Raw genomic sequence first — 72,089 nt, 5'->3', positions numbered from 1 at the left:
GAGGTATATTCCAAATTTGCTTTTGTAATTGTATTGTATCATGTCAATATGAAACAAATAATTTTGTTTAAAAAATTCTATCCTAAAAGAGTCTGACTGATCATTACTGTCTTACTGTGGGAAATGACTCATTACCATGGAATAAATACATACACATAAATGTTTTTCAAACTTGTTTGGCACTAAAAAGTAAACACCTGTGCAAATCCATATCTTTTTCAAAAATCTTCCACCTGTAAACTATCTGGAGAGAATATCTGGGGAGATGAACTACATCTGCAAATTACATGGGGAGAGAGGAAAAAGAAATGATGTGGTTGAAAAAGGAGAATTCAGTTCTTACTTAAAGAAGAAGTCCACAATCTCCCAGCCTTTTCATTATGAACAAATTAATGTCTGTCATTTGTATTAATTATCAATTATCTGTCCTTTGGTTTTATCAGTGGAACAAAGGTAAGCAATAAAAGCAACCCTGGAAATGTAGGCTTAGAAATATGTTGTGACAGCATTTGTTAGTCACTAAAATGAAATTTTAAAAAAATATATCATTGAGATAAAATCTTCATGCTTACCGACTGGAAGAAAAGAAAATGAGAGTTGTGTATCAGTCTACATTTCTGCAAATCCATTCTTTAAGTTTTTTGAAAAAATATTTATTTTCCTTTTGATATAATTACTAATAGCGTTGTTGATTGAAATAATCCATTTAGTTAAACTTTAATTATCCCTCTTTGGGTTATTCAGTATAAACAGAAATTAATTGCAAATAGTCAAATATAGATACCTGCTTCATCAGACAATTTTCACAGTGCTGGAGCACACTAATTTCCTAACAATTACTTAATGATCAAAATTCTTTATGTACGTTGAAAATATGATTCCCATTTCTCAAAATTTTATTGAAGTTTTTAGTGTTGGTCTGTGTCCGTCCTTCGTTGCTGAAGAGGACTATGCCACCAGAAATGATCACATGACTTGCACTTGGCTTTGTTTTGAGTGAGGGAGGGCTGTGCAGGTCACCAGCTTCACTTCTCTTCCAGAACCATCTGAATCCAGTGACCAGATATTCATCAGGATGACTGGAGATGACCCAGTGTTTTTAATAGAAGACCTATGACTGAATGCTTAAATATTGTACTATTTAGAAAACAAGTCCAGTCATAATTTCAGACAACATTCTGCTTTCATGACAGTACAATCAGCAGAAACCCAGAAATGGTATCTGTCTCTCCAATAAGACCACCTTTTATACCTGCCATAATAAGAAATCCACCTTTAAGTTATTACCAGAATAATAACAGAACAGTTCATGTACTAGGACAGTATATCATTGATTAAACTTTAGAAGTTGTTACATTACTATTTTATACTACATTTTGAGTAGTATTTTGATTGCATGTTGTTTGGTTTGTATAGTGGATAGACAACTGGTCTCAAAAACAAAGAAACATACGTTCAAAGCCCACTTCTGATACATACTGCTTATGTGACTATAGGAAAGTGACTTAATCTCAGTGCTATAGACACTGGCAACTCTGAGGCTGAGTTTTAGATAAGGTAATGACTTGCATGATGAGAGGGCATTTCCTCACTTGGGAGTTCCTCACATGATGTAATCATGCATCTAGTCTCTATTTGCATCACTAAGAAAAGCTGCATGTCTTTGAAATAGAAATTTATAACTACAGAAACTTTTTCTTGAACTCACTGAAGAATTAATCCCTGAAGTACAAAAAGTTTTATGGTCTAAAGGACTCAAAGAGAATGTTCCTATTGTTAATTCTACTTAGTCTAGTCAGAATTTATTATGGGATTGATATGTCCTAATCATGATGCCTGGGAATAAAAAAAAACAGACTAAATCAAAACAGACATTTGCCTCGAGGAGCTTAAATCCTACTAGAGAAATATCAGAAGAAAATCCTAAAAACTTGAAATAGGGCTACACTGGAGCATTTCTCAAAGGACTGCTCATGAACCATTTCAAATGGAACGCATGCTCTGGGTCCCTTGAGAAAAGAGTTGCATAAATAAGTGAGTGATTTCTCATTAATAGCTTGGTTCCCTTAAGTGAGGAATTTTTATCACAGATGATTGGAACCTGAGCATGGAAGAGCCACCCACTCAGTAAGTCAGAGGAGAGATATAACATCTTCACTCATCCCTTATTTCATTGCATTCTTGTGACAGTTGTACCATGATTTTCCCCTTGAATTTCAACGCCAAAGGCAGTTGTAGCTCAAACCCATTGTCAAAAAGATATGCGTGCTTGGATGAGCCTAATAATTTTCTTCAAGGACCCAGCTGCCTCTTTTGTCTTAGTGGATGAAATTAAAAAAAAAAAAAACTGTCCCATATCTTATACATATACTTGATACATCCATTTTCTTAAAGGGACTCTTTTGATCACCATTGGGGAAAACCATAGATATGAGCCATATATAATATTTGCTTTAGAAAGCTTTAGAAGGCTGCCCCAAAAGTCTGGAGTAGGAGTATAGTGAGCTAGAAAATTATATAAAGGAGTCCTGATTTGGATTCAGATCCTATTTAGAGTAAATCTAGGCTCATTGTGAGTCTACACTCTGGGTTTCCTGCAATAATCACAAACTCCCCCAGGCTCATTCTACAGTGTAGGGCAATAGATTACATATATACAAAGGTAAAAGTTAATTTGGGGAGGGAAAGAGTAATAATAACTGGGAATTGATGGGGACCTAAGGAAGCATTACAGAGAATGAGATACATAAGTTTAGACTTACAAAGAAAGAAGGAACCAGATCAATGGAACTGAAGAGGAAGCGAATTCCAAGTATGGGAGAGAACTAGCTGACATATATGGAAATAAGCAATTGAATGTGAGGCTGAATAGATATTAATGAATTCTGGAAACGCAGACTAGGAGCAGATTACAGATATTCTTAAAGGACAGGTACCCTCTATGATAGCTAAATGGCATCTTTAAAAAGAATGGCATGCAGGAATTTGAAGCAAATTAAAACAAACATATCTTCAAAATATTTTCAAAATAATTTAATGGAGACAGAATATATATGTATATATTATTATATATGTATACATTTTTGCTTGCATGTATACTATGTTTTCCACATGTAAAACTAATCACAGCAGCATACTTGTGGACCGCTGCTGTGAATGATTTCAAGGATCTAATCGCATTGTATAATGGACTCTGTTCAACAATAAACTAAACACTGTGCAAGAAAGTAAAGGATAACATTCTTAGAAACATCCTTAAGTAAATCATATCATTACAAACACATAAAAATATACACACACATATATGTGTATATATATATGTCATAATAATGGCAACATCCTCAATCAATACCAAGCATCTGAGTAAAATACTTTTTTTTTCAAAATACCACACTATTCATGCTTCAGTCACAGTAAGAACTATCTTCTTAATCAATTCACAGTGTACAAATAAAGTCCTCTTTCATCTGGACTTGAGGCTGACTTTCAGACCCCATGGCTCCTCCTCCATGATCCAACAGTTTCCAGCTCTTGCCTGGTTTCACATAAAGACAACGCTCTGCTCCTACTTCTTGTCTCAGATCATGGGAACTGTTCCATTCCAAACTCTTCCTGCTTTTCTCTGAGAGCAGACTCCAGGGGCTCTTACCCATAGCTTATGTTTCTAGGAAAACAAGGCTTAATGGGACTAAAATATTATATATACTCATTACCAGCACCATTATCTCCATTCATAAAGACCAACAGACTGGGTTTCTGTCTGAGATATCAACAGAGATCAAGAGACAGGGCTTTTTGTGAGGAATTAACACAGAGCAACATACAGAACAATAGCATCCCAAACATTCTCTCTGTTAGGCCAACCAACAAGCAATTCCCCTAGCCCGCTCATGGGCTCTGCTGCTGAGTGCTCTCTGTACAATTATATACACACACACTCACACAGACACACATACACACATATATGTATACACATATGTATACACATGTATATATGTGTATGTATATGTATATATGTATATATACATGTATATATGTGTATATATATGTATATATACTCTTTCGAATCAAAGACTCTTGATTGATTCAAAGACATTTGACTAAAACACAAACAGCATAAGATCCTACTTTACTTGTTGTTACACCATGTTAACATATAAATGAAGTGGTTTTAATCAATTAACTCCATCTGTCTCTTATTTATGATGCTAATAACGGGAAAAATAAAGTTTTTGATAAATAATATAGGTATCACAATATGAATAACAGAGTTGTCCTTTAATGATGTTAAACATGAATAGGTTTCAATATATTATTTAATGAGCAGTGGATTTAATAGTTTAGTGAAAAGAATACATCTAGAATCAGAGAAACTTTTGGCAAATCCACCTCCTCTACTTACGATTTGTATGACTTGACAAGTTACTTAACATCTCTGGGCTTCCATTAGTTCGCCTTTAAAATGACTTATTCACTCAAAGTTGTTCTTAAAACAATATTCCTTTTACCCTACCTAACATTCTCTTGCTTTTGCTCATTTGGTTCTTCTTCATTTTGTGCAAGTTTTTCTATGCTTTTCTATGATCATCGAGCTCATCATTTCTTATAGCACAGTAGTATTCCATCACAATCACATACCACAACTTGTTCAGCCATTTCCCAATTGATGTACAACCCATTAATTTAAAATTAGCTGTCACTTCAAAGAGAGTTGCTATAAATATTTTAGAACATATAGGGTTTTTTTTCCTTTTATTCTAAATGTTCTTTGGAAATAGGCCTCATAGTAATATTACTGGTTCAAAGCATAAAAGTATTTTCTTTTTGGACAGAATTCCAGATTGCTCTCTACAGTGGTTGTATCAGTTCACAATTCCACTAACAATGAATAAAAGTCCCATTTTTTTTATACAATCCCTCCAACATTTTTGCCTTTCTCCTACCTTTATGTTCAATCTGGTAGGTGTAAAATGACATCTCAAGAATGCTTTAATTGATATTTATCTAATCAATAATGATTTAGGACATTTTCAATGTAGCTACAAAATGTTTTGATTTCTTTATCATATAAACTGAATGTTTATATCCTTTGACCATTTATCAATTATTTGACAAAGTTCTTTACATATTTCAGATGGGTCACCTTTATCTGATAAACTGTTGTATCATCCAGGACCTCTGTATACACAGGAGGGCTTGCTGTACTGGTGCTTAGATCTGCTTTTCTAAAAGGAAAGCCACTTTTGAGGGGTCAATAATCTATTCTAATCAAGCATATATATCATTCACATAGTTCAGGGGAAAAGTCAGCATCCTGAACATCAGGGAAAATACAGACAGAGATGACAAACTGAAAGACCAACAGATCATACGTCACAGATCAACAGACAGATCCAACTGTCTAACCATACATACATAGGTACTAGATAAAGATCACCACCAACATTTGGGTTTTAAAATTCAGGGAGTTCCCTAGTGGCTTCCTAGAGTCTCATCTGGCACTTAAACCTTCTTCCATAAATTAAGTGCCAAAGCAAAACCTCACCTCAGAGTATTTATACACTTTTCAGAGCCAGAGGGCAAGAACCTTCTGACCCAGTGACTCAATAGAAATTAGAAATTAATAATTAATTTAATTATTAAATTAAGTTATTAAATAGCCTTGTTAATAGGCAGGGAAGATCTTTAACTTCCCCTACCCACCATTAACCTTGCATTAACATTAGAACTGTTTATAATTTTTTTCTCCTATTTTCTGCTTTCTTTCTGATCTTGGCTACATATCTTTTATTTCTAAAAAATATAATGATTTAATATAATTGAAATTATCCATTTTACATATAACTTTGCTCTCTCTCTCTTATTTATTCATAAGTTGTTCATCTCTCCATAAGTCTGATAAGTAAAATATTCCATGTTCCTCTAATTTTCTTACAACATTGCTTTTTTATATCTAGGCCATATATCAATTTTGATCTAATCTTGGGAAATGGTGTAAGTTATTGGTCTATACCAAGTTTTTGCCATAGCGCTTTCCAGTTTTCCCAAAAATTTTTATCAAAGAATGAATTTTTATTCCCCAAATCTTATCCTTATAGTTGTCACTTACAAGGATATTGTATTTATTTGCTGTTTTAAATTGTATGTCTATTCTGTTTCACTGCTCTATTGTTCTGTTTCTTACCTATTGCCAGGTACTTTTGATAATCACTGCCTTTTAATACAGTTTAAGATGTGATACTGCTAAACTGCTTTTCTTTACTTCTTTTCATTGTTTCCTGTGATATTCATTTTTTTTGGGGGGGTCCAAATGGATATTTTTTTTTAACTCCACAAAGTACTTTTAAAAAAAATAATTCGATGACATTGAATATATAAATTAATTTAGATAAAATTGTCATTTTATTATATTGGTCCTGTCTACCCATGAAAAAATTAATATGTATCCAATTATTTAAATATTTAAATCTGATGTAATTTGTATAACATTTTGTTTTTGTTTTTGCTTTTTTTGCTTATATAATTCCTAGACTTGGGTTGGCAGGTATACTCCCAGGTATTTTGTGCTGTCTGGAGTTATTTTAAATGGTATGTTAGTGACATACAGGAATGCTTATGATTTATATGTATTTATATCCTGCTACTTGGCTACTTTAAAAAAATTATTTAAACTAAGTTTTTAGTTTAGTCTTCAGAACCTTCCAAGTATGTCACCATATCACATGCATAAAGAGAAAGTTTTGTTTTTACATCATTCCCTATCTTTGTTCCTTCTATTTCACTGTCTTCTCTTATTGCTTTTGCAAGTGAGAAAATCAGTATTAGGGTACAGTCTCAAAAATTACAATGATATCTGTTCAAATCTATTCGGCATCACAGTAAAAATGTCTATTCTCCAACCACTGATGCTAAAGAGGCCAAAACTGATCAGTTCTATGAAGAAACAATACAATTGGAAAAACAAGAGGTCTTTTCAAGAATGTTAGAGATATCTAGAGACTATATTTCATGAAAATATTGACCTGAGAAAAGACCAAAATGGGAAAGATTTAAGAGAAGGAGATGAGATTAAGAAGAGGTATCAAGAAGACACAAAAGAACTATACAGGGAATATCTTAACATCACCAAAAGTAAAGATGGTGCAGTTATGTATCTAGAATCAGAAACCCTTGAGAAAGAATTTAAATGGATCTTAGGAAGCATTACTAATAAGAAAACTAGTAGAGATGATGGAATTACAGTTAGACATTTTAAAATACCGAAAGATGATGCTGTTGAAGTGCTGCACTCAATTTGCCAGAAAGTTTGGAAAACTCAGCAGTGGTCACTGGATTGGAAAAAAAAAATCATGTCCCAATCTCAAAGAAAGGCAATACCAAGGAATGTTAAAATTACTGAACAGTCGTACTCGTTTGCCACAACAGCATGGTTGTACTTTAAGATTCTGAAAACTAGGCTTTAGCAATATATGAAACAAGAATTACTAGAAGACCAGCCTAATTTTCAAAGAGACAAAGGAACTCAAGATTAAATTGTTTACATTCCCTGGATTAAGGAGAAAATAAAGAAGTTTCAGAAAAATATCTACTTTTGCTTCATTGACTACATTAAACTTTTTACTGTGTGGATTATGACAAAATGTAATAAGGCCTCAAAGGGATTGGAGTACTGGATCATATTACTTGTCTCCTGAGAATATTGTACGTGGATCAAGAAGCATCAGTTAGAATGCAGCATGGAACAACTGAATGTTTGAATATTAGAAAAAGAGTAAAACAACGTTGTATATTGTCACCTTATTTATTTAACTTATATGCAGAGTACATCATGTGAAATTCCAGGCTGCATGAATCAAAAGCTGGAATTAAGTTTGCAAGGAGAAATATCAACAATTTTGTGTATGCAGATGATACCCCTCTGATGGCAGAAATTGAAGGTGATGAGAGTGAAAGAGGAGAGTATAAAAATTAGCTTAAAGTTTAACATAAAGAAAGAAAACTTAGGTAACTGGTCCCATCACTTTCTACCAAGTAGAAGAAGAATGATTAGAAACTGTGCCAGATTTTATATTCTTGAGCTTCAGTGTCACAACAGATAGTAACTGTAGCCATAGAATTAAAACACTCTTGCTCTATGAAAAGAAAGCTATGGCAAATCTGGACAGCATACTAAAAAGAAGAGATATCAGCTTATTGGCAAAGGTTCATAGGTGCTGGCTATGGTTTTTCAATAGAAATGTATTGTCATGAGAGTTAGACAATGAGTAAAGTAGTGAACTGAGGAAATGACTCTTGCGAATTGTGACACTACATTATAATCTTGGCAGTTACCTGGACAGCAGGGAGGTCAAATCAGTCAATACTTAAAGAAATTAACTCACTGGAAGATCAAATACTGAAAGTGATGCTTAAATATTTTGACTATGTAATTAGATGGGACTCATTAGAAAAGATACTGATGTTCTAAACGATTGAAGGCAAAAGAAAAGGATGAGATAGATATTGTCATAGAAACAATGAACATGAACTTAGAGTTTGTGAGACAAGGGAGGCTATGAGGTCCTGGTTTGCTGTGGCTGACAAGATCAATGAAGATTTGGATATGACTGAACTACAACAAATCCTTAAATTCTAATGAAATAAGATTCTTTGGTAATAAAATATATATGCACATTATTTATATTTAGACTTATAATGAATATGAAATCTGATATTTGTGTGCTACCCACCAACTCAACCATGTTGCTACTACTCTAGCAACAATTGAAAAATTAAATTAAAAATTAAAGCACAAATCATATTTAACTCTATTTTTCCATTGATATGCAATGGTATTATTAATGAATAGTCCCTAGCACAGTAGTCAGTACACTGTTACTGTTCAGCTCTTCGTTATCCCATGAATCATATTGTCCATGACATTTTCTTGGCAAAGGCACTGGAATGATTTGCCATTTCTTTTTCTAGTGGTGAGGTTAACAGAGGTTAATTGACTTACCCAGAGTCACACAGTAAGTTTCTGAAGTCAGATTTGAACTCAGATATTCCTGATTCCAGGCCTAGTTCTCTACACAAGTTGGCTTATTAGAACAGCTGTAGGACCCTGGGCGATTTACTTAATCAAGCATTAAGATACTAATAATTCAATGACTGTTAAATTCACATAGGCAAATAGAGTAATAAAGACTCCATGACCTTGGGGGATTACTTGGTGAATTGATTCCACTTAGCCTTTTTTTTGTTGTTGTTGTTACTTTGTTAAAGTGGTGTCCTAGGGACAGTCTGTCAAACTTCCTCAAATACTTGAATATTTGAGACTGAAAATTTAAGTTATCCACCAGAAAATTGCGTGCAAAATGTTACTGTCAAATTCATCTGTCAAAAACAAGGTGTACAAATCTGACAACCTGAAGAGAGACAAGACAAACATTTGACTATTTATATCTTAATTATTGTCAGAGAAAAATGAATTAAAACATGAAAAGAAAGCCACACAATGAATTTTGGGAGTACTCATTCAAAATATTTGGTGACTGAAAGGTAGTGGTATCTAGCAAAAATAATGTTAAATATTAAGTCAGAGGACAAATAATTGAATATCATGTTTTGTTTTGTTTTTTTACTGCTTTTGCAATTTAACTTCTATGAGTAACATTTTCTTCATCTTAAAATTGAGAAAGTTATACTAAATGGCCTATCAGGTTCTTTCTAAATCTAGAAACTTAGATTTTAGTAACTTCTAAAACATTATAATTTAATTCAAATTTATATTTATATTAATGGAACAACCTGGGGTTACCCTACAGCAAAAATTTGAAAATACTAACATTTGAAAATATTTATGTTCTTTTAGCTTACCTTAAAAAGGACAAACCATTTAAGGGAGACTCTTGATTCCTGCTCCTCAGTTTCACTAGCTGAGTTACTCTTAACTTCTATGTGCAATCCATATGACACTGAGACCAGTCTGAGGCCTAGGTTGATGAGCTTGATAGTTGTTGCTGTTGTTGCTGCTGCTGCCTTTGTCCTTCCTTCTCAAAGAGGACTATGATGTTGACATGATGACATGACTTACAGTTGACTTTGATTTGAGTGAAGGAGGGCTATGCAACCTCACTTTCTTCTCCTGAGCCATCTGGGTCCAGTGGCCTGATCTGATATTCATCAGGATGACTGGAGATGGCCCAGGATGCAATGTGAGTCCCTGACCTTTTCAGGCTAAGATCTATCACATTCTCACATTGAGTGAGATACACCCATTCAATGAATAAGCTTCTTTAAGTAGTTACTCAAGAGAGGGCCCCTTTAATTAAAAAAAAATCAAACTGGGAGGGAAAGACCTCCAGGGTTCCTGGGTAAAAGAGAAACAATTATTATTTAGTAATTATATTCACTCTGTGCTAGGTGGGTAGGGACCTATTGTCCTGTCTATGAGCTCCAGAGTGAGTTGGGTTTAAGGCTTGATCTTTGAGCAAGAAATGTAGTCAGTAAACCCAAAGGAAAAAAGGCAAAAGGTCCCTTAAAATTCTAAACTTATTCCAGGAACAAATTCTTCAATGAATTAATAATAATGTTCTATCAGTATTCCATGATTTTGAGTCATATACCACTATACTTTTTGACCAATTACATATGTGTATCACAAAGATTTAAAGACATGTATGTTGGATAGGACCAAGGGTCAACATATAATAAATAACTGAACTAGAAACTGGGTCAACTAGTTACAGTTTTTTGTGTGTATTTCAATAACAATTCTGAAATCACCTCTCTTACAAATTTAATTCCATAAATAAGGAAGCAGGGCCCAATGTACTTAAATGACTTGTCATGCAGCAATAAGAGTATATCTGAAATTCCAATACAGGTAGGTTCTACAATTCTAAATCCAGAGAGCTTCACTTCCTTCTAGAGAATTGCAAAGAAAATGCCCATAACATACAACCAGAACAGCCAAAAAGTCTATTATCTCTCTCTCTCTTACTTTTCTTCACAGCAGGGAGGGGCAGGGCAGGGAGGAAAAAGAAATCCTTTGTAACAACTATGTAAAATCAAACATTCCCACATTCATATATGGAAAGACAGGGAGATAGAGACATTCTCTCTCTCTCTCTCTCTCTCTCTCTCTCTCTCTCTCTCTCTCTCTCTCTCTCTCTCTCTCTCCGTTCTTCCTATCTATATCTACACATACATACACACGAGAATGACATAGATCTTGTATTTCTGTGTGTGTGTGTGTGTGTATATATATATATATATATATGCATATATATATATATAGCCATAAATAGTCATAAATGTCAATCTAGATAGATAGATGGATAGATGGATGGATAGATAGACAGATAGATAGATAGACAGATAGAGAGATAGTCAGACAGATAGTTATCACTTTCCCCCATGAGTCCATCAGCCTTCTGTCAGAATTTGGGTAGCAAGTTTCACCACTGTTCCACACATACATGTGCACACATATGGGCATCTATGTGTGGGCATTTATGTTTGTAAGTGTGGTTACACATGCCCATGCATCTATATATGTATGTGTGTACATACACATATGTACGCATGCATGGATATGTATCCTGTAAGAATTTAAGACAGAAGATATCCAAGACTATACTAGGCAACATGGAAGTATTTCTATTCATCTGGGAAAATTGTCTCTGAACCAGATCAAGATTCCACTTTCATTTAGTCAAGAAATTAAAACTGAAATGATGTCTGCAATACTTTTTATATTAATGATGAGAGAAAAGAAACAAAAAATAAAATAAAATAAATCCTGTAGTATAAATTTGTTCTTCTGGTTTTCATCACTTCACTCTTTATCAGTTTTTCTAAGTCTTATCAGATTTAGATAAAATTACCCCTCCTAACATCTTTCTTTGTTTCTTTCTCCATTTCTTTCTTCCTTTTTGCTTTCCTTCCTTCCTTTCTTCTTTTTTTATTTAACAAACTGGAGGATGTTAACTAATTTATGTACCATAATTTGTTCAACCATTTCCTAATTTATTGGCACCACTTTAGTTTCTGGTTTTTGCCATCAAAAACAGAACCATTATAAATATTTTTTGTACATATGAGTACTTTTCCTCATTCTCTTATTTCTTGGTGTAGGCCTGTTTCAAATACTGTGTATAATTCAGTAAATTTAAGGACAGAGTCAAAATTGTTTTTTTTTTTTTCCCAATATGGTTCTATCAATTAACAGTTACGTGAAGAGAGAAGTACCACATTTTTTAAATAATGAATAGAGGTAGTCTTTGTATAGGTCATTATCCTCTAAGCCAGGAAATTTTGGGTTCCAATCTTGCTCCTGAAATATCATGGCTGTGCAAATGATCTAACCTTTCAGTGTACTAGGCGACTAAGGCTATAAATTTTAGAGAAGTGGATGATCTACATTGACAGAGGAAGTTTCCTCACCCAGATTCTTGCACACTAATGAAGTCATAAGTCTAGTGGAGACTGGACTCATTCGTAGACTAGTCTCCATTGTATTTACTCTATTTTTGAAATGGATTGAAGGTATCAAGAATATCTAGGTACTATCATGCATCAGATAGTTCCTGGAAGTTTGAACCTAGGCAGGTCACTTAACATCTCTCAGCCTTAGTTTTCCGTTCTCCAAAATGAGAAGATTAAGCTTACTTGTCTCTACGTTTCCTTCCAACATTAAGTCTATGATCCTATGATCTTTGGAATCTCTAAGATATCAGCTACTAAAGACCAATCACACTGTTGGCATTAATAAGTTTATTAGAAATAGCTGTTGTTTTAGACCAATCAAACTGAGAAAGGTAAGGTGCTACTTTCAAGGAAGTATGTAATACATCCTTAACATCTTGAGGCATCTTGTGGTCTAGACAGGAGATAGGTTTCTAAAATTATATTTTATATCTTATGATGATACAATATGCACATATATTCAAGTTTATACATATAAAAACATGTGCATATATGGGTACATATGCTTTTATTGGTTGATATACCTGTATGTATCTATGTGTATGCACAAGTATGCCTACATGCATATGTATATTGCAGAACATCAAATTAGAAGAGATCCAAAACTATCCTAAGAAACAAAAAGGTATTTCTATCAACTCAGGAAAGTTGTCTATGAATCAATTCCATGTTTCCATTTTCATTCACTAGAGAGAAGTTAAAATTGAAATTACACCTACAAAACTCAATATCAAGATGAAACACAAAGAATAAAAAATAAATCAAGAAAAGATTAAAAAAAAAAATTGTTGCCTAAATCCGATACGGATTTTTTCCTTACTTTGAAAAATCACCATTACTCTCATATTTATAGTAGTTATTTTATCCTTCATCTCAAAGAACAGGAGAGGTTTCTTACTCTTGAATGACAGCAATATTCTGATATCTCTTTTTTAAGAGTGCAAATATTTTCTTTTGTTTTTTTTCACGTCAACCAATTATTTCCTTCGTTTCTCTCTCTTTTAAAATTATTTAATCTATTTTAGTTTTAAACATTCACTTCCATAAGATTTTGAGTTCAAAATTTTCTCCCCATCTTTCCCCTCAACCCACCCCAAGAGAGTGTGCCTTCTGATTACCCCTTCCCCCAGTCTGTCTTCCCTTGTATCACACCCTTCTCTGCTCTTACTCCCTTGTCTTCTATTTTCTTGTAGGGCAAGATAGATTTCTGTACTCCATTGCCTGTATGTCCTATTTTCCAATTGCATATAAAAACAATATTTAACATTTGTTTTTGAAATTTTGTGTTCTAACTACTTTTCTGTCCTCCTTCTCCACCCACCCCCATTGAGAAGGCAAGCAATTTGTTATAGATTATACATGTGTAATCATGCAAAACACTTTCATATTGATCATGTTTTGAAAACCTAAATATATTTCCCTCCATCCTATCTTGCCCCATATTTATTCTATTCACTCTTTTTACCCTGTCTCTCCTCAAAAGTGTTCACTTCTAATTACACCCTACTCACATTTGCCCTCCCTTCTATCATCCCCTTCCTCCCTACTTTCCTGTAGGGTAAGATAGATTTTCACACCAAACTGAGTGTGCGTGTTTTTCACCTCCTTAATTCAAACCTAAGGAGAGTATGGTTCACTTTTTCCCTTTCATCTTCTTCCCTCAATTGCAAAAGTTTTTTTCTTGCCTCTTTTATGTGAGAGATAATTTACCCCATTCTATTTCTTCCTTTCTCCTTCTATCAATATATTCCTCTCTCACATCTTAATTTTATTTTTAAAATATATAGGTACATAGTTATATAGATATAATTCCTCCAACTAATCTAATACTGAGAAAAGACTGAAGAGTTACAAATGTTATCTTTCCATGTATGGATGTAAACAGTCCCACTTTAGTAAGTCCCTTATGATTTCTCTTTCCTGTTTACCTTTTCGTGCTTCTCTTCATTCTTGTGCTTGAAAATCAAATTATCTATTCAGCCCTGGTCTTTTAATAAAAAATGCTTAAAAGTCCTCTATTTCATTGAATGATGATTTTTTTCAGTGAAGTATTATACTCAGTCTTGCTGAGTAGGTGATTCTTGGTTTTAATCCTAATTCCTTTGACCTCTGGAATACCATATTCCTAGGTCTCCCATCCCTTAATGTAGAAGCTGCTAGATCTTGTGTTATCCAGATTGTATTTCCACAGTACTCAAATTGTTTCTTTCTGGCTGTTTGCAATATTTTCTCCTTGAACTGGGATCTCTGGAATGTGGCTACAATACTCCTAGGAGTTTTAATTTTGGGATCTCTTTCAGGAGGTGATCAATGAATTCTTTCAATATCTGTTTTACTCTCTAGTTCTAGAATATCAGGACAGTTTTCCTTGCTAATTTCTTGAAAGATAATACCTGGGCTCCTTTTTTGATCATAGGTTTCATGTAGTGCAATAATTTTTAATTTGTCTCTCCTAGATCTATTTTCTAGATCAGTTGTTTTTCCATTGAGATTCCAAATTCTTTTTTTTTATTATTATTCTTTTGGATTTCTTTATGCTTTCTTGATTTTTCATAAAGTCATCAGTTTTCATTTGTTCCATTCTAATTTTTAAGGAACTATTTTCTTCAGTGAGTTTTTGGACCTCCTTTTCCACTTTTTCAATTCTATTTTTTAAGGCATTCTTCTCCTCACTGGCTTTTTGAATCTTTTTTGTTATTTGGGTTAGTCTATTTTTTAAGTTATTATTTTCTTCAGCATTTTTTTGGGTCCCCATTAGCAAGCAGTTGACTTGTTTTCTCATGATTTTCTTGCATCACTCCCATTTCTCTTCCCATTTTTTTTCTGCTTCTCTTACTTGATTTTCAGAATCCTTTTTGAGCTCTTCCATGTCCTGAGATCAATTCATATTTTTCTTGGAGGCTTTGAGTTCAGGAGCCTTGATTGTGTTTTCTCTTCTGGTTGTATGTTTTGATCTTTCTTGTCACCAAAGTAAGATTCTATTGTCTGATTTCTTTTCCTGTCTTGACTCAGTTCCCCAGTCAATTACATGATTTTTGAGCTCTTTCTCAAGGTAGCTCTGTGTTTCCAGTGGGGGTGGAGGATGTACTGTTAACTTCTTGATACCCCCACAATATGTGGGCCTTAAGCTCCAGAAACAGCTGCTCCTACTGCCCCATTGCTGATGCAGCTTCTTTGGGCTCTTCTACTCTCTCCACTGCCCTGGGACTGGGGTTGGACCACTCTACTCTCTTACACAAGTCTATCTGTGTCATAATGTCCGATATTATCAATATGAATACCACCTCCAATGATATACATTTCAACCCAAATGCCCCTTCATCTCCATAAGGCCAATTTTATGACAGTGAATTCTTTGGCAATAGTAAAATGAAAAAAAAATTAGAAAGTATTTAGCAAATGCATTCTCATTAATTCTTTAAACTTTTCCAACTTTCAGTCAATGTAGAAATAACAAGCAAGGAAATTCTCCTAAAAGAAAAAAGGTTATATAAGTAAAAATCATTTGAATGAACTAATGCCAACAAATCAAATGAGAATATTTCTTGAATATATTTGAGTGATTGAGTATATCTCTAAGCTGACTCCCAAGAGGCTCATGGTAATTGAATTTCTTTCAGAGTTTTCTTTTAATGAGCATTGGTTAGCAGAAAATGTGAAATAAACCATAATAATTCACCAGAGTGACGTAAAAATTCGCACAAAATATTATATACTAACAATGGGTACAGCTACTGTTCACAAGTCAAACACTGTAGTATTTTGTTGGTTCACAAACATAATAAAGATGAAAACAATTCTAATAGACAAAGTACTAAATGATCAAGGAAAGGGATTTTTTTAACCAAATATTATAGATATGCATGCAATGCAAACCAATTTGACTCAGCTTAATGATTGTGTATCAGATACTTAAATTACAAAGAAAAATATGATTCAGATACTCTCTTTGAGGAGCAGCTTAATAAGTGGAATAGACTTCACATACAGTTAACTATGCCATGAAATACATCCCTGAGGGAGATGCAAAATGATATGAAAGTTCACAAGAGGAAAAATACATTTCCAATGTTGATCAGTTAAGGAAATGTTTATGGATAAAATAGTATTTAAGGCTAATAACAGTGGTGTTGTTAATAGAAAAATAGAAATCAATATTAGTAGCACATTTTGTGGAGAAGACAATAAGTTTGCCTTAGTAAATTGTACCTTTGCCAATTTTAACTTTGAACAATGACCATAAAAATATATTATGTTAGAATTGTAAGAAACCTCAGAAACCATCTAATACAACACATGCCTGTACAAAAATCCCCTCTAAATTATAACTTTGAAGTTTTCAAACAACTTTAGGAAAAGGAGGGAGGAGAGGGATGTTCAGCAGGCATTTGGAAATATGTCATAATAGACTTTACAAGTGTATGGTTCTTATATGAGCTTTGAGGATGTGCACATATCCCTCCATTTCCTCACTACCTAATCACATTTTTAAATTAAATTTTATTTTGTGTTGGGGATAAAAATAATAGCTAGATTTTATAAAGAATTTTAAAATTTACAAGGTATTTTATACGTTATTTTATTCGATCCAACAATCCTATGAAATAGGTACTATTATTATTTCCATTTTACAGAACAGGAAGATGAAGATGACAAGGGGTCAAACGATTTGCCTGGTCACACAGATAAATGGCTGTGGAAGGATGTGAAATCAAGTCCAAATCCACAACTCCTATCGACTGTATCACTAAGTTGCCTGGGGGAACTGATTGCATTTGCTTTTGCTTTTGTCATATTTCTTTTTATATTGGGAACTTGATGCAGATTAATAAAATTAGGATATATTTTTATAAAAAGAAAAATATAGGTGAAAAAAAGATTGCTCATGCTGTTTAGTTTTGAGAAATATATTTTTGTGCATTTCAAATTGCGATGTATATCCCTTAGCACTTTGCTATGATATTCATGAGCCTCACCTAAGTTATTCTATCGCATTGACATTGCAAATATTCATCAAAATTCAAAAGAATTATCTGAGAAATTTTAAGATATATATTAGCAGTCTTTAACATCATTCATAAATTCATTTATAAGATTAGTAGAAACCAGAAAGCATAGTAGGTCCTTTAAAGAATGAACCACAAGATAAGGTCAGTTTTAGTGGGAAAAGAAAAACTTAGATAAAGCCAAGTAGGGAATATCAGTAAGAAAGATCATGAGATTATAGAATTATAGATTTTGAACTTGAAGCAACTTTTGAGCTCATCTGGTTCAATTCCCTCATTTACAAACAAAATAGCTGAAACAGATAGATTTGGGGAATTGTCTGAAGCAACACAGGTGATATCAGTATTTGAAAACAGACCCTTAACTCCAAATTTAGTGCTTTCAAGTTCTCTGACTCTAATGGAACTTCAGGAAAAGAAGGTGATAGAGGAACACAACACAAATTTTAATGACTTCCAAATTTTGCCTATATGGGATCCTGACTGCATGTAATTGGAAGTAATACAAGTTCATGCCTTGCTATTACAGTGCAAGCCCAACATAAAGAGTTTTTATCTGAACAATTTCCAAGATATGAAAAGTTAAAATATACCTTCATAAATAGCAAGTCCTTCAAAATCCTAAAATAGCAAACCTGGTTTGTCACTTAGACTGGTGGCATTATTTCCTTCTACATCCATAATATGTAGAAATTATAATGGGCTTTTAAATCAAGCCTTCATTGATTCTGGGTCTTCCTCTTTAATATAAATTTGCATAGTTTTATTGTATTGTCAATTTCAAAACTATTCTTTCCTCATGCTTTCAATCATCTCATTTGCATCTCAAATCATAACCATACAATTATTTAATTCTGTTCGCTATATTCTGTAATTGTTTGTAGTGTGTAACATTCCAATTACTTGGCAATTACTTGTTCAGTTGCTTTGTTTTTAAACCAATGGCATGTTTAATATTCAATAACAGATGTATTCTATTCTAAATAAGCTATGCCAGTGTTATTGATGCTTGTGCAACCTTATAAATTTGTGACCTTTTGTCCCCCAAATCATTCAGGACAGACAAAGAATAAAACTCACTATGCTCTGAGATATTACTCCATTCTAAGAGCTTCCTGACCAAAACATTATGTCAGTAAACACTAAAGAAATAAGAACAAGTGGGTATTTTACCTACCTGTACAGCATATGCAGAGAAATGTGGAGAAGAATTTATATGTATAAAACTGACTCAAGTTCTATGTATCTCTAAAGAAGAAATCATATGCCCATCCGTGTAATGAGACAAACAATACAGTCCAAGTGCTGTTCAAGCTACTCTAAGCTCAATGATAAACTGAAAAGGAAAACCAGGTTGATAGTTGACTGGATGCTACAACAACAATAACCAGCAAGGAGGAACCATCTTGCCTGCCTGTAATGCCTAGGCAACAACTTCTCCTTGGATCTATGCAACTGAATAATACTTGGACCCAGCCATGCAACAGCTTTATGCACATCAGCCTACTATTTTTTGCAATATAAAAATAACAGAAATTCTACAATTTTACTCCAGACAATGCATTTTTTTTCTAGTGTAACACATGAGACCTCTAGATGCTGTCAAGTGAATTGGATGACCACACTGGGACAGATGAAGACCTTTGTACTATTCCAGCACTTACCAAGCATTTCTTTTTCTAATGAAAGAATCTAGAAATATTGATATGTGACTCCTTTAAGTTACTGGGTAAGTAAAGTCACCACATAGGAATGGGGAACCTTGATTCACCCTTGCAGTTTAGCTGTATCATGATATTGATCTGCTTCATCTTTATTTGTATCTCACTAAAACTGTATTTTGGCTGGTCTCAGATGATTTGTGGTACTGTGCTTCCCCTATGGCTCACTTTCCTTCTTGTTTACCCTCTTTTAACTTGGTAAGAATTTCTGATAAGAACTCTAGTTTGCTCTTCTATGAACAGAGAAGTCCTTGCTGTCCCTACCTTTCACTTACCCACAGAATTTGCATTCTTACTTTCCAGTAAACACAGTCACATACTGCTTTGAGTAAAGTTATGAACACTGTGAATAAGGTTAACTCCTGATTTCCCATTTCTTAATGAATGACAACAGACATTCATAGATGTCTGGGTTTCTGCAACATTTGACATAAGAAGAATAGCCCGTTAAGGCGATTGAAACCGCAAAATCATAGAACCAAATGTGAGAGTCAGTGCTGTGCAAAACCACCACTGATGATTTGTAGCAATTAATGGGTTCCTGTCATTGAGTTAATTTTTTCATCTAATTGGCAAGTGTCATTCTGTGAGGAATACATTGCATCCATGGCTAGCATGCACCTGCTGACTGATGTTCCCATATCAGAAGCAAAGATGCTTAAATAATTTTTAAAATCTCATTATGATAATTGATATTTAAGGAATTCACAGTGTTTTCCAACAATGTCTAACATTTATAAACTATAAGTTCATTTGTTAACTTCCTATATGCTCTTTCAATTATGCATTCTTTAAAAAAAAGCTAATTTGAAATAATATCTCATGTGTACCAATATGGGTTTAAATAATATTCTCTAATTTTAAAAATGTGATGTTTATTCAAAAATTGGTATCTTTGGCATCATATGAAAAATTTGAAGTTCAATACCATATTTAAAAGCAAAGATTCAAATCTACAAGCATTTTTAATTATTAGAGTAATCTCCATGATGAAAAATATAGACATTAAACTAATGTCATCATTAATTTAGCATGCAACCTGCTCCATCTTTCTGCTTCCCATTCTGTTGCCCTTCACAGAATTCTGAAATGTGATGTAAGATATGATGTAAGAAAATCCAAGAGACAAAGTTTCTGGGTAACTAATACTTTTATTAACTATGCTAGTAATTAATGAAAGGGGCCAGTGGCAAAATTGAATGTCAAATACACCTCATGGAACCCATTCAATGCTTCTGTGCCCTTGAATGTGTAGGTGTTCCTGAGGGTGGCAATCAACTTTGGATGGTTAACAATTAATAGATGAGGGGGCAGAGCTGCTGCTCACTTCCACAGGGAAGTGCACCCAGGGGACTTGGTCTCTGGGTAGAATTTAACTTCTTGAGTGACATAAAATGAGACCAGGAACTGCTTTAGGCATGGCTGCTGAGCTCAACTTCTCTCACCCTGAGGTCCCAGAGCCTACTTTCCTAGAGAATATTCTTCATTATATACTGTTTTGGGGGGCTATCTTCCAGCTTATCTGTGTATTGGCCTTAATCTTCCCCATTTCAAAGTCTCATGAGGGGGAAGGGGGACATTTTGAGCCAAGAAAGTTTGAGGTGAAAAAGAAGCCAAAGGAGGCTGCTCCTTCTCAAAGCAAAAAGTCCAAGAAGGAAACCAAGAAGAAGAAACAGAGTAGCCGCTGCCAGATGTGGCACATGTGTGGCCTGCTCTACTTTCTTCAGAATCAAGTACTCTTGAAGAGGGACCATTGCAGGAAAATCAATCTTCATAAAAACATTTGTCTGGCATCATCCTCCTTACAGAATCTGAGTTGGAAGATACCTCAGGGGTCATCTAATCCAATCTCTATCTGAATAGGAATCCTTTCTACAGCCTCCCTGATGAGTGATTGTGCTGCTTCTGCTTGAAGACCTCCACTGATAGGGAGCTACTACCTCCTGAGGCAATCTGTTCCCCTTTTGAATAGCTCACTAAGTGTTAGGAAATTTTTCCTTCCATTGAGCTAAAATCCACCTCTGAAACTTCTACCTAGTCCTTCAAAGACTAGGGAGTTGATGTGGCACTGTTGGAGCAAGGGTGCCTTTTAAACACAGAGGACTAAATAAGCATGAGAATTTCACTGCCCTTATGTGGCCAAACCACATCCCCAAAAGTCCTCTGTTCAAATCTTGTTCAGTCATGGCTCCTGAAGCACAGCCCCTTCAGAAAATGTGCATTATACCACTACAATGACATAAGAAAAACGGCAGCAGAATAATGAACACATTATACAAGTAAAGGTCATATATATTTGAATACTTAGTTTAAAGGTCATGTTAAAATACCCGAGCTGCTTTTTAGTATTAATCATATTAAGTAATTTTTAATATACCATGTATGTACACTACCATTCAGGATCTGCATCCTGGTCTGGACAAGTCTTCCTGATTCATAATCAACTTTTGTCTTCACTTTAAAGAAGTGTTAAGGTCTCTCTTTGTCAGAATACAGTCTTAGTCAAATATCAAATATAGTCTTAGTAATTAGCGAGACTAAGGCAACTGAATCTGAGAGGTTGCCTGAAGAAAGGGCAGCCTTTTCATATGGTGAAAGTGATTTTCCAAATCTGCACCAAAACAGTAATCATCTTTCTCCTTTTCTTAATGAAGCATTTCCCAGTATTTCCTCTATTTTCCCTCAGAACATAGATTTCGGAAAGGATTTTGGTAAATATATAAATGTTTTCCATGTAGAGATTGGCCATAGTATCAACCTCTATAATATAGTTTAGGGTCTGCATTTGTTTTCCTACTGCTGCCTCCCTGACCTAGTTTTTAGTGTGTCTTCTGAATCTTTCCCCACCCCAAAAAAAGCTTTTAACCCCAGCTTAAAGACTGGGGTGAACATGAAAGAAGATTAATAAACCACAGTGCATGATTAAAAAAAACAATTAATAAATGAATGAATATTACAATGAAAGTTGCACTTATTCTAAAGAGGGGCTGGGAGACATGACTCTAGTCACTCCATTTTAGACTGAGACTTATCTCTTATTTAGGCTATCCCCACCTAGGGCAGTCTAGACAAAATGGGGTCCATTTCTGCTCAGATCTGGCTGAGTGAGACACAATGGATCAGAATTAAATTCTTTGTAAGGTTCTTTATTTAGGTAAAGTTAAATACTTTGTAAGTTCTCTAGTGGTGGGAGCAACAACTCCCACCCAGACTCAAAAAGCATGCACCCAGGGAAGTTGGAAATCTCATTCATCAACAATATTCTTCAGTTGCTGGCTTGGCCTAGTAGAGAATGAGAATCCAGGAAGGGAAAAAACCTGTATCTCCCAATTAATTGGAGATTTAACAACCATGTCTCTCAAAAAATAAATTTCCTTTATACTGGCTAAGAATAACTAGTAGTTCCCTCTGATGTCCATTAGTTGGTTGAGCTTCATCTTTTGAGAATCAGGTGTAAGACAATAAAGACTAATTCTGACTGAAGACACAGCTTTAGAGACACAGTTGTCTCTAAAAGTCAAATTCATCATTTTCCAAAAACAGAAATAAAGAAAAGACCACTAATGAAGTGTCTAAGCATCAAGGAAATATCATACTAGATGAGAATATGAACTAACTATCATGGTCAGCTGAATCAGTTATGGTTTGAGCTTATTCTTTTACCCTGGCAAATCAAGAATTTTCTTCATCCTCTGCTGTTGGGCTGGCATAAAGTTCTGAACATTACCATCTACACTGCTCTTCTGTTGTTGCTGTTTGTTGTTACTTAGTCCTTTTCAATCTAAACTACATGGCACCATTTGAGGTTTTGTTGGTAGAGTTATTGGAGTGATTTGAAATTTCTTTCTCCAGTTCTTTTTATACATGAGTAAACTGAAGCAAATCAGGTCAAGTGATTTGTTTTGAATTCAATAGTTCACAAGAGTACTGGAAGGAACAATTTGTATCAAGCATCAACTTTCAATCCAAAAAATGAGTCCAGACTTATGAGTAAACAGAATATACTTCACCCAATAAGTGCTTTTCATAGAGGGAAGCCCAAAGTGACAACTGAGAATAGAGAGTGTCCACAAGTCCAAGAAGAGACTCAGAAAAAAGAATGACTGAACCAGAAATACTTCAAAAATATGTAGGAAATAAGATAAACAAGGGATACTATATTTGACATTACATGAAATGGATGATGGGGTAAACAGTAAAAATGATCATTGATACCTTAGAATTAAATGAGTTAAAGCTTACTTAAAAATTTGAGTCTGAAGACTGAAATGAGCCCAAATAAATAAGGAAATAAGAAGTACTAAAACAAAATCAAAATATTGCAAAAAAGCAGCAGCAACACAACAGTATACATATGACAGAGTTAAAAAAAATAAGAAAAATATGTCAAGAGGTGATCATCTAAGAATCATAAAAGTCAATGAAAATCATGATAAAAGAAACATAGATAATATATTTAAAGAGTTAATAAAGTAACAAGATCTATTAGAGGTAGAGTGCAAAAGTGAAATAGAAAAATATCTGTCACCTTCTGAAAAAAAAAATTCCACAATGGAAATTGTGCACATACCCCAAAAGAAAATGTTCAAGTACCAAAACATTAGAATCTCACAAGTCATAGCAACGACTGCTGTAAAGGAAGGGGAGATACTGGAATGTGATATTCTAAGAGACAAAAGAGATATGCTTACAACCAAAAGTAACATCATCCAAAACTGAATGTAATTTTACAGGGGAAGAAAAATCTTGATCTTTAAGAGAACAAGAGGCTTTTCAGCATTTTTAATGATAAGACCAAAGCTGAGCAGAAACTTCAGAATATAAACACAGAAGTCAAGGAAATATAATGAAAACTAAATACTTAGTGCTATCTAATGATAAAGTGCTTATATTCTTATGAAGGAGAGAGGGAAAAATGTTTTCCTTAAGAATCTTATGTCTTCCATTGTTATAGAAAGAAATAAAAGAAACATAAAATGCCTTAGGTGGTTTTGAAAGCCTTAAGAATCAAAAGGACTATACTGAGGAATAAAAGAAGAGAAAAGGATAACAGCTTGCTCTATCACATAATAGGGTGGAATGATATAAAGAATATGCAAACATAGTAAGGGATGTGGTTGTGAAATGAAAATCATGGGAATCTTCAATTTCATAAGAATTGGGAAAAAAGGAGAGTTAAGCACACACACAAATTCACATACCAATTGACACACTGAGAGTTCATCAGAAATTGAAATACATTAAACTTAGGAGAATAAGAACAGAATCTGATCACTATATACATTAATGTCAGCTTTGTGATATAGACAGGGTGCTCTAAACATCTTAGTGTAGATTTTAGCTATTAAAGCACAAAGACATGGACACGTGTACACTAATTTGTACATTATATAATCTCAAGAGTATTTAGAAAAAAGATCAGAAAGGGACAGGGAAGTATATATGATACATGATAGCTCTTATTGTCTGTTCCTATGTAGCAAAATGGATTGAATTTTGGACTTGGAATCAAGAACACCTGTGCTTGAATTCAGCCTCAGAAAATGACTAGGTGGGAGATGTTGTGTAAGTCACTTAACATTTCTTAGACTCCTTTGCTTTATCTTTTTATGAAGATTGTAATAGCTTCAAAGTCAGGATTGTTGTAAGAAACAAAATAAATGTGTGCAAAGTACTTTGAAAACCTAAAAGAACTGTATCAATGACAGGGTATTATTGTTGTCATTATTATTTGGTTAATGTTGATGTATTTGAAAAATACAGATCTTGCAATTATGTTTTTAACTATTTCATTTTTTTCTGTAATTGTTTTTTGTTGATGGTTACTAATTTTATATTTTTAAAAATAAAGCAAGGCTCGTATGATATCATAAGTTTCTTCTCATTGGATGTGTTCCAGTAAAGAATTGCTGAAATGTGCTATGAATTTTGTGGATGGAATTATGTATCAAATGTGACCTCAGAACTTTTAGGAAGCCTTTTAATTTTAACATTCTGTGATTTTATTATTAGATATCCAAATTCCCTTCCATATATGAGAACATAAGATTTGTGGTTTATCTCGGGTTTCACATAAATAACCCCTATTTTCAGCATGCTTCAAAAATTGTCTTTCCATTTCTACTGGAACATATTCAGTGATTTTTATAAGAGAATTTACTCAGAAAAAAATGATGTAGGATTTTCAGAAATAGTATCTTCTGGGGGTAAATTTCAAAGTTAAGGAAATAATGATGTAAATCAGAGTCAAGTTGAATAGCCACCAAGACACACATACTTTTAAAATCTTAATTATAAAAATATTTATGAGGTTGCTGTACGTTGTTGTTGTTTGGTTACTTACCACCTTTTTGTAACCCCATTTGAAATTTTCTTGCAAATACTTGACTAGATTGCCATTTGCTTCTCCAGCTTATTTTACAGATGAGGACACTGAGGCAAACCTGGTTAAGTGACTGGCCCAGGGTCACATGGCTAGTAAGTGTCTGAAGCTTAAGTCTTCCTGACTCCAATTCCTGCAATCTATCCACTGAGTAATCTTGCTGCTTCAGTTGCAGTACTGTCTGAACACATATCTGCATCTGGAAACGGTATTCTAGAGTTGTTTGCACGAGGAGGAAAATTAAAATGGCAAGTTAGATACTTGAAGTTAATCTCTGATGAGACTGACAAAAATTAAACAAGTTTTCATTGTATCTAATTTTATCATCATAGTGCCATTGGGTTTACAGATATTGAATAAACATGTTGTTCATATGGATTAGTTTGCAGGTGGAAGGAGTTATAAAATCTTTGTTTCTTAAATAAAGAGATTCACTGAACATATTTTTAACCATTTACTATATACCAAGTAATAGTAATCTCCTAATGGAGATGGAATGTTTCCTAAGATCTCCATACTTACGGAGGTTACCATATTATCAAAACACCTTCTTTTGAAACTCTGCAAAATGAAGATCATACAAAAATCTATATTCTATCCAACTTTCACAGTTTTATCTTAAAAAATATATTTTCATAGATTATTAGAACCAGTGTTCAACTCTTTCATTATATGGATGAAGAAACTGACGTACAATTAATATGTTTAATTAACATAACATGAATCACATATTTATTTGACATAGTCATGAGTAGAACTCAAGCCTTCTGATTCCTAACCCAGTACAATTTTCTACTATACAGTACTGTTTCCTCTCATTTGAATGACATTATGCATTTGTGTGATAACAGTGGTAGCGATAACAATTACTATTACTACTGCAACCTCTGCCATCATGATTACACTTTTATATAAGACTTTAAAGATTATAAAACTGTTGGAGCTGTGTATCTAAGTAATGGAATGTGGATTATAGATAACCCTTTATTCCACAATGCTCATGAGCACAAAATTATTAGAGAAAATTTCACTTACATGAGAATCATTAAGATATTCGTGTATACAAGATAAAGTAATCAAGTCTCTAGACAAGAACGCTAACATAATATACAAGATATATTGTATTGAATTCAGTCTTAGGGATCTTTGATATTTCATTCTTGTTTTGCTACAACCCAGCTCCCTCCTCTTCCCCAGAGAAAAAGTTAATTGTTTTTATATACTTGTGCATTTTGTCTCCCTGACCTTGACTTTAAAATTTAAAAAAAAGGAACATCTTATAACATACCATCTTGGGTATCTCATTTAATACTTAAAATTTGTGATATGACTGTTTTCTTGGAGTTCACCTGTGAAGATGGAAATCAGCATGCATTGATGAACATGTAGGGAAAATATTAACAAGGTGATTTTTTTGGAGGGTGGAACCGATTTTACACGTAACAATGAATATACCTTACAGAACATCTAAAATGATTCCAAGAGCACACAGTGACTCATCATATATTCAGTAATGTTGTGAGTTTTAAATGAGATAATGAATGTAAAGCACTCTGAAAACCTTAAAACTCTATATAGCTGCCAGTTATTACTATTATTACCATTATTAATCATTTTTATTACCCTGTTGTTTTCAGGCCAATGATGTGATTATTTCATTCTGAGTCCTCTTCTGTACTCCTCTTGAATTCATATATAAGTGGACAATCAAACAAGTAATAAATTAACCCCTGATATATATATATATATATATATATATATATATATATATATATATATATATATATATATATATATATATATATGGATTGTCTACTTCTGAGGTGTAAATTCTTACACTGAAATTTTAACAATGGGCTTTTTTGAATCAGTTAGAACATCATTGAGCCCACCCCTGTACATTTTACACCTTGTATATATTACCAGTATATCCAATAAACATGAGAAAATTTGAAAATATATTAACTAGTGGCTTTTTTATTCTATTATGGAGGATAAATTTTTGGGTTTTTTTTTACTTTATAGCTTCAATGGAAATTAAATTTGCAAAAATTATTTAGAAAAAAATGAGAAATTTGCCATTCAGACACAAATATGAACACTCAATAAAAGTTCATTCAATTGAATCAATTTGACATCCAAGCCTAGGAATTCCTATTGGTCTGACAGCAATTTTAATAAACTTTGAAGAATTCTGGTCAATGAAACAGATGTGTTAAGTTAACAGTGGCCATATAAACATGACATTGGTTAATGAATTTGGCATGTTTCATTGCTTTTGTACACGAGACCAAACAAGTTCTTTAACCTATAAGAACAATCCAAGTAACCCCTAAGCCAATCCAACAAATTCATCCAACAAATTCAAGATTTCCCCTCAGTCAGGTGGCTTTCATTCGGCTATATATAGCATAAATACATTTAGAATCAGTCACAGGCAATCTGTTTGAGTAGGGGTAAATATGAATCATTTTTATTACTCCATTCCTACAATGTAGTGCTTACATATAAGAAATTCCCTAAACAATGACATTTATCTCCATATGGTGGAGATACCACCACAGAACCATCAAAGTAGTAGTACATACAAACTCAGCTAATGTTCCACCTTCTAAATGAGGTCTTTCCTGACCTTCCTCAGCTTCTAGTGACTTCCCCAAAATTATCTGGTATGTTCTTTGTATTTATTTTGCATTTACTAATAGAAATGAAATTTTCCTTCCTTGAGAGAATAAAAGCTACTTGAAGGCAGGGACTATTTCTTTTTTGTTCTGTATCTCCAAATACTAGCACTTCTGGCACATAGCACCTACTTAATAAATATGTATTTATTAATAACATTTACCAATCTCACCCTGCAAATATGCACTTTGTTTCCTTTCCTGTTATAGGAAGGGATATTAAAAAATATTCACAGATTTGGAAATACTAATATGATCTTGATAAAACATTGTGTCTCCTGTATTCTGCTTGTGCTAGAAATGAGTTAGTTGTTTCTGATTTTTGTGTATGTGCAATGAATCTGTTATCGTATCTGGTAAGAAATTCTCTCTATCATATCACATCACATCACATCCATCTAATTCCTAGTAAAGAATAACAAAAAGTTTCCTGAAGCAGATTGAGGTTTGATGGTATTCTAAATGATATTCTAATAACACTTTGGATTTTTGCCATCATGACTCACATGATCTTTCCTCTTTAAGTTTCTTTCTGTCCTGTGGCTTTCTCATGCAAGAATATCCCTCTTCTTGGAAATCCTTTGCTTCTTTCCAATAGTTCTTCCTGGAACCTCCATTTCGAAGAAAGATTTAGGGCTAGCCATACCTCATTCTTTTCCTTGTTGCTTTTGAACTTCTGGACTTCAACACTATGCTCTTTTTTTTTTAACTTCTATGCCAACCCCAACTCCCCAACACACATACATCCCCCCACGAACACACAAAAACATACCTTTCACCTCTTTTTTGTGTATTGTCTTTACCTGTTAACGTGTAAGTTCCTTGAAGGCTGGGGCTTTATTTTTTTTGTTGTTGTTGTATTTGTATCCCAGACACTTATTATTTTTTTTTTTGAGTTTTGAGTGTTTGACACATTTTTTTGAGTGTTTAATACATATTAGCCACTTAAAAATACTTTTTAAATGTAAAATGGAACATTGAATTGTATCGGACTTGGAGTCAAGAACACCTGAGTTCATATCTTATTTTGCTAGCTGTATGACCATGGGTAAGAAATATGATCTCTCTCCACCTTGATTTCCTTATCTATGAAATGAGGATTAAAAAAATACAAGCCACACACCTCTCATCGTTATTGTAATGATCAAAAGAGGTAACTCATGTACATTGCTTTATAAGTCTCAAGGTACTATGAAAATACAATGTTTGGTTTTATTGTTGGCTTATTGATTTGAGTTGATTTTCCCAAATTCCCCTAGCCAGTTAGTACTAGAGATAGCATTGAACCCTAGTCTTCTTGATTCCAAGCTCTCCATTCATTCATTCATCCATCCACTCATTTGTGCTTCTGTCAATTATATGACTGCCTTATTTTTGCTTTCTCTTTTGTGCTACTAAATATAGCTAATTCCTAATTACTTATGGCAAATGAAATCATAACTTTTTTAATTCCTAAGTAATTTTATACATGGTTCCCTTAAAATGATTACCTCAAAGCAACTTATATTGCATTTTAAATAATTATTATAAGGAGTTAATAAAAATTTATAATCCATAAAAGTTTATACTAAAAGTGATACCAACATTTGAATCAAGAGAGCTGCAAGTAGCTTTGCCTAACAGAGCTGAAATATGAATTCACTGAAATAAACCTCTTGTTAGCAAGAATATTTAGTTACAATGGCAGATAACCAGAAGTGCTTTCTTCCACTGCTCAATCAGTGAGCTCCTTCTTTCCTTAAGCCAGCACTGCTCTATTCGCTATCCCCATTAATGGTCTCCCAACCATAATAGTTCAATGTTTTTTCCCTCAAAGTGTTTTGCACTTCTCACCTTTCTTTGCACATATTTTGTGAAGTCCTAGTAGTCAAATTTTATAGCTATGGCTCTTGGTTCTTGCAAAAATGGTAAAAGAAAAGATCTATCTAATTTAATGTGCATTCCTATGAGGCATGAGATTTGTGTTTTATAATTCTGTTCCTGATCCAAATGATATGCCAAAGGATAACATGCCTTGGGGGTAAAATATCTAGCTAGAAAGGTTGATACAATCTTAACTGTCAATTCGAATGGAAGCATTGATACAACAGAAACTGAGGTAAATCTTTTTTTTTGATCAGTCTGAAAAATAAAGGCACAACATCTATCTATACTTGAATTTTTAAAGGATCTATGTGATGGGAGGGATCTCTGGAAACACTTTGTTTTTCTCCAGATTTACTTGGCATAAAAGAGACTGGAACCATTTTGCTGTTTTTAGCAATATTGCTCCATTTCTACTCATGGCTCAGAACATTACCTTGCCAAGAAAAATCATCACCTAGCAGATATAAATATGTTTATAACATTTTTATGGGGCCCCATAATGGATGCATGTCATCAAGACAAACCATTTTACTATAATTTTTGTACAACACAATGATGTTGCAGAGTTTATGTGAGATATTCCCTTTATGAGGGTATAGAAATTTACATATAAAGTGAAGTACTCCACAAAAGTGCCACATCATTAAGTTACAACTGAGCAGGACATATGCATTACTTCAAGATACAATGCTATTCTTTAGTTAAAATATTTCTCCAAGGTATCATATTTCAATAGATAAGCGTAAATTTTTTTTAAAAAAATAATAAAACCAATTATTTGAGGTGTACTTGTTAATTCTGTTAAGATATTCTTTTATTTTCACTAATGTTTTAGAACTTTTATGGGATAACCTTAATTGCTTCTCAGTTCAGGTGCTGTTGAGTACTAGGAATTGTAAAAAAGAACCTTCATTCAAACATGAGGCAAGCTGTGAAGGATATTGCCTGATACAAAAATGTTATTACTGTGAATAGCTGTTTGTGTAATCTCTCACTTAAATGAGATTTAAAACTTTTCATATCAAAAGTGGACCAAAAAGATCATCAAGCTCCATCACCAACTATTTGGGCACTGGAATTAACCAGGATTTGCCGCTGTCTTTTAAAATGTTCTCTCTGTAATGCTAATGTTTCCCTCAGTATTTGTTTCCTTTCTTCTCCATTACTATTGTATCAGACACTCACTTACTTCCTACATTTTCCTCAAGGACTAGCATCATTGTGCCATACTGAATGATATAATAAAAATTCAATTTATTCAAATTATATCTTAATATTCATGTTATGGTAATTTAAATGGGAAGATCTTTCCCATTCATTAATTGGCCCGTGTGATCTGATTAAATCACGTGGAAACTTAAGTCACATGGGGTATGGGTAGCTTACTTTATGGATGGAATAAGAAGGGTAGAGTAGAAGTAAGAAGAAATGAGAGAGCAATTAGGGCAGAGAGAGAAGACACAGACAAGCAGAAAGCTAGGCTCTTGAGTGTTTGTTTGTTTGTGAGAAGGCCCCAACAGGGAATGGCTCTGTCCTCTGCATTGCTAATGTGTCTTGAGTTCTTGACTATTATGATGGAATGGGCTTTCTGATCTTGGGATTTGGCTTTCTGGTAGCTGAATAAATATTTTTTCTTCTGCTTTCCATATGGAAAGTCTTTTTACTTTGTGACTGAGAACTATGCTGGCATATTCATAGTCACCACCAGTGCTGTGAATGTTGCCTTGGTGATACAATTACTCACTTAATATAAGTTCATTTTAATCAAGTTAATTACTCATTATTCCTGAAAATGGACTTCATGCTATTGACAATTTTTCCTTCTCTCACATGACTTGTCCATTTCACCTTGTCCCCTTCTATCAAAGAATGATAGATTTAAAATTGGAAAAAAACCCTCTAAAATATCAAGTAAAAACTTTGTACATATGAAGGTAGAGAGGGACAAAGAAGTTTGGTGATTTGTCCTGTCACATAGATGCTAAGTATCCATGGTGAGAGAATATCCTGTAATGTCAAGTCCAATGCCCACAATGCTATGCTGTCTTATCTATCCATGTGGCATTGACTTTCTTATGAATTTGACCATTTGAAGGAACTCCTTTACTCTTTCTATAAATTGCAGCAGGATAGAAACCAGAAACAACAGCAGGTCGTGATATCCCTTTCCTTCTGTTGACATACTGACTTTTGCTATTATTGCCAGGAAGACCACATGGTTCCAGTGCCATTTTTCCTGTTTGCCTCTCCCTGCATTTTTAAATATGTATGTCAAAGAAAACCAATTAAATTCTTCAGGAAGAAAGTAATTGTAAAATAATGATGTACATTCTTAGATTTGAGTGCTAGTGGCACTGATTATATTCATAACAAGTGCCAAGTCTTCTTTAGTGCCTACTATTAGAGTAGCAGCACCTTAGTGTCTCAGCTTTAGAAGAAACCTCCAAGTCCATCCAGTTCATCTTATAGCTGAACAAGAATATCCTACTCAATTGAACAAGAGATTTTTTTAAACCCTTACACTTTTTGAATTGATTTTGTATCATTTATACTTGTCCATGACTTTCTTAAGACTAAACCATCAATAACAACAAAAAATCAAGACCCAAGTTCTAGTGTTGTCTGATCTCTCAGACATAAATGTTCACATTGAAAATTTAATAAGTCTAATTTTAGCATGTTCCTAAATATCATGTCTCCCAACATACTCTTGGCTCAGTTTTGAAAACAGATCATGGTGTCATTCTAAGCTACTAGTGAGTATTCTTAGTTATATAACCAGATTATATGTCTTCTGACAATTATAAATGGGAACTTATAATTATTCTTACCATTTGGTGGTTTACGGTAAAGAGAATCCCAGAATTCCAAAAAATATTTTAGTTTCAAAAAAATGAAATGTACTTGCTAATGAGTCACTACAAAAAAAATTCTATCATGTATGTCAAAATTTAACCTGTTCTAGTCCCACTGACCAATCTACCACTAGCCAACCTAGTAAGTACATTTATAAGTAGCTGGTAAAAAGTAACAATGGTAAGAAGTACAACTGCATAGAAGAACACACAAATCACTATCAAACTGTCCTATAAATTAAGTGAGCATAACAGTTAAGTGAAAACAGTCTCATAAATTAGGACAGCATAGGAGCCACTGGAAACTGTCTCATAAACTAACTAAGGTCATATCCTGAAACTCTGTTACGTATGGGGAAGCAAACAGCCTTAATGTGAAGGTTATTTGATATGGATAACTATGTATGTAAGCTTCAGACAAATTCCAGATGTACAGTAAGACCAGCAAAAAGCTAGCAAAGCATTATGGTTATGAAGTAATCCTAAACCTAATTTTGTTACTAATAACATTGAGATAATATGAATACATTAATGAATTAAGACTAAAATGGCATGGATAAGTGTTAGTCCACCTACCACTACCAAAATCCTATAAAATGAGATCTCAAACTCCTGTATCTCCCAATAACTCCTCCATATGGTAAGGGTACTTATTAGTCAGTGTTCCAAACTCTGATCTGCAGCTATTTAAGTGACTCTGCCCGTATCTCCCTTTCCTCATTCACTTCCCTACTGCTCCCTACCTCCTTCTACCTCACCCCAACAACATTTTTTGGTATGCTATGTGCCTTATTAAAGTATTATTGAAATATTACTACCCACTTATTGTCATTGTGGCCTTTCCTGGAAAGTATTCAAAAATATGAGTGTGCTTGCCCCTCTTAACCCAAATGGATCCTTACATGGTACTATTCGTTTAATAATGAATTGGGAATGCCAGAACTGATATTACATGTTGCTAACAGTCACCTATGTGAATTAATTGATAGAAAGTAAGAGTGGGCAGCTGACCTCATGTCTCCTCTAAAACAAGATTTATTTTTCCTTTCCTTGGGTTGCAATAAATTAATAGATTCTTCTATAAATTAAGTAACAATTCATTATGTCAGGTCCTGTTAAAAACCAGTTTGGAAAAAAAAAAGTTGCTTAGTGAGAGGCAATAATGTTTATTTTAACAGCACAAAGTATTTAATCATTAAGAAAGAGCTTAGAAGCTTTGAGTAGAAAGCCAACGTAAGTATGAGGACAGACTAGAGGCACTCAGCAGCAGATTCTTAGAGGGAAATTTCTGAGACTAGAATTCCAAATATGGAGAGATACTTGTCTGTGTCAATTATGAACTGATACTTGGTGAGCAGAAAATAATGATAATTAGATTGATTTTAATAGTGGTATGCTTTCAGTGATCTTGTGAATTGAGAAAATTTTATGTTTTCTTTTAAGACTAGTAACATTTAAGACAATGAAATTGGTTAGCTATTAAAACCAACTAAAAAGGAACAATATAATCTCACTATTTTTAAAATTCACAATTCTTATGATTTCTGCTTGAAGTTTTGGCTTTTAGGTCATTTTGAAAAAGTAATTGTGCTTTTTTTAACTATCACTGTATTTTTATATTTATATAAATTTTACATATTATGTTATGTGCATATTTATTATATTCTAAACATATTATATTCATATTTGTATACCATTTTAAATATCATCATATTACCATTATCTGTGAGAGACCTGCATAACAATCCTATATTTAAAATAAAAAAGAAGATGCCAAACTCTACCAAAACTGCACAGCCATTTAAAAAGGATGAAAATATATGTAACATATCACCATCACACACCTCTCAATTCTACAAAAGAATTGGGCAGGAGTATCTTCCCATATCTTTTCTCTAGAATGATAAGCGGTCTTTATATTTGCATAATATTCACTTTGATTTAGGGTGGTAATTCTTTGCGTTTACATAGCCATACTTTTATACATTGTTGTCTTAGAAAAATTTTTCATGCTTCCCATTGGTGATCATATTCATAATTTCTTACATCACAGTAATAGTCCATTGCATCCATGAACCACAATTGGTATAGCATTTCCCAATCATTAAGTATGTATTTTGCTTAGTTTTTGTTACCACAGTGTTTTTAAAAACATTGTGAGTTATATAGGCTTATTCTTCTTATCAATGACCTATATTACATATAATCCTAACAGTGTCATCTCTATCAAAGGGTATATGCATTTTAGACACTTTGCATAATTTCAAATTACTTTTGAAAATGGTTGTACTGATTCACAATACTGCTAAACATTCACAAATGTATCTGTCATCCTTCCAACATGAACTATCTCTATTTTGCAATCTGTGTGAATTCATTACATGTGAAAGGAAACCTCAGTAATGTTTTGATTTAATGATAGCTAATAATATTAGTTAATTAATTAATTAGTTAATAAAGTATTTATTATGTGCCAGGCACTGGACTAAGTAATTTGCAATGTTCTTGTTTGATCCTCACAAGAAGTTTGAGAGATGAGTGCTATTGTTATCCCCAATTTACAGATGAGGAAACTGAGACAAAGGTTAAATGACTAGCTGAGAATCACAAAACTAGTAAATGTCTGAGGTCAGATTCAAACTCTGTTCTACCTTACTTCAGGTTGGCCAATCTATCTACAATGTCACTGTTATGGGTAATTTGCAACAGTATTTTACATGGTTATTAATAGCTTGAATTCTTTCAGGAATTAGTTGCTCATATTATTTGGCAATATATTTATTGAGGAATGGTTTTTAGTCATATATTGATAGATGGATAGATAGATAGGTAGATAGACAGACAGACAGACAGACAGACAGACAGACAGACAGATAGATAGATAGATAGATAGATAGATAGATAGATAGATAGATAGATAGATAGATAGAGATAGAAAGATAGAGCATACATATACACTTGCATAGGTCTAAGTATATGTACATCAAGAAAGAAAGAGAAGGGAAGAGAGACAGAGAGAGACAGTGAAACAGAAACAGAGAATGAGTGAGTGAGAGAGAGAGAGAGAGAGAGAGAGAGAGAGAGAGAGAGAGAGAGAAAGAAATACTGACATGTAAAGATGTAGATGCATTAATTGTCTATGTATTGTGAATTCTACATCCTCATCTGCAAATTGAATATGAGGATATTTTCCCTATCTAAGCTCTTTCTTTCCTTCCTTAAATGTATACATTTTATTTATGCAAAAGTTATCCAGTTTTGTGTAATCAAATTCAGGAATTTTATGTTTTGCTATTGTCTCTATATTTTGGTAAAGAATGAATCTCATATCCCTAACTGTATAGATATATGATCTACTTCATTTCTCATATATTATCTAGGATCTTTAACAAAGACATCTTATAACCATTTTTAATTTATTGTGGAACATGTAATATTTGATGTTGGCATAAGCTTTTTTTTTTTTTTGCCATACCGCTTTGTACATGTAAGAACACTATTTATTAAACAGGGAATTATTTGCTAATTAATTTATGTTTTTCAAACACTCCCTTGGGTTCCATTATTTTTGGCGCTTCCTTATCTATTCTGTTCCATTTATAACATTTTTTTTTATAATTACTGTTCAATAATAAATCTGAATCATGGAAGTGCTATCCCTTCTTCATCCCTTTATCCTCTTAATCCCAAAAACTTTTTGTTATTTCCCTTCTTATTCTAGCTATTTTATTTCTCCAAATAAACTTGAATCTTATTATTTTTTTTTAATATCATAAGGTATCTCTTTCATAGTTTGGTTGGCAAAGCATTAAACTTGGGAATTAACTTTGAGAGCATAGTCACTTTTAATGACTTAGCACTGCTCAGCCATGAGTACTGAATATTCGTCTATAAATTTAAGTTGTTTATATCTTTAAGGACTATTTTGCATTTCAATATTTAAAATAATTGAGGGGGTGGAGTAAAGATGGTGGTGTAAAAATGGTGACAAACCTGAGCTCTGAAAGAAATTACTTTAGATACATCTAAAAAATGAATCAGAAAAAATTTTAGAGTGGCAGAATCCACTAGGAGACAGATTTTGGCAGATTTCCAGCTCAGAAAGTCAACAGAAAGGGTCTGTTGCACTGAATTGGGAGAGCAGAGAGCACAGATTGCAGCAGCACAGAATGCTCCATAGCAGAGCAGAGTGAGAATGACCCCAGGCAGACTGAAGCAAAAGCAGCAGTATGGATTCTCAAATATCAGCACAGGATGAGATTCCAGCAGAACTGAGTGAGAGAGAAACACAGGGAATCCAAAGAACACCAGCAGTCACTCCTGAGACTATGAACCCACAGATTAAATCTTTAAAAGTCATCTACTTGAACTTCCAGGAGTCAAAATAGTGGTATAAACTGTAATTTCTCTCACTCTCCCCTTCTCCTTGAAAAATCCAGAGAATGTTTCCCCAGGAAAAGTCCTGTAATAATGGAACCAGCCAAAGGGGCAGAGCAGTCACTCAGCTCTGAAAGCTGGGGAAGTCGATGAGAAGAGTATCTCTTGCTGTGGCTGAACTGGACCAGTACAGGACCAGAGGCATCACAACAAGTACTGCCTCAGCAGAATAGCAGGAGATCCTGAGCCTCCAGGGTGTGGAGCCCATAAGTACCAACACCAGGACCCCAGGTATGCCTTAGCATAGCCAAGGAAATTGGGTAACTGGTTACTGAGTGTGCCTCTGCTCTAGCTCAGATTTAGGGGAGGAAGAGAACTCTTGTAGACCACCCATCCCCCACACCTCACAAAGTGAGCTTCAGTGTTTCCAAGGAAACTCAGAAATACTTCACCTAGTTGCAGCAGTGGCACACAACAGCCAGTTCTGTACCAGGTAAGCTGCAGTATTATTTAGCTTCTAGTTGAAAGAACCATAGGACACAATACAAAAGCTAGTAAACAGGCCTGAAGTTCTTACCACAAAAAACTTAGGAAAGAGCCTCCTGTGACCCAGAAGCAGAGATCACTTTAAAAGTCAGGAAAAAGGCAATCACCATGAGCAAGAAGCAAATCAGAAAAGCAAAGACCATAGAATCTTACTGCAGAGACAGTGCAGACCAAAATACCAATTCAGAAGAGGACAGCATTGACAATATACCCATATCTGGGACCACAAAAGGGAATATGAACTGGTCTCAAGACCAAAAAACATTCTTGGAAGAGCTTAGGAAGGATTTTAAAAGTCAAATTAGAGAGATAAAAGAAAAATTGACCAATGATTTTAAAAATAATATTGACAAACAAAAAAAGAATTCACTGAAGAGAATAGCTTCTTTATTTAAAATTATTTTAATTGTTTTCATTTTTCTACAATCACTTCCATAGATCTTTACATATTTTCCCTTACCTCACTCTCCTTCCCTCCTGCCTTCACCCTGCTAACCAAAGATGGTGTGCAATCTTATAAAGGTTCTACACAAGCATTCCTATTAAATTCATTTTTACCATGGTCATGTTGCATAGAATAATTAAAATGAATGGAAGAAGCCAACAAACAAAACAAAGCATAATACAAGAGAATATGGTCCGCAATCCAATGCCATAGTTCACTCTCTGGATGTGGAGTGCATTTTGCCTGAAAAGTCCATTGGGAATTTTTTAGGTCCTTGCATTACAGTGAGGGACTAAGTCTACCAGAAAAATTCCTTGCACACTATGGTTGATGCTGTGTATGAAGTACTCCTGGTTCTGCTCCTTTCACTCAGCATCAGTTCATAAAAGTCCTTCAAGGCATCTCTGAAGCCTTCCTGTTCATTATTTTTTATAGCACAACAATATTACTTTACATCCACATACCACAACTTGTTCAGCCATTCTCCAATTGATGGGCAGCCCTTGATTTCCAGTTTTTGGCCACCAGAAAGAGAGCTTCCATAAATACTTTTGTACAAGTAGGATCCTTTCCCATTTTTATGATCTCTTGAGGATATAGAACTAGAAACAGTTTTGGTGGGTCAAATGATATGGACATTTTTGTAACCCTTTGGGCATAGTTCCAAACTGCTCTTGAGAATGGTTGAATCAGCTCACAGCTCCACCAACAAGGAATTAGTGTTCCAACTCTCCCACATCTTCTGCAACATTTATCATCTTTTGTTCTGTCATGTTAGTCAATCTGATAGGCCTGATGTGGTATCTTAGAGTTGTTTTGATTTGCATCTCTCTAATCAATAGTGATTTAGAGAATTTTTTTCATATAACTATAGATACCTTAGATTTTTTCCTCCAAAAATGACCTGTTCATACTCTTTGACCATTTATCAATTGGGGAATGGCTTGTATTCTTGTACCTTTGATTGTGTTCTCTATATATTTTAGAAATGAGGCCTTTATCACAAACACTAGTTGCAAAAATTATTTTCTAGTTTTCTGTTTCCCTCATAATCTTGAGTGGAGAAGATCTGGTAGAGTTGGAACACCAATTCATTGTTGGTGGAGTTGTGAGCTGATCCAGCCATTCTGGAGAGCAATTTGGAACTATACGAAAAGGGTTACAAAAATGTGCATACACTTTGACCCAGCAATATTGCTTCTAGTACTGTATGTTCAAGAGATCATAAAAATAGGAAAGAGTCCCACATATACAAAATTATTTATAGCACCTCTCTTTCTGGTGGCCAAAAACTGGAAATCAAGGTGATATCCATCAATTGGGGAATGACTGAATAGGTTGTGGTATATGAATGTAATGGAATACTACTGTGCCACAAGAAATGATGAACAGGAAGATTTCAGAGAGCCCTGGAAATATTTATATGAAATGATGCTGAGTGAAAGGAACAGAACCCCGAGAACTTTGTACACAGCAACAACCACAGTGTGGCAGGATTTTTTCTGGTAGACTTAGTACTTTATTGCAATTCAAGGACTTAAAAAATTCCCAGTGGTCTTTTAAGGCAAAATTCCTTCCACGTCCAGAGAAAGACCTATGGAATTCAATTGCAGAATATAGCAGGTCATTTTCTTTTGTATTACGTTTTGGTTTGTTTTATGATTTCTCCCATTCATTTTAATTCTTCTATGCAACATGACTAAGGTGAAATAGTATTTAATAGGAATGTGTGTGTAGAACCTATATAAAATTGTATTCCATCTCAGGGAAGGAGGGGGGATGTAGGTAGGAAGAAGGGAGAAGCAGGGGAAAAAAAATTTAAGTGATATGGAAGTGATTGTAGAAGACTGAGAACAAATAAAATAATAATAAAAAAAGAAAGAGACTTCTAGCCCAAGGCAGCCTGGAAGGCCGAAAGGAAAGGTCTATAGCACTGGTCTCACAGTTGAGAGCAGGCCACAAAGTGCTTGGCCATGTGACAGAGCATGGACAGGACCATAGCATGCTTCAGAGAACACTATCCCAGGCAGTAGCTATGATTCACAGATTTATCAATGCACAAATGCCAGAGACAGCTTCATGACAAAGCTCTTTCACCTGGGTGAGCAGGGAGCAGGGTTCTGCCCTAGTTCTGCTCCCAGGCTGCAGCAGCAGAGTCTATTTTTTTCAGCCCTTGTGCCAAAGACCATGGAGGAATTGAGCAGCTGATCTGGGCCTCAGGCCTGAGTGGTGTTCCTAGATTGAAGAGGAGTACTGGCCTGGTGGAATTGGTGGAGGCTTTGAAGAGGGCATTGTGCTCTCAGATTGTGGGCAGAAAAGTTTCTCGTTGTTCCCAGACCAGAGTGTAGGCCAAGGTAGGAGTAAACTCTTCTCCCGTGATTGTGCCACTTTAGAGGAACTGAGAACTTTCAGGTCCTTAGAATATAACTGCCTCTTGACAAAGGAATCGAAAGTTGGGTATCTGATTGGGAAAATGCCCGAAAAGGTAAAATAAGGCTATAGAAGTTTATTTTCTTATGGAATAGGTATTTTCTTCTATCTTTTTAGATGAGGAAGAACATTGCATACCATCAAAGGAAGATGTGAGTCTAGGCTTCTGCATGCAAAACTTCCAAAATAAATATGCAAGGATCTTGGGCCATGGAAGAGTTGAAGAAGGATTCTAAAAATCATATAAGAGAAATGGAGGAAAAATTGGAAAGAGAAATGAGAGTGATGCAAGGAAATCATGAAAAGAAAGTCAACAGCTTGCAAAAGGAGACCCAAAAAATGCTGAAGAAAATAACGTCTTTAAAAATAGACTAACTCAAATGGCAAAAGAGACCCAAAAAGTCAATGGGGAGAATGCTTTCAAAAGCAGAATTAGCCAAATGGAAAATGAAGAACAAAAGCTCACTGAAGAAAATAGTTCTTTAAAAATTAGAATGGAGTAAACGGAAATTAATGGCTTTATGAGAAAGCAAGAAATTACAAAACAAAATCCAAAGAATGAAAATATAGAAAACAATGCGAAATATCTCATTGGAAAATGACTGACCTGGAAAATAGATCTAGGAGAGACAATTTAAAAATTCTGGGACTACCTGAAAACCATATTGAAAAAAAAAATAGCCTAGACATCATCTTCTGTGAAATTATTAAGGAACACTGCCCTGATATTCTAGAACAAGAGGGTAAAATAAATATTGAAAGAATCCACTGATGACCTCCTGAAAGATATTTCAAAATGAAAACTCTTAGGAATATAGTAGCCAAATTCCAGAGTTCCCAGGTCAAGGAGAAAATATTGCAAGCAACCAAAACGAAAAATTCGAGTACTGTGAAAATATAATCAGGATAACCCAAGACCTAGCAGCTTTTACATGAAGGGATTGAAGGACTTGGAATATGATATTCCACAAGTCAAAGGAACTGGGATTAAAACCAAGAATCACCTACAGAGCAAAACCGGGTATAAAACTTCAGGAGAAAAAATAGTCATTAACTGAAATAGAGGACTTTCAAGCATTCTTTTTTTTAAATTTAATTTTATTATTATTTTTTTAAATGTTTTACAATCACTGCCATAAAATTAAGATTTTATCCCCCCCACACACACTTACCCCCCTCCCTACCCATGACAACATACAATTCTGTATAGGTTCTACATATACTTTCCAATTGAGTATGTTTTCACCATAGTCATGCTATGTAGTAGAACTAAAATAAATGCAAGAAATCATAAAACAAATCAAAACATAATACACAAAAACACACACACACACAAACATGATCTGCTACATTCTGCTAATGACTTCCATATTTCTTTCTCTGAGTGTGGAAGGCATTTTGCCTTAGAAAACCATCACTGGGATTTTTTTTTTTTTAATAAGTTCTTACTTTATTTCAAAATTCCAAGTCCACCAGAAAAAAACTCTCGCACACTGTGGTTGTTGCTGTGCACGAAGTTCTCCTGGTTCTGCTCCTTTCACTCAGCATCAGATCATATAAGTCTTCCAGGCCTCTCTGAAGTCTTCTTGTTCATCATTTCTTATGGCACAATAGTACTCCATTATATTCATGTACCATAATTTATTCAGCCATTCCCCAATTGATGGGCATCCCCTTGACTTCCAGTTTTTGGCAGCTATAAAGAGTGCTGCTATAAATATTTTTGTACATATGGGATCCTTTCCCATTTTTATGATCTCATGGGGATACAGTCCTAGTAGCGATATTGCTGGGTCAAAGGGGATGTACATTTTTGTAGCCCTTTGGGCATAGCTCCAATTTGCTCTCCAGAATGGTTGGATGAGCTCCACAGCTCCACCAACAATGAATTAGTGTTCTAACTCTCCCACATCCTCTCCAGCATTTATCATTTTCTTGTTCTGTCATGTTTACCAATCTTATAGGTGTGATGTGCTACCTCAGAGTTGTTTTGATTTGCATCTCTCTAATCAATAGTGATTTAGAGCATTTCTTCATATGATTATAGATATCTTTAATTTCTTCCTCTGAAAATTGCCTGTTCATATCCTTTGACCAGTTATCAATTGAGGAATGACTTGTATAGTTATACATTTGAGTCAGTTCTCTATATATTCCACAAATGAGGCCTTTATCCCCTAGCCTACCTACAAAATTTTTTTCCCAATTTACTACATCCCTCCGAATTTTGGTTTCATTGGGTTTGGTTGTGCAAAAACTTTTCAGTTTAATGTAATCACAATTATGAAGCTTGCATTTCATAATTGCTTTCTATTTCTTCTTTAGTAGAAAGAACTTCCCTTCTGCAAAAATCTGAAAAATACACTATTCCTTGTTCTTCCAGTTTATTCGTGGTATCAATCTTTATACCTAACTCATGTACCCTTTTGGACTTTATTGTTCTGTACAGTGTCAGGCATGGGTCTATGCCTAATTTCCGCCACAGTGTTATCCAGTTTTCCCAGCAATTTTTGTCGAACAGTGAGTTCTTATCCCAGAAGCTGGGGTCCTTGGGTTCATTAAACAGGAGGTTGCTATATTCCTTGTTTACTGTGTCTTGAGTGCCATGTCTATTCCTCTTGACTACCCCTCTCTTTCTTAGCCAATACCAAGTGGTTTTGATAATTGCTGCTTTATAGTACAATTTGACGTCTGGTAGCACTAAGCCACCTTCCCAAGCATTTCTTTTCATTAGTCCCTTTGATATACTGGACCTTTTGTTCTTCCAGATGAATTTTGATATTATTTTATCCAGCTCTAGAAAATAATTATCTGATAGTTTATTTGGTATAGCATTAAATAAGTAAATTAATTTAGGTAGGATTGTCATTTTTATCATATTAGCATGGCCTACCAACGAGCAACTGATGGTTTTCCACTTACTTAAATCTGACTTTATTTGTTCAAAAAAGTGTCTTGTAATTCTGTTCATATAGTGCCTGGGTTTGTTTTGGCAGATAAACTCCCAAGTATTTTATGGTGTAAATGGGACTTAAATGGGATTTCTCTTTCTATCTCTTGCTGTTGGACTTTGTTGCTAATATGTAGGAATGTGGAAGATTTGTGTGGATTTTGTAACCTGCAACTTTGCCAAAGTTGTTTATTATTTCAAGTATTTTATTACTTGAATCTCTGGGATTCTCTAAGTAAATCATATCATCTGCAAAGAATGATAACTTAGTTTCTTCTTTGGCTATTCTTATTCCTTCAGTATCTTTATCTTGTCTAATTGTTACAGCTAACATTTCTAGTACCATACTGAATAACAGTGGTGATAATGGACACCCTTGTTTCACCCCTGATCTTATTGCGAATGCATCTAGCTTATCCCCGTTGTATATAATGCTTGCTGAAAGTTTTAGATAGATACTGCTTATTATTTTATGGAAAGTTCCCTTTACTCCTATGTTCTCCAGTATTTTTAATAGAAATGGGTGTTGTATTTTGTCAAAAGCTTTTTCTGCATCTATTGAGAAAATCAAGTGGTTTTTGTCAGTTTTGTTGTTGATATGATGAATAATGCTAATAGTTTTCCTAATCCTGAAGCAGACCTGCATTCCTGGTATGAATGCTACCTGATGATAATGTATTAATCTCGTGATAAGATGCTGTATTTGTTTTGCTAAAATCTTATTTAAAATTTTTGCATCTATATTCATTAGGGAAATTGGTCTATAATTTTCTTTCTCTGTTTTGTCTCTTCCTGGTTTGGGTATCAAAACAATATCTGTATCATAGAAAGAATTTGGGAGGACTCCTTTTTCCCCAATTTTCAAAAATAGTCTGTATAGTATTGGCATTAACTGTTTTTTAAATGTTTGACAGAATTCACTTGTGAATCGATCTAACCCTGGAGATTTTTTCATAGGGAGTTCATTGATGGCTTGTTCAATTTCTTTTTCTGAAATGGGGTTGTTTAAGTATTCAACTTCTTCTTCTGTTAATCTGGGCAATTTCTATTTTTTAAAATATTCATCCACTTAGTTTAGATTATGGAATTTGTGGGCATAAAGCTGGGCAAAGTAGTTTCTAATTATTCTTTGAATTTCCTCCTCATAGGAGGTGAGTTCACCCATTTCATTTTCAATATTAGTAATGTGATTTTCTTCTTTCTTTTTTTAAATCAAATTGACCAAAGGTTTATCAATTTTATTAGTTTTTTTCATAAAGCCAACTATTGGTTTTATTTTTTAATTCATTTTCTTAATTTCAATTTTATTAATCTCTCCTTTGGTTGTCAGTATTTCCAATTTGGTATTTACTTAGGGATTTTCAATTTGTTCTTTTTCTAACTTTTTCAGCTGCATGCCCAAGTCATTGATCTCCTCTTTCTCTATTTTATTTATGTGGGCATTCAAAGATGTAAAACTTCCCCTAAGAACTGCTTTTGCAGTATCCCATAACATTTGATATGTTGTCTCATTATTGTCATTCTCTTGAATGAAATTGTTGATTGTTTCCATGATTTCTTCTTTAACCCATTCCTTCTTTAGGATTAGATTATTAAGTTTCCAATTGATTTTTAGTTTATCTTTCCATGGCCCTTTATTATGTGTAATTTTTATTGCATTATGATCTGAGAAGGATGCATTGATTATCTCTAACTTTCTGCACTGGATTGTGAGATTTTTATCTCTTAGAAAATGGTAAATTTTTGTAAATGTTCCATGTATGGTTGAGAAAAAGTTATTCTCCTTTCTATTCCCATTCAATTTTCTCCAAAGATCTATCATATCTAGCTTATCCAGAGTTTTATTTACCTCCTTAACCTCTTTCTTCTTTATTTATCGAATTCAGAGAGTGAGAGGTTGAGGTCCCCCACTAGTATACTTTTGCTGTCAATTTCTTCCTTCAACTCCCCCAACTTCTCCTCTAAGAATCTGGATGCTATACCACTTGGAGCATATGTGTTTATAAATGATATTGCTTCATTGTCTATGGTGCCTTTTAGCAAGATATAGTTTCCATCCTTATCCCTTTTGATTAGATCTATTTCTGCTTTTGCTTTGTCTGAGATTAGGATTGCTACTCCTGCCTTTCTTACATGAGCTGAAGCACAATATATTCTGTTCCATTATTTGACTTTTATCCTATGTGTATCCCCCTGTTTCAAATGTGTTTCTTGTAAGCAGCATATTGTTGGATTATGCTTTTTAATCCATTCTGCTATCCATCCCCGTTTTATGGGAGAATTCGTTCCATTCACATTCACAGTTATGATTACAATCTGTGTATTTCCCTCTATCCTCTTTCCCACCATTTGTGCTTTTAGCTCTCCTGTCTCCCTTCCCCTCCTCAATAGAATTCACTTTTCCCCTCCTCCTGCAGCCTTCCCCTCCTTCTTTTAGCCACCCTCCCTTTTATTCCCCTTTACTCTTATTGATTCTTCCCTCCCTTTTAGCTTCCCTCCTCTTTCTTCCCCCTTCCCCTCCTACTGCCTATAGAGCTAGTTAGGATTATCTACTTAAGTTTATTATTTCTTCCTTTAATCAAATCAGATGAGAGTACCTCTTAAACAATGCTCATCTCCCTCCCCTCTTTCCCTCTACTATAATTTTGTACTTCTTCCTGTGATGTAATTTGCCATTTTCTTCTTCCTCCTTTTCACACCTCCTATTACAATCCCTTCTCATATTTAAATCATATTTTTAACATGAAATCATTTACTTTATACCCATTCCCTCTATGTATATCCCTTTCATCATAATAGCTGCACAATTCTCAAGATTAACAGGTATCATCTTCCCTTATATGGAGGTAAACAGTTTGCCCTAATTGGGTAATAAGTTTTTGTTTTTGTTTCCCCCCCCACTCCGTTTACCTTTTTATGATTCTCTTGAGACCTGCATTTGAAGATCGAATTGTCTATTGAGTTCTGGCGTTTTGGTTAGGAAGCTCTGGAAATCCCTTATTTGGTTGAATGACTTTCTCCTTGCCTGAAATGTTATGCTGAACTTTGCTGGGTAATTGATCCTTGGTTGTAGTTCCAACTCTTCTCCCTTTTGGAATGTTGGATTCCAGTTCTTTCTATCTTTTAATGTAGAAGCTGCAAGGTCCTGTCTGATTCTGATTGTATCTCCTTGATATTTGAATTGTTTCTTTCTGGCTGCTTGTAGTATTTTCTCCTTCACTTGATAGCTCTGGAATTTGGCGACGATATTTCTTGGGGTTTTGAGTTTGGGATCCCTTCCGTGAGGGGAACAGTAGATTCTTTCTATTTTGCCTTCTGAATCTAGCACTTCTGGTCAGTTTTCCTTCATGATTTCCTGGAAGTTATTGTCCAAACTCTTTTTTCATCATGGGTTTCTGGCAGGCCAATACTTAAATTTTCTCTCCTGGATCTATTTTCCAGGTCCGTTGTTTTTCCAATTAAACACTTTACATTTTCTTCTATCTTTTCATTCTTTAGATTTTGTTTGACTGATTCTTGCTGTCTCATTGAGTCATTAGTTTCTACTTGCCCAATTCTAATCTTTATCAAATTGTTTTCTTCAGTTAACCTTTGCATCTCCTTTTCCATCTGACCAATTTTTCCTTTTAAGGAGCTATTTTCTCCAGTTAATTTTTGTACTTCCTTTTCCATTCAACCAATTTTCCCAGTTAGGTTTTGTGCTTCCTTTTCCATTTGACCGATTTTCCCAGTTAGGTTTTGGGTTTCTTTTTCCATTTGATCAACTGTTCCTTTTAGGGAGTTATTTTCTTCAGTTAATTTTTGAACTTCCTTTTCCATTTGTTCAATTTTCCTTTTGAAAGAAATGTTCTTATCAGTGAATTCTTTTTTTATAATTTTAAAATCATTGACCAGTTTCTCTTCTATTTCCTTCTTCAGCTGTTCCAGGAGAGCTGCTTGTGCTTGTGAGCAGTTCATAGTCCCTTATGAAGTTTCAGATGGAAGTAGTCTCAGCTCTGACCTCTTTGGTGTTTGTGTTTTGGTCCTTATCCCCACAGAAAGATTCTGTGGTTTTTTCACCCTTCTGCTTTTTCTTGTTCATGATGTTGTTTGAGTGTTGTGGCTTCGGATTCTTCCAGTCAGAAGCTGCAGAACTTTGTGTTGAGCTGATATGTGAAAAAGCTAAAAGCAGATTTTTGGTTTTTGTTTCCCTGATCAACCCTGGTTGGCTTGTTAAGTGTGGGAGAGGAATGGTCTGGTCACAGGAGAACTTCTCAGCTGAACTGAGGCAAATGCAAGCTCAAGGGATGGTGATCCCAGCTGCCCTATTGTCTTCCCATTTACCCTAGAGGGCTGAGGCACTTTTAGATGCTAATGCATGTTCCCACCCCTCCTGGGGTTCCTCTCCTGGCACTGAGGCTTTCCTGGGTCCTAGTGCAAGTTTTCTCTGCCCTGGGTCCTCTGTCCTTCCAGTTTTCCTCTGCCACATTAGGAGTAATCCCCCTTAGCTATTTTCCTAGCCTCATGTGTTATGAGACTATTTGCCCCCTTCTGCTGTTCCTGCTGATCCAGGACTTTTCTGGGGAAATATTTTATGGTTCTTTCACAGTCATCAAGGGGGGAAGAGAGAGCATTTACTGATCACTCCACCATCCTGGTTCCCGGAAGTTCAAGTAGGTGACTTGCCAAAGTTTAATCTTCAGGCTGAAGGTCTCAGGAGCTGCTGCACTGATATCTGGCGCTCAGCAGCTCTCACTGGCTCAGTTCAGCTTATCTCCTGCCCTCAGTGCCACTCTGCCAGTTCTGCCCAACACTCTAAGTTTTCTTGGGTCCGTTCTGCTCCACTATGCTGACCATGCTGTGCTGTGTGCTGAGGTCTCACCCCCAAGGAACAGATCCTTCCCGTGGATCTTCCAGTCTAGTGTGGGCTCTGAATTCATCACAGTCTATCTCCCACTGGATTCTGCACCTCCACAATTCAGTCAGATTCTCCTTTCAGAGGTGTCTGAAGGAGTTTGTCCAAGAGCTTAGGTGAGTCATTGCTCTCACTCCGCCATCTTGACTTTCAAGCATTCTTGATGAAAAAACCAGAGTTGAGTAGAAAATTTGACTTTCAAATACAAGAATCAAGAGAAGCCTGAAAAGGTAAACAGGGAGTAGAAATCATAAGGGACTTACTAAAGGTGAACTATTTACATTCCTACATGGAAAGATAATAATTGTAACTCTTGAAACTTTTGTGAGTATTTGGGTAGTTGGAAGGATTATATACACAGACCCATGCATTCACACACAGATACACAGATACACACACACACACACACACACACACACACACACACACACACACACACACATATATATATATATATATATATATATATATATATATATATATATATATATATATATATATATATATATATATATATATGTATAGGGCAAAGGGTGATTTGAGTAGGAAGGGATGATATCTAAAAAAATACAATTAAAGGGTGAGAGAGGAATATTTTGGAAGGAGAAAAGGAGAAATGGAATGGGTCAAATTATCTCTCATAAAAAAGACAAGACAAAGCTTTTCTAATGGAAGGGAAAAAGGGGGAGGTGATAGGGAAAAAGTGAAGCTTTGTCTCATCACATTTGGCTTAAGGAGAGAATAACATGTACACTCAATTTGGTATGAAAATCTATCTTACACTACAGAAAAATAGAGGACATGGGGATAAGTGGGGTGGGAGGATGATAGAAGGAAAGTTAAATGGGAGGAGGGACTAATTAAAAGTACACACTTTAGGGGAAGGACAAGGTCAGAAAAGAGAATAGATTCAATGGTGGGGCAGCATAGGATGGGGGGAGATATAGTTAGTCCTTCACAATGTGACTATTGTTTTGCAAAACTACAAACATATAGTCTATATTGAATTGTTTGCCTTCTCAGTTGGAATGGGTGGGAAGGTACCATGGGAGAGAAGGTGGAACAAAAAGTTTTAGGAATGAATGTTGCGAATTGTTTTTGCATGCAACTGTGAAATAAGAAATATGGGTAATGGTGTATAGAAATCTATTTTGCCCTTTTAGAAAAGACAGAAGATTGGAATAAGGGAAAGGAGGGGTGTGATAGAAGGGAGATCAGATTGGGAAAAGGGTAATCAGAATGGATGGTTTTGTGGGGTTGTGGGAGGGGAGAGATGGGCAGAAAATTTGGAACTCAAAATCTTGTGGAAATTAATTCCAAAATCCAAAAATAAATAACTAAATTTAAAACATGAAAAAAAAAATGTGTTTGCAGAACCCATATAAGATTGCCTGCCATCTTGGGAAGGGAGAGCAGAGGGAGGGTAGAAAATTTTTAACTTATGTAAGTGATTGTTTAAAACTGAAAGCAAACAAATTAATAAAAAGCTAAAATAAATATATTTCAAACTATTTTATGTGATTTTTTAGATTGCTAACCAAAATGTCATATGCATTTTCTAGTTATTTTAATTATATTTCCCCTCCCACTTCTTCATTTTATTCAGTCATCTAACTATTTTAGTCTTTTTTCACTCTGAGTTAAGCAAATAAAGTAAAACCCACTTCTCTTCAATATGAGTGGAAATCTTTGTGTGAATGTGAATGGAGGTAAAAGAGATTAGAGTGAAGGAGCTGCTGATTAAATCTCAGTGCACAAACCTATGGTTCCTTTTGAGAAGTTGTGACACTGTGTGGGGGAAGGAATGCCTAATAAGGGTGTAAGGCATCAGTTTGTTTTTGTTTTTGTTGTTTGGCTTTTTTTCTTTTTGCTTAATTCATTAGGTTGTTATTTCATTGTGAGGGAGGTGGTTCTTGGTCACTTAGATTGTGGAGACAGATGCTTTACTTATATCACGTATTTCTTATTTAGTAAGGTTCTGACACATTGTGAGGATTAGAAAAAATATCTAATCCTCTACCCTTTCCATTATGTGGCCTACAAGTCTCAACCTCTAAGTTCAAAGAAAGAACTTTCCACTCATGTTTTGCTAAAATTCTAAGGAAGTTCCATTTGTGTTTTTCTTGACATGAAACCTATATTTACTTCTTTGGATTTACCATTTCTGGCTTTACTTTCCCATGCCAAGCAAAATAAGACTAATACCTCTCCTACATGACAGCCTGATTTGAATAGAACTATCACAAGATTCTTAAACTGTGTTGTGAATTTATTAGCAAAATTATTAAATTAATTAAATTACTAGTTTTTATAAATTTTATTAATTAAATTATTAATGAAAATTATTAAACTAATAAAAATATTAAATTTCAAAAAATTGTATGGAATAAATAAATTCCCGTTATCATAGTTAAAATTCACTTGGATTGTCTTCACTTACTTAATTCTTCCATCAGTATCAATTATGCAGTCTCCATTTCCTGAAATATGAAATGGGCAAGATAATCTACTATGGTATAAAAATCAATGTATAGGGTATGAACAAATATCTACCATCATAGATATTTAAATTAGATTCTGTTTTATTTTTTTTCCAAATTTTTAGCAAGATCCTGATAGTGAAACTTCAATTAAACTAGAGATCAATAACTTGAATAGAGAATTTTTCAGTTTCCTTCTGAATACTTGTCTACAAATTCATTAGATCCAAAGAAACCAATAGACCAAAAAAAAAAAAATTACTTATTTTCTGGGGAAACTCAAGTTCTTCACCAGTGAGCCCATATCATTGAGAGTTCCCCAATTCCAAGTAATAGCTAAATAACACATCTTATGAGTTTTGAATGGAATTGTGATATTGTGTTATTAAATTAATAGTGAGTAAGGAGATAATTTTGAAAATTACCTGTATTTTAGTCAAGGAATTCTCTAACTGCACTCAGCTGAGTTACATCAAATTCCCCTCCAACCAATTCTCAAATAAAGCCTCTAATAAATTTCTGGAGCAGCAGTACCAATTCACATTCAAGTGACACAATTTTCCAGTGAAAGAAAACTTTGGAAATGGGTGAGAAAGATCTGTCTCACATGGGTTGTGGTCAGGCCTACAGCTCAGCCAGCTCAGGCCTTCTCTTACACCAGGAAAGGGTCTTGGAGGCACCTACATTGACAGTAGCAGATGATTCAGAAGTTCTCAGCCTACAGATGAGAGAGGTTGGTCAGAAAGAAATTGAAGGGTATCCTTGGCTGGCACTAAGTTCAGGACCCTGTTAATTGTCCATGTGCAGTTCTGAGTCACAATCTCAGGGCCAAAAGGAGTCACAGCCCTTGGCAAGAGGGAAACAATGACTCTGACTATAGTTCCAGGGCATAGAGGAGTGCTTGTGGTCGCTTACCATTCCAAGAGAGAGGGGAGAAATACAATTTGGGGCATCAGGAGAATGTGGTACCTGCTCACAGTCTCAGAGCCAGGAGGAGAGCTAGCACTGATGGTTACAGGAAAAGAAGATCCCTTCCTCAGTAAAGGCCAGAGCACAGGCCAGGAGAGCAGTAACTATACATTTCCTTAGATCATACCACTTTGGAAGCACTGAACGAAGAGCTAGTTCTAAAAATGACAGAAAGAAAGGCCTGAAAACTTGGAGAGTATCTCCTCCACACCAGGAACAGAACTGAAGTTTACAGGCAGACTAAAGAAAAAAATGAAAAGTATTAAAGTTATATTAAAATATATATAAAATTGAAGTGATGCCCATCAACTGGGGAATAGATGAACAAGTTAAGGTATATGATTGTGATGGGATACTATTGTACTATGAGAAATGATGATCAAGATGTTGAACTAAAAATATAAGAAGTGTTACATGAACTGATGCACAGTGACGTGAGCAGAACTGATAGAACTCTGCACAAAATAATGGCAATATTGTGTGACAAACAAGTCGTTCACAGTTTTGTGAATGACTTAGCCATTCTCAGCAGTTTAAAGACTCAAGACAATTCTGAAGGACTTATGATGAAAAATGCTATCTACCTTCAGAGAAAAAAATTAATGAAGTCTGAATGCAGAATGAAACATGTGTTTAAACTTTTCCCACATTATTCTTGGATTTATTTTGGTTTGCCTTTTCTTTTGTACCCTGGTAAATATAAATATATTTTGCATGACTATTCATGTGTAATCTAAAACAAATTGCCTTCTAAAAAGTTGAGTAGGGTAGGGAGGGAAGAATGAAGGAGGCAGAATATTTTGAACTCAATATTTGATTTTATTTTATGGAATACTTTATGTTTTTCAGTTACATGTAAAAACATTTTTAGCATTAATTTTAAAATTTTGAGTTCAAAATTCTCTTCCTCACTCCCTTCCTACCTCCCTCCTAAAGAAAGGAAGCAATTTAGTATAGGTCATACATGTGCATTCATGTAAAACATATTTTCATATTAGTCATTGAAAAGAAAACACAAACCATAAAAACAACAAAGAATTTGAAAAAAATAGTATATTTCAATCTGATTTAGGACTACACAAATTTTTTTTCTGTAGTTGGATAACATTTTTGATCATAACTCCTTTGGAATTGCTTTGGATCCCTATTTTGTGAGATTAGTGAAGTCATCTGTAGTTGATCATCACACAATGTTGCTCTTATTGTGTATGTTGTTTTCCTGGTTCTGCTGACTTCTCTTTTCATCAGTTTATGCAAATCTTTCTAGAATTTTCTGAAAGCATCTTGCTCCTTAATCCTTATATTGCAATGATATTTCCTTACATGAATATATCACAACATCTTAAGCCATTCCCCAATGGATGGGCATTCACTCAATTTTCAATTAATTGTCAGTACAAAAAAAAACTGCCACAAATATTTTGTACATATAGGTCTTATTCCATTTTTTTCCAAAAATATTTTTGGAATTTAGATCGAGTAGTGGTCTTATTGGATAAAAGGTTACAGTTCTGTAACCCTTTGAACATAATTTCAAATTGCTTCCCAGAATGGTTGGATTAAGAGCTGAAACTAATATACATGCACGCATACTTACATGGATACATGCATACATCCATATGTTTAAAATTGTTTAAATATAATTAAGATAAGAATTAAGCGTAAGTGAAAAAGTAGAAGAGAAGGAAGAATTGAAAAAAAGAAGAAGCAAACACAGGATATGATTGTGTTGGATATTTTTTTAAACATTAATTGCTTAATTAATTGTTAAATCAAACATTAATTTGTTTTATAGAGGGCCTTTACATTAACAAATTAATTGTGAACACAGTTAACTTCTCTCTGCTTTGCACTCTGAGAATGTCCTGTAAACACAAAATCCCACTGATTTCGATAAGAATTTTAAGCACAATGATTTACTTTTTGTCAATATAGGCAACGAACCTGTTTCTTTTGTCAGAAAAATGCAGTACCTGCACGGGAGCATTCAGATTAAAAAAAACTCGGAAGTTTTTTTCTCTGAAAAAGAATTTCCCTTATTTACTTTACAGATTTCATTTTCCTCTTCCCACACTTCTTGTCTTCAAGTATCTTCTTCTCTTAATTAAAAAAAAAGATATGCCTCATATGAAGTGACCAAAAAAATGAAATATTCTGTGATTTTAGCAAATATTCTAAGGAAAGATTAAAATGTCTGGCAGTACCGTGGCAAGAAAAGTGCAAGAGTAATCAATGTTTCCTTTTCTGCTCTCCAAAACAGATCTACTCAAATAATATGGACATTTCAGTTGGTGAAGACTTCTTTCTTATTAATACCAGCTATTCTGATTGTGAAGGTAACTTTTCATTTACAGAGAGCAACAAAACAAATAATTATCAAAATTATGACCATATATTAGAGTGAGAAAAGGCTAGATAATTTTAGGAAGCTAAAAGCAGGAGAGGTTCTTGCAGAGTTTCTTATCAATAGATGTTTAATGATGCTTTTCACTCGCTAAGAAGTGGAGTTTTTTCTCCTATTACTTCTTTGGGACGGTAATTTAAAGAAGTATATTTTTAATTGTAATGCCTTCTCCTGAAATGTCTTCACTAAAATTTCATTTCAGTTGCTTCTCATATTAGGACATGAACCCATCACTTTTTAACTGAAAAAAAAAAATCTCTCTTTACTCTGATATGATAAATACAAGACACACAAAATGAAAAATAGGAACAAATGGCCATAAACTCCCAAAAAGAAAATAGCATAATTGGAAAATAATAGGCAAAGAATCATGCTTTGGAATACTCACAAGTAACAGATGCAGAGAAAGAAAGGGAATAATGTAGGAGGGATCATTCAAAGCAGAGGAAAAGGTTGCTAAAATTTCTGACTATTCCTTCCTTCCTTCTTGTCTGAGAATATATTATCCTCTTCCTTTCTGGATCTCTCAAGTCTCATATTTTTTATGTGATCATTGGGATCTCCCTCTTTATAGATTCCTTCTCCCTCAACTCACACACATATTCAGTTAGTGGCCCTGGATTCTACTGCCTCCTAAAGATACAATCATAAATTTCTAATACTTGTGACTGCAAAATTGCTAGAAAAACAAAACAAAACAGTCTTCAGTGATTTCCTCCACTTCTTCCTCAGCTCATAAAATCCGGATTCCACTGAACCACTCTGTTGAAAGAGTTTTCTCCAAGGAAGTTTATATCTCCAAATACAAAGACTTTTATTTAGTTTGTATCCTACTTGAGCTCTCTGTGGCTCTGTCCAAGTAGACCCTTCTCTTTTTTCCTATGATTTCTATGATCTTGGTTTTCTTTCTACTTGTCTGAGTATTTGAAGACTTTTTTATGCCCTCCTCATTAATATTATCCTATACCTAAAATATGTCACCTAAACCTATTCCTTTAGTATTCTATCTAGCATGTTTTTTCCCTACATGGTTCTATTTTATCCCATGGCTTCATTCAAGTATCACCAAATTGTGGATGACTAATATAAATTTATGTGTGTATATGAGTATGTGTATATACGTGTGTATATACATGCACATGTAAAACTATGCATGTACGTACACACATATATATCCTTATATGTTGTGTATATCTATCTTTAGTGAGAAATAGATATCTGAAGTCCTGAACTTGACTCAAACTTCAATGATGTTTCTCAAATTGTTAGACACTTGATTGATTTTACCCATAGGACTTTATGTAACCCTATGCTAAATATTGTAAAAATTGAACTCATAGCATCTCATCCCTCACTTATCCTCAAAACATGCCCTTTTACTGTAGCTTCCCCATTTATTTTGAAGGCAAATTATACTTGGAGCTTTTCAAACCACAAATGAATAAATAGAGAACAGTAGACTTCTTGTTCAAAGAAAACTGTGTATTGTGCTCCTGAGAGGGTTATTCTTCTTTTCTCGATTTTTCCACAGAGTGATAAGGAACAGTGGTAAAAATTATGGCTGTGCTTTTTACTGTATTGGAGTCTATACCTGGAAAAAAAGTTGAGCTATTTAGACTTTTTCCTACACATGCAATCCCACCTTGTTCCCCTTTATTTGGTAGAGATAAATGTTTCTACTTGAGAACACAGTGAAAACACCCTAGGGATATTTACAGGTGAAGATCTTCTCAGGGGTAAGTATATGCCAAAGACAAAACTTAAACTCAGGTCTTCCTCATTCTGAAGCCAATTCTCACTCTAGTCTTCCATGTTGCTTTTCATTACTATTGCTATTGCTACTGCAAAAATACTTCCAAAGAAAGAAAATTTTCTGAGAAAATATTAACTGCAAAGCTCTGTGTTTAATAAATACCTTGGTTTAGACTCTAAAGAACTACTTAACATATTGAAAAGATTCAGATAAGACAAACGGTAATAATCACTTACAAGTGAATTAAGCTCTTATAACCTACAGGATGCCTTTTCCAATTTCTATGAATTCCAGTAGTTTTTCTGTGGATCATTTCCAACTTGTACTCTATACAATTATTTGCATTTATCTTGACAATTAGAATGAGAGCTTCAAAAATAAATGAACTGTCATTTACCTTTATGTTTTTCTGAGTACTGTGATGGTAATAAAAACAGGATCTTTTGCTGTTTTTGTTTTAGTATAGTCAAGTGCCTCTGACTGAATCTTGCCTTTATTAATCAAGAGTCTTTACATGGAGTAAAGTCCAGAAACAAGAGATTCTTTAATTAAAAACATTATCTGTATTTGTATTGTTAATGGAATTAAAGATCTTCCCCACCCATTAATGGGTCTGCACATTAAGGAAAGTTTGATTACAGAAGATTTGCAAGAATACCCACAGATTTTGTTAATGAGGCACTGGTTCTCTATGGTTGGGATGCCCTGTGGCTCTACAAACAGTATAAATACTTCGAGGGTGAAGTTTTACTTTGAGGCTTAGTTTTTGTAAGAAGGTTTGAGTACCAGATGAGGACTCTGAGAAAACTCTAAGGATTTCTCCTGATTTGAGAACCCAGATATTAGTGCTTCCCTCTGTGGTAACAATTGTCAGACAGCTGGATCTGTTGAAATATGGTCAGTCAGAGGCAGCCATGTCTGTTAATTACTTTGGGGCTTACTGAAAGGAATTGTTTGTTCAGCCAGGTGAGGACTCTGAGAAGCTGCTAGGAAGCCCCCTGACTTTGAGAATCCATGTCGTGCTTCCCTCTCTGGTAACTATGGTCAGACAGATGGGGTCCAATTGTCTGTTGAACTCAGGCAGAGGAATCAGGTCTGTTGATCTTTTCATTTCTCTGTATTTTCTTTGAAATTTCAGGGTACTGACTTCCTGAACTAACTGAATGTACCTGGTTAAAGGAATGATACATGTGCTTGATTATAATGATTGTTAATCCCTTGAAGGTTGCTTTCCTTTTATGAATGCAGATGTAAGAACCTGTTGTAGTAGGCCCACTCCTTTGTATGTTGGGGTGCTTACTGATACAAGTACTTATCCCAGTGTCTGGCACATGAATGGTGACTAATAAATGATTATTAATTTATTGCTATCACAAACATGTGTGAGAAGTAAACACTTTGAAAATAACTTCGAAAATTTTCCTGTGTTTTCCAATATGCTTAGATAAAATAGTAGAAGTGTTTATCAAAACTAAGTGATATTCAAATGAAATCACACAAAAATAATTATTTTCAAAAGTAAAAAAAAATAGTAAAGGGGTTCAAGAATGGAGTAGGATCTTTATATTTTTCTCTGGTTTAACAACTGTACTTGAAATAATGACATTTTCCTAGAAATAATACCCATAAATAGAATGATAACCTCAATGAGCCATGTATTAGTTTCAAATTGGCACATTGTTTAAGAAATATAGAGTTGGATGTGTCTGATGAATGACTTAAAAAGAAGTCAACTTTTTTTCATCCACAATATTCAGTTACTGAGGCTTTTAATTTACTAAGACTGTCTTGGTATCAGTGGGAGAATTGATACTAAAAGATAATAAGTGCTATGATGTTTGGTGTAATAACTAAAGGGGTTCTCTAAATTGTTATGCAAAATGAGCATGTGATTAATTTTATATATCAAATAAACATTTTACTACCATGAGTTCCATGAAAGCCCACATAATCATTATTAATCTGCAATCCATTCATTTTCCTTTAAAGTTCGAGTGCAGCTTCTAACAAGTTTGGAGAAAAAAAATGAAATAACATCAATAAAAGAAAAATGAAGCTCTGGCTTCTTGATGTTGCTTTATTCTATTTCATGCACCAATTTTTTTATGTTTCTTTCTAACATCTTCAGTTTTATTCCTGCTTAGAAATGGAAGATAATTTGTGATCTGAAACACACTTTCTACAAAGTGTAACTCATTTCACGTTTCATTATGTGAATGAAATGCCTTAAAATATTATAAAAGTTCATTTGATAGTATATTCTAACAGTGTAGTGATTTCACACTTTTAAAACTTGTTAACCTTCAGATAAAAAAAAACACATAAAAAGAAAAAAAGGGAAAAAATTCCCTAAGTAACACTACTAAAGCCAAATCTTAGCAGGCAGATAAAAGGAGAATATATGAGCTATTTAAACACATAATTAGAATCTATATAGCTTTCAAAAAATCATTTAGTATGTAATATCATTTGTTACAGTAGTATTCAGCATGTATTTGGTGGAACCAGGTAAATATTTATATATCTACAGTTATCACTTAATTCAAAATTTGGTTACTGCGTTATGTCAACCTTCTAATGACATTTATTTTTAAAATATTATTTATTCAGAAAATAAGTGTAAGGACAGACATATTAAAAACTATACAGTATATTTTATAAAGTTACAACCATTCTTCTATAGAAAGGAGAATCTATAAAATCAAAATTCCAAGTTAAAAATAAACCCTAGCTTCAAAATTAGCATTAAACTCCAGAATAAAACAGATATGCTGTTTTAAAGAACTGGTAAAAACAATGATGAATGATCTGTAATTTAATGTCCACATTTGTTTTATCATACTAGTTCTTACTACTCCATTGTAGAAACAAATCTGGCAAATTTTGTATTCAGACATGGGCAACCAAAATGATGAATGTTCCAGAAATGTACATTTGGGATAAAAAATGTGATAAATAATTGGACTGTTTCATTGAGAAATGAGGAGAATTAAATGGAAACAAAGTTTCTTGCAAATATTTAATGATTTGTCACATAAAAAAAGTGATTAGCCTTCTTTCTTGTAACTATGGAAAAATAAAACTAGGGCTAGTGTGTTAAATTTACAAAAGATGCATATTAAACCAGAATAAGAAATAATTATGTAGCAATTATAGTGGCTAAAAAATTTATTGAACTTCTCAGGGGAATCTACTTCCATGGAAATGCTCAATCAATTAACAAATATATTGTTTTACATTTATTATGTACTTCCTTTGGTTATATATTTACATATAAAAGTACAAAACTTCCTCAGCTAGCAAATTTTTCATCTCATTGTAAGGAAGAGATAGATAGCAACAAAAGGCATCATTCTTTTAGATTCTTCAGTTCCTTTAGAACATGGCCATTAAAATCTAACAGGAAAAAAAATGTATAAGTGAGAAATATCACTTGATTAGACATCAAGGAATTGTGAACACAAAGCAAATTTATAGAAAGCTTGAGTAGAGTCATGAGTTAAAAGAAAGAGTCATACTGGAACTTTCAGGAATGAAACTAGAAAAAGATCAACAAAATGTTTGAACATTTCAATTTATGTATAATGGTTTATACAGCAAACTCGTTCCTTCATAAAAGACAGTGGAGTATTCACATTTGGAGTAAAAGTACTAGAGATCATTATAGAAGAAACAGTAATGTCATTGAAGAAATGAAAGATCATAAACACCTCTGTACTAAACCTAATATCTATAAAGGAGAACTGTACTAGAAGATAGACATTTTTGTGGAAAGTGATTACCTATATTTGAATGAGAGGAAAAAATACCAAAGATAAGCATAAAGCCCAGCTGTATTGAGAATGTCACCCTCCTTTCAAGGATTTGAGTTCATAATTTCCATTATCCTCTACTCTTCATTCTCCTTTATTCCATCATACAGTTGACTAAAAGATGAAAAATAAGAAAGAATTCACTTTCCTTATTATTTGCAGTCTAGTAGAAAGATGTAATTTCATAAAGCACTAAAACTTTTTTTTTTATTTCTCCTTCAACAAGATGATTTTCTAAACAAGTGAGAATTATCAAATTTTTGGAAATATGTAACAACAGAAATAAGTCTGATGATCTTGTAATTATTAATATCAAATAAGGCATTAAAACAAAGAAGACACATCAAAGTGATTGATCATGTCATGAAGAATTTTCAGTGTGAAATGAAAATGAAAGAGGGATCTATAGAGATGGAAATGTCATCCAGATGCCCTTATTTTTGGATAGTATTTTCCACTGTACTGACTTTTTAAAGCACTTTTAGGAGTGCTCTATTTTTAAAGGAAGTTTGCCCTTACAATAACCCTAAACCTATGTATCTGCAATATCTACTCCCTGCTCCTATTTCCATTATCAGGGACCAGGCAGAACAAGTGTTACCTCATTTTTACATTATACCCCTTCATATGATCAATAACAGTGATTTTTTTCTACATCCTAGTAGAAATGTGTCTGCTGTTTTAAGAAATTCATTAGTCATCTTGTACTTTTACCATCCTAACCATTCTTCTTTGGAGACACTGAAATTTGTCGACATTTTTTCCCAATATGTGAAGTCCAGAATGCAATATGTTACTCTACAAAAAATTTGATCAAATCATAAGGAATTCCACTTCCCTCTTTCTAAACATGATGTTTCTGATAAGTAATACAATGCTAGCCTGCTTACTATAGTGTTGTACTCTTGATTCTTGTGCTCTTATATTCTACTAAAATCCCAGTTTTTTACATAAAAAATTTTGTCTAGCCACAATCTCAAAACTCTCCTCTTACCCTCAATTCTTTACATTTTCTTTTGGAATGGAAGTTTTTGTTATGTAGGCCTACATAAACAGAAAGCCTTTAACAATGATTGTCCCTTCTATGAGCAACCTCATGCCTGGATGGTGGCTTATGGGTCCCTCTGTGTTCCATCTGACAGACAGCCACTAAGGCCTCCTTCAGCAGTGGTAGCTGGCTTTTTTCTCTTTAACAATAACGATCAAAGAGGGGAAAAATCAACAGTCTGTCTCCGTGGTTCTTTTTCTCTCTTCACATTCCTGTTTCCAGTGACTTGTTTACTTTGCAAAGTAAGAAAATGGAAATGAGCAGACACTTCAAATCACCAGAGAAGGGAGAAATTTGTTATGCTAATATAGTTCTCTGGGAATAGAGGAAGATTGTCAGCAATAGGGATGCCAAGAAACATGTCCTCATACTAACAAGGTTTTATTGTATGAGAAATAAAACGGGATTTCAAATCTGTTTGCATGTGTTGTTATCAGGCCTCAATACTTCTAAATCAACAGATGAAACAGGTAGATCTAGTTAAACTTTTTTTGGGCCTCAATTACTCTTGTCCCACTCATGACATTTTATGAGCCATAATAGGCATTTCAAAATATTTTGTGCCAATGTAAAAATTAATTGGATTTCAAGAGTTTCATCATGAAAAATCTATCATTTAATAAATTTATACATTATGACACTATTTCAGAATGCTAAAGTCTGTCCTAATGGTTTGAGGTTTTTCATGAGGGAAATGAATATAACAGAAGAAAATATAAATTCTTGTAAGCCTCTTCTTTTGTTTCCTCAGTATGTCTCTGCTTTGTCTCTCATTTCCTTTTCCACAAACCCTTCTTCTTCATCTTTTCCTTTCCTCTGAGGTGTCCTATTAAAAAAAAGTTTCCCATAAAGGAAAAAGTGAGTGAATGCATGCATGTATGCGTGTGTGTGTGTGTATGTATTTCAGACTGTTCAAGTTTTATATTTATTTCTATAATATACTAAATTATATGCTGACTTCAGAAAAAAATAAGTCTTAGTATAACTTCATTAAAAAAGATATATCCTTTGATTTACATATGATACAGTAACTTGATACGATCTTTTTCATGATGATTATTTCTCCATGGGGTAGTCTCATATATATTGTTCCAGAAAAAATGTATAAACATATGAATGAAAAATAATAATGATAATTATAATAATAACAATGTTTCATTCCAGATATATTTTGATTTTTTAGAATAGCATGGTTCACCATCTGTTCATGTTTATAAATTTTTAAAAGATTTTCATAAATAATCTTATTATTCCTCTTTTTCTTCCATGCATATATTTCTGATTAATTGAGGCATGTGTATTGGTTATGATTAATGAATGTTTACTGTTTCCTGCTTTATTTTCTTCTAAGTAGGCAAGGTACAAAAACACATAGAAATGCCAGAATCATGTATCAAAATGACCAATCAAGATTAGTTTTCAGCAATGGACATCACTTTCTTTTGAAGACCATTGAGGTTACTTACATATTATTTATTTCTAAGTTGGTGCCACTAGAGTCATTCAAATGATGTTAGTATGTTATTTTGCCAAAAGAATGAACAGTCTACATCTATGATTTGTAGTTTATGACTTCCCCATGTGATAGCAAACTGTGGCTGATAGATGGCTAAGGGACCAGTTGTGTGACTGAAACTGTAGAAATGCATACATGAATGCTAGGATCTAAGTAGCAGTGAAAATCTAAATAAACAACAGACACACAGAATATACAAATGGGAGAGGGCACAAAATCCATATGAAAAGAATAATGATTAAAAAACAACACAGCCTGACAAATCGGAGATGAACAGAGTTGAGAGATTTGTGAAAAGCTCAAATCAAATAATCAATATAGTTTTCAGGCAATAAGATCAGAGAAATAGAGGATATCCAAAAGAACATATATACTAGGAACCTCAATTGTGCTTCTCTTACCATGATAAGCTAAAATCCTAAGAGGGCCACATATTAACAAGTGTATAATTCAGGGCATGTCACTGAGTAGGTGCTTAATAAATGCTCATATAGTAAAAGACTTCCTGCTACTGAGAACTCAAAACTAGCCCCTGATTTTATGGTAAAGGAAAAGCATAAAGGTCCTTTTTTCTTTAAAGAGATATTTTTGCTAAGAATGAAAAGGTTCCAAGGTTAAAACTAAGACACAATATCTTGTAAAAGAAATGACATGGAGTTTAAATACTTTCATTATCACTTAATATTTGTGTGACCTTAAACAAATCATTTCCCTCTCTGTATCCTTGGTGATCAAATAAAATTGGAAAAAAATATTAGTTGATCTTGTATTAGAAGTTGTCTTTTATAAAATTAAAAATGCTAAATATTATATTAATCAACAATAATCAGGTTGAATGAAGAAACATGTTTTATATGAAGAAACACTAGCTCTGGAGTCAGAGGACCTGGGTTTAAAACCTGCCTTTGACATGGTGTAGTTCAGTAAGTTAATTAATTATCCTTTCTGACTGTTAATTTCTTCATCTTCAAGGATCTGAGCAGATGATTTCTGAGATCCCTTTGAATTCTAAATCTATCATCTCATTACTCTATGAATATGTACTCAACCCATTTACATATTTAGCATTTTTCCTTCTCTCTATCCAAAGTTTATTTATGCTCCTGACCCATTTCCTTTGACGTTTACTGGTGCCTAATAACTTAGTGGATAAAGAAAATCTTAATTCATGACACAGTGCTCCTTTTCAATCTCTAATATTTCCATAACAGAATTGAGGACTTATTATTGGAGGCTTCAAAAAAAAGAGAAACACTTAGGAACATTTAAAAAATTTACTTCTAAATGTCATCTTTTTTTCCCTTTTACTGCTTAATTTAATCTGCTTTCATCATCATGGTACAAAAAAACCAATCCTCTTCAGTATCTCATTCATGCACTTAATTGGTTAAAACGTTAGAGCACAGCAACCTGATCTTTAAAATCTTGTTATAAGTTTACATCATTTTGGTACTTACAGGAGGATTTAAAAGTCCTTTGGTAAAATGGGCTTCCCCTTGATGACACCGTGGGTTAAGCTTTCATCATCTTAATATTTTCTCTTCAACTGAGTGAATTTGTATTTTGGTTCTTATTGTTCCTGCTTTTTAATTTTTTATCATAAGAATAAAAATATAATGATTATACCTGAATGGTATGTCTGATCATTTTGTTTTCCAGGTAAAAGGCAGATCTTTGGAAACTCAAGCTATAGACCTCACTTCAACTTTAGACATCTAATAGCTAGCTGGTGTTAGGGATTAATAGACAATTTTCCCTAAATTCTGTAGTTTCAGCAATTTGTACTCTGACAAAGACCTGGTTCCTAGAGAATCAATCATTTTCATCCCAAAACACCTGTTAAAGGACATTTGAATAAAGCCATCACTAAATGCTCAAGTATTTATTTAGCAATTGCTTGGTGCCAAGTCCAAAATAGAAAAATGCCTTTTTCAAGTGTGGCCATATAGTGATCTTTATAGAAACATTTTCAAACATTCTACATGTTATAAAAATTATAGAACATATAACTTAAAGAGACTTAAAGATCATTTAGTCTAAAACTTCTTGTTGATGAATGAAGAAACAAAAAATAGGAAGAAATGAAATTATTCAAATCAGGTCACAGAACAAGGCAGTGACAGTGCAGGGACAAAAATTCAAACCCTTGCTTTTCAGACCACTCTCAAATGAAGATCCACAGAATTCCAGCCAGGATAACAGAGGAGGAAGGAATACAGACAAGTTGAAACATTTTTTTCCCCTATTTAACCCCAATTATTCCAATAATGATTTAAGAAGAACATTGTGATTCAGAAACTCTCCCCCCCCCCCCAAATCATAGTTTGTCTTTTTACAAGCCTGAGATCACAAATTCAAACTGCAGTTAATTGAATAAAGCAGGAAATGTGGAACAGGGGTGGACCAATATCAGAGATTCAGTGTCTTGCATTCTGAGCTGATCATGGACTGAATCTAAGGCCAAACCTGCCAACATAAAATATCCCACAGAGGTTCCATGAGAATGGATTCCTTACACAGAACTGCAAGCTACACCACGTATATAGAATAGAGAAAATGCCAAATCCAGTGCCAGGTGTACAATAGCAATACATAGTCCTGGAGTTCACATTCAGTGTTCAGAATTACTAGACCAAAAGAACTGGGATATCTAGAATTGATCACTGACTCATTATTGGTTGCAGTAGGTTTTCCTCCGATGGAAAGTGCTAATAAATACTTGACTGATAAAGAAATTAAATGAAGAAACAAAGGTGAAATTACCCAGTTCACATAACTGCTGTTGTACATTGATCATTTTATTTTGGGAAACCTAGCAGGAGCAAGAGATAGAATGCCTGCTTGAAGTTAGAAAGACTCATCTCTCTGAATTAAAATCTGATCTCAGACACATAGAACTCTGTAAACCTGGAAAAGTAATTTAGCCCTGTTTGCCCAGTTTCATCAACTGTAAAATGAGCTGAAGAAAGAAATGGCAAATCCCTACAGTCTCTTTAGTGTGAAAACTAAGTAAGAAAACAAACAATCCAGACACAACTGAAAAATTGGTAAAAAACAACAAACAAAAAAACTATTTTAAAACAATGTTGACATCACAAATATATTCATGCTTTCAGGCAGAATTTTAAAGATTACAGGAGATCTAGGTTTTTTTAAATGTATTTTTATTTATTTCATTAATATCACCCAAGATTTTTTTTTTAATTAATGTTCATTTTTTAAAAAGCATTGAGTTGCCAAGTGGAGCCAAGTTGGCTGCCTAAAGGGAAGAATTCCCCTGAGTTCTCCTCAAACCTCTCCAAATACATTTAAATAATTGCTGTAAATGAATTTATGGGCAGTAGAACACACAAAAAGATAGAGTGAAACAGTTTTCCAGTGGAAGACAACTTAGAAGGTTGGCAGGAAAGATCTGCTGCAACAGGGTGAAAGAGGAACGTAGTCCACCTCAGGCCACACCAGAGCAGACTAGGTCCCATAAAAACAGAACCAGGCCTCACCTCTCAGCCCACGGATGCTAAACACCACTTGGAAAGTCAGCAGAAAAATTTGCTGTACCACAGTGAGAATGGAGCCCAATCTAGTGAAGGATACTCCAGCACAACCACAGCTCCAGCAAAACAGGAGTAGGCTTTGGAAGTCAATGAATGAGTAGGGGCAATAGCTGCATCTGGAGCTCTCAGCTCACAGATGGTAAAGGAGTAGAACAACTGGTCTAAAGATTACAGGTGTCTCTTTTATAGCACTATGGCAAGATTTCACTACTTTGTCCATATTTAGATCTGGGTACCAGTCCAATCTGGTAGACCCAGGGTGAGGAGGAGAATTAGCACACCAGAGCTTGCAGTCACAGTGGAGCAAAAAGCCTCTTCACAGTTATAGGGCAGAAAAGAGATCTTGTGGTCACTCTTATTTCAGGGCATAGGCTAGGAGATCATACTACCTTGGAAGAACTGAAAACTTACAGGTCCCTAGAAGTATCTCTGAAAAGAACTGCACAAAACTGCTGAAGTTTGGGGCAGTGAACCTTCTACACTGGGAGCAGAGTCCTATTTTAATAAATTATGAGGCAATATACCAAAAGTTATAGCATGAAGTTAAAGCAGTTCATAGGAGAAATTTCATATCTCTACATGTTTACATGAATAAAATGAAGAGATCAATGAACTGGGCATGCAACTAATAAAGCAAAAAAATAAACCAATTAAAAAACCCAAATTAAATGCCAAATTAGAAATCTGGAAAATCAAAGGAAAGATCAACAAAATTGAAATTAAGAAAACTACTGAACTAAGAAATAAAACTAAGACCTGGTTTCATGAAACAAAAGGAATAAAATAGATAAACCTTTGTTTAACTGATTAAAAAAAATGAAAGATGAAATCCAAAGTACTAGCATCAAGAATGAAAAGGGTGAATTCAGCACCAATGAAGAGAAAATTAAAACAACAATTAGGTGGTGTCTTGCCCAACTGTATGCCAATTAATCTGTAAAGCTATGTAAAATGGATGAATATTAAAAAAAATGTTCAGATTAAGAGAAGAGGGAATAAAATACTGAAATAACTCCATTTCAGAAAAAGTAATTGAACAAGCTGTCATTGAACTCCCTAAGGGAAAATTGCCAGGACAAATGGATTTATAAGTAAATTCTGCCAAACATTTAAAGAAAAGTTAATTCCAATACAATATAAACTATTTGGGAAAAAATAAGCAAAGAAGGAATTTTGTATAATTTTTTTATGATACAAATATAGAGCTAAACCTAAGTCAAGAAAGGACAAATCAGAGAAAGAAAATAATAGAACAATTCCCCTAATGAATATAGATGCAAAAATTTAAAAAAAATATATATTAGCAAAGGGATTACAGCAACTTGTTATGAGGATATTAAAGTAGAACAAAGTGGGGTTTTTACCAGGAATGCAGGGCTGGTTCAGTATTAAGTAAGTTATCAGCATAATTGACCATGTGAATAACAAAACTTAACAGAAACCATACGATTATTTCAATAGATGCAGAAAATAGTTGAGAAAATTCAGAACCCATTTCTCTTAAAAACCAATAGAAAGCAGAGGAATGAATGAAGTTTTCCTAAAAATGATAAGTATCATCCATCCAAAACCATCAGCAAACATTATATGTAATAGGTATAAGCTAAATAAATTTCTAGTAAGATTAAGGGTGAAACAAGGATATACATTATCACCACTGTTATTCAATATTGTACTAGACATGAAGAAAAAGAAATGGAAGGAATTAGAATAGACAATGAAGAAACAAAACTATCATTCTTTGCAGATGACATGCTGATATAATTAGAGAATCTTAGAGAGCTAACAAAAAACTACTTGAAATAATAAACAGCTTTAGCAAAGTTTTGGGCTATACAATACACCCACATAAATCATCAGGACTTCTTTATATAAGTAAAAAATCCTAGCATCAAGACATAGAAAATGAAATTCCATTGAAAAGAACTGTAGACAAATAAAAAAATTGGGAATCTACCTGCCAGTAAAAAGCCAGGAACTATGTTAACACAATTACAAAATACTTTTCATACAGTTAATGTCATATCTAAATAATTGGGAAAATATCAATTACTCATGAGTAGGACAAGCTAATGTAATAAAAATAACAATTTTTGTTATTAATGTACTATATATATATATATATATATATATATATATATATATATATATACAGTTATTAATGTATTTATACAGTGCCATGCCAATCAAACTACCAAAAAGACATTTTATGGAGCCAGAAAAAGAATAATTAGAATTCACCTGGAAGAGCAAAAGGTGAAGAATATCAAAGGAATTAAGGAAAAAATGCAAGGAAATGTAGCTGAGCTTACCAGACATAAAAATGTATTATAAAACAGCAATCATCAAAACTGTTTGCTACAGGCTAAAAAATAGAGTGGTGGATCAATGGGATATATTAGGTACACAATACACTGATCACTGACTATAGTAACTTGCCCTTTGATAAATCCCAATACTCTAGCTTCTGATATAAGAACTCATGATTTAATAAAACTGTGTGAAAACTAGAATAGTATGGCAGAAATTATGCAAAGACCAACATGTTACACTGTATATACCAAGATAAATTCAAAATGGGTGCATGATGTAGACATAAAGGGTAATACCATAAGCTATTTAGGGGTGGGGAATAGTTTACTTGTCATATCAATGGAGAAGGGAAGAATTTGTGATCAAATAGGAGACAGAGAATTTTATGACATGATAAATGGATAATTTGATTACAATAAATTAATTTTATTTTGCACATACAAAACCAATGTCATCAATGTTATAGGGAAAGCAGAAGGCCAGGGAATAATTTTTATAGTGCATATCTCTGATAAAGGCCTCATTTCTAAAAGAAATGAGTCAAATTTCTAAGAATACCCCTAATTCTCCGGATGATAAAGATTCAAATGATACAATCAGATAGTTTTCAGATAAAGAAATTAAAGTTATCTTGTCACACACAAAAAATTCTCTAAATCCATTTTGATTAGAGAAATGAAAATTAAAACAACTCTTAAGCACCATTTCATACCTATCCAGTTGACTAATATGACAAAAAAGGAAAACTATAAATAACGGAGAAGATGTGTGAAAACTGGGGCACTGATAGATTGTTGGTAAAATTGTGAATCAATCCAACAGTTCTGGAGAGCAATTTGGAATTATGCTCAAAGGTAAATCAAACTGTGCATACTCTTTGACCCAGGAATATTTCTACTGGGTCTGTTTTCCAAAGTGATGAAAAAAAGAGGGAATACACATGTGCAAATATACTCATAGCAACTCTTTTTCTGGAAGCAAAGAATTATAAATTGGGGAATGACTGAAAAAGTTGTGGTATATGTATATAATGGAATACCATTATTCTACAAGAAATAATGAGAAGGCAGATTTCAGAACAAGTTGCTACTGAGCTGGCAGAGTTACTGCACACAGTAACTATTTCACTAGATCATGAGTTCTTGGGATCAGGAAGTCTATTTTCTCATTTCATCTGTACTTGAACATTTTGCATTTCTCAATCTGGCAAGAATCAATGGTTACTTTCCAGGAGCCAAGATGGTAGAGTGCTCTGTAAGTGCTCTCCCTCTCCCCTTGTTGACCTTGAAAAAACCCAGAGAATATTTCCACAGGAATAATCCTGGAACAGTGGGATCGGATAAAGGGGTAAACAGTCTCTTAGCTCAATAGGCTAAGAAAATTGGTAAGGGGAGACCTCCTTGCCGTGACTGAAAGGGACCAGTGCAGGACCTAATCTGTCCCAGACAGCCTCAACAATGCAGATGGAGGTTCACCAATCACTGAGGTTTTCTATACTCTAGCTCAGGAGAGAAGACCTCCTACAGCCATACCACCCCTCCTCCACATTTCAAGCAGCAAGCTTCAGGGTAACTCTTGAGAAGCTCAGAAAGACTTCACCTGGTCTCTGCCTTGGCACACAAGCCAGTTCAGCACTACGTAAGCTGCAGCATTCTAGCTTCTAGCTAAAACAAACAGAGGCCACAACACAGAAAGACTCAAATGCTCAGCACAGGAACCATGGGACAGAGTCCCCTGTTCCCCAGAAACAGAGATCCAGTTTAAAAGCCACAAAAATGGCAATCGTCATAAACAGGAAGCAAACTAGAAAAGAAAAGACCATAGAATATTCCTAGAAGGAAAAAACCCAAAGCACAAATACAGATGAGACTGTACTCACATCTGAAATCTCAGAAGGGAATATTTCCTGATCTCAAGCCCAAAGATCATTCTTGGAAGAGCTCAATAAGGATTTTAAAAGCTAAATCAGGGAGGTGGAAGGAAACTTCTACAATGGCTTTAGAAAAAAATTTTCAGGGAAGAATTTAAAAGGAAAATTGGGTAAACAGGTAAGGAGACACAAATTCTAACTGGAGAAAATAACTGCTTAAAAGGAACAAGTGGACAAATGGAAAAGAAGATGCAAAAGTTAACTGAAGAAGACAATCTATTAAAAATTAGAAATGGGCAAGTAGTAGCTAATGACTCTATGAGACATCAAGAAGTAGTCAAAGAGAAGCTAAAAATAGAAGAAAATATAAAATATCTCATTGTGAAAAAAACAATTGACCTGGAAAACAGATCCAGGAGAGAAAATCTAAGAATTATTGGTCTACCAGAAAGTCATGATGAAGAACAGATCCAACATAAAAACAGATTCCAAGAAATCATCAAGTAAAACTGTCCTGAGGTCCTAGATCCAGAGGGCAAAATGGTCATCAAAAGAATGCACTGATCACTTCCTGAAAGTCATCCAAAACTGAAAATTCCGAGGAATATTGTCAAATTCCAGAACTATCAAGTTAAGGAGAAAATACCCCTAGAAGTCAGAAAGAAACAATTCAAATATGACAGAAATACAGTTAGGATCACGCAGGATGTTTCAGTTTCTACATTAAAAGATCAGAGAAATTGGAATATAATAGTCTGTAAGGCAAAGGAGTTGGGACTACAACCAAGGATCAATTACCAAGCAAAATTGAGCATAATATTTCAGGCAAAGAGATGGACATTCAATGAAATAAGGGATTTCCAGGCCTTCTTGATGAAAAGGCTAGAGTTCAATATCAAATTGTATCTTCAAATACAAGTCTAAAAAGAAGCATAAAAAGGTAAACCGGGAAAAACAAAAACTTTTTCTTCAATATGGGCAAACTGTTTACATCCCTATAAGGGAAGACAGTATTTGTTAGTCTTGAGAACTGTATATCTATTATCATCTTTTAAAGGGATATACAGAGATAGAGGGAGTGGGTATAAATTAATGGATGTGATGATAAAAATGTGATTTAAGGGTGCAAAGGGATTGTAACAGGACATATAAAAAGAAGTCAGTAAAAAGCAAATCATATCTCAGGAAGATGCACAAAACCATATAGTAATAGAGAGAAAGAGAGGAGGGTGACAAGCACTATTTGAGATTTACTCTCATCTGATTTGGTTCAAGTGTGAAAAACAAATTCAGTTAAGTGTAGAAATGTAACTTGCCCTATAGGCAGTAGAAGATGAAAGGGGAAAGAAAGGGGAAGGGATGGTAAAAGGAAGAGAAGAAGCAGTAAAGTATAAAGGAAATGAAAGATAGGGTGTCTGGTAGAAGGGAGGGGAAAATGACGGAGCCAGTGCTCAAAAATGAAAACTATTGTTGAGGGGAATGGAGAACTAAAATCATAAATGGTGGAAATAGGATGAAGAGAAAGACAAAGATAGTAAACAAAACTGTGAATGTGAATGGAACAAACTCTCTCGTAAAATGGAGGCAGATAGAAAAATGCATTAAAAATCAAAATCCTACAATATGTTGTTTACAAGAAACACATATGAAATTGTAGGATACAAGCAGAGTAAAGGTAAAAGGATGGAGGAGAATATATTATGCTTCAGGTGAGGTTAAAAATAACAAGGATAGCAATCCTAATCT

At 34.1% G+C, this 72,089-nt stretch overlaps 1 pseudogene; it reads left to right on the top strand.

Annotated features, from left to right (window-relative positions):
* Positions 1-20,616: 20,616 nt before the first annotated feature.
* LOC140502596 (protein MANBAL pseudogene) lies at positions 20,617-59,926 on the top strand (annotated as a pseudogene).
* The last annotated feature ends 12,163 nt before the right edge of the window (positions 59,927-72,089 follow it).

This window comes from Notamacropus eugenii, chromosome 4 (genome assembly GCF_028372415.1).
Source record: "Notamacropus eugenii isolate mMacEug1 chromosome 4, mMacEug1.pri_v2, whole genome shotgun sequence".
In the NCBI taxonomy this organism is placed as follows: Eukaryota; Metazoa; Chordata; class Mammalia; order Diprotodontia; family Macropodidae; genus Notamacropus; species Notamacropus eugenii.
This window is presented reverse-complemented; position numbering and strand designations above follow the sequence as displayed.